Here is a 60948-nt window from a genome sequence, read left to right on the forward strand (position 1 = left end):
AGCAGGGAGTTTCAATTAGCCGCAGATCAGATAAGCGGGCGGGCCCGTCTCTCTGGGCACCGCGGGGGCGCAGCCCCGCCCCCGCCACGCCGCGCCAAACGCGCTCCAGATGGGAACAAAGATGAGGACGCTGCTCCACCTGCCTCCCCGGGGAGGGGCGAAGAGGAGGCCCCGCAGGGAGAAGCTTCCCACCCGAGGAAGGAGTTGGGCACCCTCCCCTTTGGGTCAGGGATCCTTTGCACGGGCCCGGGGTCTGGTCAAGATAATCTTTGCGGCTCTTTGCCTCCTGCCCTGACCTCATCCCCAGTTGGGCATCGTGCCCTCTCTCACCCGGAGGGAGCTTTTGCCATCTCTGATCTCATCTGAAGCCTCCCTGGGAGGCTGGGAGGAGAAAAGGCCACCAGAAAAAGAAACCGAGGCAGAGAAAAACTGGAACTTCTTGACCCTGGTCACACCAAGCACACATTGGGCCGGGGATTTAGCTCAGTGGTTCCGCCACCTGCTCCGAAACCGCAAGGACCCGAGTTCGAGATCCGGTACCAAAAAACAAGAACACACACATTATCTCTGCTATTTATTGAGTGCCTACTAAGTGCCAGGTACTATTTAAACTGTGGAGACTCCAGAGAACAAATAGTCTTGTTCTCAGCCTCAGAGAAAACATTCTAGTTCAGGGAGGCAGACCATAATCAAGTAAACAAATAGTTGAACAAGATCACTGTAGAGAGTTGGAGGAGCCAAGAAGACATTAAAATAGGTCATGTGAGACTGACTTAGGGAGGGGACCATACTAGTAGCTATTTTAGTCAGGAAAGGCCTCTCTGAGGTGAAATTGATGGACTGGGAATAATCAGCTGAACAAAGGAAAGGGGGTCAGTATGTTTGGTGGGTGCACAGCTCAAGCAAGGGCTCCCAGGCTGGGAAGGTGTTACCTTGAAAGTTGAGGAAGGCTTTTGGGGCATGACCATAGGCCTAGAGGGGATGTTCATAGGACAGCACTTTGAAAGTCAGGTAAAGGGTCAGGGTTTGTAAAATACAGCAGGGAGCTGGGCATGGCAGCACAAAGCTATAATCCCAGCACTCAAGGAAAAAGGATCTTGCTTTGAGTTTGAGGCCAGCCTGGGTTACATAGTTCAAGACCAGCCTGAGCTATATAGCAAGACTTGTCTCAAAAAAAAGCAAACTAGCTGAGTGACCTGCCACAAGCATCTCAATTTCCTCAAGCATTTAAAAGCAAAAGAGTTGGATGATCATCTAGATTGTGTCTCTGAAATTTGACTTGTAGTGTGATGTAACATGTGGAAAGTGTTTAGCACAGACCATGGTAAAAAGTAGGTGCTCAAAATTTTTGGTTTAGCTGGGCATGGTAGTGTCCACCTGTAACCTCACCACTTGGGAGGCTGAGGAAGAAGGATCACCATGAATTCAAGGCCAGCCTTGGCTACACAGTGAGTTCACGAACAACCTGAACTACAGCAAGACCCTGTCTCAACAAAACAAAACAAAAAAGCCCAAAAAGATGGCAGATGTTGTTGCTACTCCATCTACCTCCAGACACCTGCTTCTTTGCACCAGAATCCAACACACTACCTTTCCAGCCAACCCTTGGGCTTATTTTCATTGCCAGGGCAGAAATTCCTCCCCTCCCATGGATCCTGCCCCTTTTGGAAGGTAGTTTGGAGGCTGGAGGTCTTCATGGGGAAGGGATGCACCCAGTCCACATGGTTCACTGAACTGTCTGCTGGGCTCCCGTTATCCCAGGGCCCTGACTCCCCAGCCTGAGATAACCCTAAGAGACCCTTGATGGTCTCCTGATCAGTCTGCCTGTCAGGAGAGGTGAAGGTGTTCAGTTATAACTCATCCAATCAGTCAAGTGCCCCTCCCTCAGACAGGGCTGCAGTGAGGGCCCAGAAAAGCAAACCCAGGCCCTTTCCTCAGCCAGATACCTGGATCCTGGGTTGCTGTTGGTTATGGCATTTTGTTCTCTGGGAGCTGAGAGCAGGGCACAGAGGATAGAAGGATAGGAGAGAGAGGGCTCCTTGGGAGGCAGTTACTCCAATTACAGTTGTCATTTATGGAGTCTTTTACCTAATGCCAGGCACCATGCTCTGGTCTACCTATGCCACATATGTCACTGAGTCCTTATAACTACCTCATGAGATCAGTACAATTACTGTTCTTAATTTATGAGCAAATAAACAAGCTTCCAGAGTAACATACCTTGCTTGCTCAAGGTCACACAGCGATTAAGTGGTAGTGCTAGGAATCAAACCCAGGTCCAGCTGAGGCCAGGATGGGAGAATTTAACCATTCTGTGATCTGGTCTTACATGCCATTAAATGGCTGGATGGCTCTACAAAGCCCTCAACCAAAGTCCCATAGGGAGGATCTGTCCCTTCCCTGTGGGCCTGAATCTTCAAGGACAGTTGCTTCTTGTGAATCCTCCAGAGCCCGGCCTGGAGCCAGGTACACAGTAGGTATTGCTTGAATGTGGCATCCTCTCCACAAAGCAGCTGTGATGCCTGCCCTCACCTCCAAACCTCCCCTTGGGTTCTGGGCCCCCTACAACCCACTGCAGAACACCTCAGAGATGTTAACTAGAAAAAGAAAGTTCCGCTTTGCATAATATTTGCATCTGCTTTGCATGCTGTTCACATAGCGTCAAAATGCACAGAGGCCAGGCTCTGGAACCCTGTCCTCCTCTCAGCCTCCCCACCCTCACCTGCTGACCCAGCACAAGGGTGGGGGTGCTTGGAGCTGGTCTAAGCTTGTCTCTCCAGTGTGGTGGAGGAGGAAGGAGGGAAGGCTCTTGCCTGCCTCCTCTCTCTGTCCCTCCCCTTCCTGGGGAACATACAGTGAGTCAGGCAGGGGAGCCAGCAGCAGACGCCAGTGTGCACACCTGCGATAATGTGCGTGCATACACACATACACAGCACTGCAGCAGGAAATGCCTGGGGTCTGCATGCCTGCCACCCCACAACCCAGGCTTAAGAGAAGGGAAAGAATTGTTGATGCTGCTGCTGCTGCTCCTGACACTGAGGGATGGCTGGGCTGCCTGGCTGTTCACAGAATAATTTGCCTCTCCCCTGTTCCCTGTCCTCGACCTCTCACCCACTTACCTTTTTTTTGTTTGGTACTGGGGATCAATCTGAGGACTTTTCGCTGTGAGGCAGGCATCGGAACCACTGAGCTAAATCCCCGGCCCATCCCTCATCTTTCTAATACTCACTAGGTGCCTGAGGAAGATCCAGAGACCCAGGAAGTCAGAGTGGTGGGTGGATTCACCTGGATCCACCAATGGATGGGAGACGCATGATACTTACTGAGTGGCTTTGTGCCAGCCATGTAAGGGGCACTGAGAATGACACCATGTACTGACAGTCTGGTGGAGATCCTCAGAACCGTGGACAACCCCTGCACAAACACTAACCCAGAAGCCCTTCCTGGAAGAGGTAGCACAGTGCTGGGGTTCAAAGAGTGTGTAGAGAAAGTGGTAAAACTATGACTGTGGCATGACTTGTCCAGGAAGTCAAGGACAGCAGGGGGAGAGGAGGAAAAAAGGCAGTAAGGGCTGGATTGTGCCAGGCCTTGAATGCCAGGCCCAGGAGGCAGCATGTTAATAGGTAGGAAGGGGCATGGCTGGAGGTGCTGGCTGGAGGAATAGGGTTTTTTCTGTTTGAGTACTGGGGCTTGAACTCAGGACCTTCTGGTTGAGAGGCAAGCCCAGTGCCACTGAGCTAAATCCCTGGCCCTTGGAAGAATAGGTTTTGACCTCCCCTGCATCCTCACCCTATAACAGTCACACTCGTACCCTGCCCCAGGCAGGTAAAGCACTCAGCCTGGGTGAGGGCCCTGGGCCCCCTCAGCTCCAGCCACCCACCTCCTGCACAAGGTTGGGACCCAAACCCAGGAGAAGGTCCTTAGGCTGCCCTGAGCTGAGCTCCGAAGAAACCTTCCACTTTGGCCTGGACCCCAGCCCCGACCTCTCCTCCTTAGCACGCGCCAGGCCTTCAGTGAGCCCCTGGGCAGCCAGCTGTCAGGGACCTTCATGGTCATCCCCACAGCCCTGATATCTCTAGGGCCCCGGGGTTCCTTCCAGTAACCGTAACTTATCTCACATAGTCTCCTTGAGCCTCAGTTTCCTTACCTCAAAATGGGCACAATACCAAGTTTCTAAGATTCTTGTGAGAATTAAATTGGATGCAGTGTTTAATAGAATAGCTGAATTTCCTTTATTTAATCATTCTCTATTGAAGGCTTTCATTGTGTCCAGAATTGTTTGAAGCATCACCAGAGTTGCAACAGTAAGTCACAGATAATGTCCCTGTTCTCAGAGGTTTCCAATCCAGAGGAAGAAAATGAATATAATCTAAAAATATGAAAATGAAATGGTTTCATATTTTGACAAATTCTGTGAAAGTATAAATAGGATAATGTAACAGGGTGACATAACAGTGTAACTGGAGGTGGGTGAGAGTGTGATTTTTAGGGGACAAAGTGGTAAGGGACTTGTCTCTGAGGTGTCATTGAGCTGAGACCTGAAAGATGAGGAGGAGCCAACCATGCTAAGAGGTAGAGGAAGATGTCTCAGGGAGGAGAAACAGCAAGTCCAAAGGCCCTGAGCCAGGAAGAGTTTGCCTGTGGGGAAACCAGAGCAGGGAGGGCAGACACATGGGTTCCAAGGTCCTCAGATCCTTGGAAAGAATCTGGCTTGAATTCCAAGGGCCATACAAAACTACTGGAGCAAATCAATATAGTTATATTGATTTATACAGTAATTGCTCAATAAAGGTTTGCTGTTATCATTATGAATAATATGCATCCCAGAAAGGAAGAACACAGTCCTCATCCCACAGCCCTCTTCTAGTTGGCCTTTCCCCTCCCCTGGGGAGCCAAGTGGATCAGCCCCAAGCTGGAAGGAAGGAGATGAGGACAGCTTCTCTTCCTCCCTTCCCGTGCCTTCCCTCTGGCCATTTCCCCTGCTCTCCAAGCCCGTGCCCCAATTAGCCAACGAGGCTGAGGGCCTGGGCTCTAAATGATAGACACCTCCTGTCACCCCCTGATGGGTGAGGAGATTAACTCAGACCTGCACAGGCTGGAAGGGAGGACAGGGAAGGGAAGAGAGGGAGGGAATGACCAACCCTCCTCTCTCCACAGCCCCCAGTGCCTTGGCAGGAAGGGGGTGGTAGAAGGGGACCCCTGTCCTCAGAAGCGTTGGGCGGCTAGGGAGGGCCACCCCACTCTCCCGATTGACTTCGTCCCAACATCCATGTTCAACTTCTCCAAGGGCAGGGACCTTGGCTGAGGGTGTGTCACGTCTGAGCCCTTGGCCCCAGGCCCAGGGTGCCCAGGAAAGCCCTGTGGACTGACTGTGCTGCGTGCTTCTCATGCGGACTCATTCAGTCCTCACAATCTCCCTGTTTTATTGAGCTTTCCTTGTTTCAAGATGAGAGGTCTCTTGTTGCCAGGCCGTTCTTGAAATCCTGGTCTCAAGTGATTCTCCTATCTCAGCCTCCTTAGTAGCTGGAACTATAGGTTTGTGTCACATGTCTGGGTGTGATGTCCTTATTTTATTTTTATTATTTGTGGTACTGGGGATTGAATCCAATGCCTTCCCACTGAGCTATATCCCCAGGCCTTTTTAAATTTTGAGACAGAGTCTCGCTAAGTCACTACATTGTCTGGGTTCTTCCTAGAACTTGTGATCTTCCTGCCTCAGCCTCCAAGAGTGTGGGATTACAGGTGTGCACCACCATGTCCGGCTAACAGGGGCTGGTTCAGAGATCAAAGGAATGGGCCAGAATTTGTACTGAGGCAGCTTGATGCCCAGGCCAAGCTTTTAACCACTATGCTGCATCACTCCTCTCTTTAGGAGGCAACTCAGCTCATGCCATTTAGGAAATTACAGTCTACTTTGGGGCCAAGAGATGAAGAAAAAGGAAATTAACACAATGGTTGCAGGCATACAACCATTTGTCAGACTGCAAGTGTCAAAATCCCAGCACACACTAGCTCAAGCAAAATTGGAAGCTTAAGCAAAATTGGAACCTACTGGCTCATTCTGAGCCTCAAATAAAGAATATTTATGGCTTTGAGTACAAGATCAGTTTCCCTTTGCTGGTTTCATGGGTAGCTCTCCTCAAAAGACGGTGGCCCCAAATGACCATGCTACAAGGTCCAACTCCCCCTTCTTCCCAATAATTCCATCCAATGCCTTGGCATCCAACCTGATTGGTCAGGCCCAATTCATCCATCTCTGAGCCAGTCAGTGCGGTCAAGGAGGAGGGGAGTCTGCTAATTGGCCTGCTCCTCCTCCCCCTAGAGCCTTAAGGCTGGTGGAAGATGGGAAAAGTAGTCTATTGGGTATGGTGGGGTACTGGATACCTGTCAACATCAGGGTGCTCTAGTCCTGGGGATGGATTCTGGGCCCTAGTTAAGCCCTCCATGGACAACCTGATGACCCCCACTCTCCCCACTCTCCCCACTCTGCCCACTTGCCCCACTTCTCAGCATTCCCACTTGTGTAGCTGACACCCAGCAGCCCCACTCTGGCTGAGAGAGGATCCAGGAAGGCTTTTGACCCAGGACAAGAATGTCTTGAGGGTTTCTCCTCAAGCTTGGTTCCCCAAGCTCCCTCTGTGACTTGGATGACTCCTTGAGCCTGCCTGATTTTCTCTCCATCCACCCTTCACCCTTAGCTCGGCTGGTTTGTCTGAGCTTGTGTCATTACCAGGGTCTTTATTTGCCTTGAACAGAGTAACCAGCTTGGGACACCCAAGAAAGGCAGTCTTCCAACAGGAAAGACTCTGGAGAGGTGCTGGAAAGGACTTCCACAAGGACAGCATTCCACCCTCTAGCTGGAAGCAGAAATAGCTATCACTCTTAAGAAACAAGAGGACGGTCAAAGCCATAATGGCACATGTCTGTAGTCCCAGCTTCTGGGGAGGCTGAAGCAGGAGATTATTACTTGAGCCCAGGAGTTTGAGACCAGCCTGGGCAACAAAACAAGACCCTGTCTCAAAGACAGAAAGAGAGAGAGAGAGAGAGAGAGAGAGAGAGAGAGAGAGAGAGAGAGAGAGAACCTTCAGGAGTTGGGCCAGCCTCCAAGTTAAAGTGACAGAGATTTGGAAATCACACTGACATAGGTGTGCAATGGCAATGTGGATGGGTTAGGTGGACTTGGGCTTGCTCTCTCCAGCCTTGGTTTTCTTTTCTTTCTTTCTTTCTTTCTTTCTTTTTTTTTTTTGGTACCAGGAATCAAACTCAGGGACCTTGTGCTTTTGAGGCAGGTGGCAGAATAACTGAGCTAAATCCTTGGCCCAGCCTTGGTTTTCTCATCTGTAAAATGGGGATAATGCAAGGAATAGTAACGTTCCTATGAGATAACTCCTGGTACAACAACTCTTCCATACAGGGGAGGCTGTTACTAGTAGTATTTAGCTCTATCTGAGCCTGGCCCTTAGCCTGGAGCTCAAGGGAGCCCTTTCTGGACCTCAGTTTCTCCTTCAGCCCTGTCACGCCTAGAGTGGATGACTTGGATGATCTCACTGAGAGGAGGACCCCTTCCACATGGGTCAGTGGTGGGGGTAGGATGGTGGCAGTGCCCAACCAACATTTTCACCAGGCTGGGCAGGCAGCGCCAGGCAGGCGGGAGCTGGTCAGGTTTTTAATTGAACGCGATGCAAATGAAATGTAAATACCATGCAAATAAGCTCTTGCCAGGAGGCGCTGGGCTGGGAGCAGAGGGAACAGGGAGGGGACTGCTGAGCTGGGCCCTGTCCCCTCCTTTCTCTGGTCGGCCCACGCCCACCCCCTGGTGTTGCCCACTCAGGCAGGCCATTCCATTCAGGGGAACAGCTGGAACAGCAACACTTCATCTCCCCGTGGCTCTCTCTGAGACACACTGTCACCAATCCTGGTGGTGCTGCTCAAGGAGGAGCCAGGGATCCAGTGGATGGGGGCAAGGTCAACACAGACACAGTCACAAGAAAGATCCACACTTAGACACAGAGGGAGTAAGCAGATATAGAGTGCAGAAACATGTTCCCACCCAGGGCCCCTGCAACCCTGAGACCCACTCAGGGACAGCTAGTCACAGTCCCACATAAATATATACAAGTGCACATTCAGTCATAAATACACATAGCAGCACAAACAGACCCAGTCACAGGAACACGTGCAAGCATGTATGTGTGTGTGCACGCAGACACACTGCCTGCTGTGTCATGAAGCCTCCAGACTGGAGTCCCTATGCTGGCTGGAGCTCAGACAGGGTGGGAGTTGGGGGTGGGACAGGCACCTTGTGTGGTCAGAGCCTGGTGGCCTGAGTAAGGCCAGACAGGCGGTCTGGGGTAGAGGGATCTTCAGGGTGGCCTGGGCCCTCTGCCCAGCCCCCATCTTGAGACATATGACCTACCATACCCCAGGGCTCCTGGCCACTAGAAATCCCAGGTGTTGCTCTATACCCAGGTCCTTGGGGTACTCAGGACCCCATCCTGAGACTTGGAGTCCTCCTGTGGTCCTCCAGCCCCCAATCCTGGAGCAGCTGATTTGTTTTTTTGTTTTTGTTGTTGTTGTTTTGGTTTTGGTTTTGGTTTTTGTCCCAGGGTCTTGCTATATAGCCCAAGCTGGTCTTGCTCATTTTGTAGCCCATGCTACATCGTATTGATCCTCCTGCCTCAGCCTCCTAAGTGCTGGGATTATAAGGGTATGCCACTATACCCAGAGCAGCTACCCACTTGAGGAAGGCTGGCCCCGGTGACAGCGTCACTCTGCCAAGGAATGAAAGAGGTGCGGGGGAGTGGGGGTAAAGGCTGAGCAGCCTGGACAAATCTCCATCCCAACCTCCACATCTGGAGGTGGTTCCAGCCCCCTCTCTGAGGTGATTCACGCTCTACATTTAACTCTCATTAGAGCCTTTGAGGCCAGCTGGAGGGACATCCGCCAGCAGACAGGGAGCTTTGGGTGGGCCGCCCTCGAAGCCTCAGTTTCCCCCTAGGGGCCTGGCCCAGAACAGGGACTACTGCGTGGGAGAGCTCCGAGCAGAGTTCCCTGGCCTTCTCGAGGGCTGTCCTCCACCCCATGGAATGAGGGACTGGGTGTAGCCTCTTCCAGGAACCACTGTCCCCAGGCCCCACCGGATGCAGATGCACCGCGGATTTCCATGTCCCCCGCCCCAACCCAACGCGGGCCAGAGTTCGAGGAAGCAGACAGTGCAGGACCCCTGGAGGACGAGTTGCTGGGGACCCCGCCGCTTGTCGGGCGGTCAAGGGTCCGATCGCTTGCTTTGCTTCTCCAGCCTCCCGGGCCGGCCCTGCTGAGTCCTGGGGCACTGAGGCGCGGCCGCAGGCTGGGCTGGCGAAGCGAAGCTCGGGGCCGCCCCAGGGCCCAGTTGCGCCCGCCCGCGCGCTCCCTCCCTCCCTTCCCGCTCTGTGGGAAGGAGGCAGCTGGGGCGGGGGTGGCCGCGGGAGCGTCTTGCCGGTGTGATCGTGCCGAGCGGGAATTCGGGGCCATGTGGGAAAGACATTAGTGCCGGCCTCCCTGCCAGCCAGGAATGCGCCCCCCGCTCTGCAGCCGCCGCCTGCCTGCCCCAGAAACGGTGACTCACCGGCTCCGTGTTCCCACCTCCTCGGCGTGCACCCTCCACAGCCCACCACAGCCCGGCCCGGCTTCCCGGCTTCCCAGCTTCCCTGCTTTGCCCCTGCCGGCCCTGCTACCTGCCTGGCCCATCCTCCATTCGCTCAGCCTCTTGGAATACTGAGCCAGATCGCACCTCCCGGGGAGTCCTTAGACACACGCTCTCCATACAGGCCTGGCTGTTCGCTGGCCACGCTCTGATTAGAATACTCTTTTGGGATCTCCTTCCTGGGCCTGTCTCCTTCGCTCCGGAATGGGAGGGGGGCACACCTAGCCCAGGGGGCTGGAGTACGGAGCAGGTGCAGAAAAAAGAAAGGAGCCCAAGAAGCCTCTTCAGGTTGGGGAGCAAAATACAGTGCTGTGTGCCGCTGCTGTCCCCAGGGCTCCTCCTCTTTGAACAATAAAGCAGTGCCACCCACCTCCTAGGGCACGTGACCTTGTACCCTTATTCCCCTTGCCCCAGCTTTGCTTTCCTCCTCCTCCTCCAGAATGGGGTGAGAGTGCCCACCCCATGTGCACACAGGGGCAGCCTATACAGAAGTTGATGTACAGTCCTCAGTTCAGGACATACCACCTAGAGGGCCTCCATTTGATGAGTTGAGAAGTCATGGTTATTTCATGAACACCTACTATGTACCAGACCACCCCACCCCCCCAAGCTGGGTACTTGGTAGACATTATCTTTTCCAGTTTTTTGGAGACACAGTTTTGCTCTGGAGGTGCCCTTCAACTTACTGTGTAGTCCAGGCTGGCCTCATACTTGCAGCAATTCTCCTGCTTCAGCCTCCCACACTCAGCTCCAGATATTATTTTATCTAATGCTTACCTCAGTTCTGTGAGGTAGGTTCTGCTGTTATCTCTTTTAAACAGATGAAGAGACATTAAGGTACTTTAAGAGGAAGGTACTGACCCAGGAACCAGGGAAAGTCAGAAAGAACCTAGGCTCACACCCAGATCTCCAGCCCCTTTCCCCCATGCTCTCTGTCCCCTAGTCTCCCTCTGCCAAAGACAGAGCCAGGCTCCAGAAGTCAGCCCTTTGCAGCCCCTGCCCCCACCAGAAGCCCTGCAACCAGCTTCCACCCAGGGCCACCTCTCATAACTTTTAATAAGAGGTAATAGCACCAAGCAGCGGGCATCAGCTTCATTTTTAATTATCTAATTTACATTTAATTTTCCCCACCAACGTGATGCAGTTTATTAATGTTTTACCTACAAGCATCCATTCATGGGTGGAAAACATGTTCAAACAACTAATGGGCATTGTTTCTCTTTTGGAGGAGGCCCCTAGACTAGTGTAGGGGACCCCAACTGGAATCTTAGGACCCAAGACCCAGAAGCCAACACATTTCCCAACACTAGAATAATTAATAAACAAATCTCCCAGAGCACCTCCTTCAGAGCATGCTTCTTCATGCCAGCCTCCAGAAATAACAATGATCCTGCCAGATACTTTATAGGAATATCTCAATTAATTCTTTTTTTCGAGGCGGGAGTACCAGGGATTGAACTCAGGACCTTGTGCTTGCCAGGCAGGTGCTATGCTGCTGAGCTAAATCCTGGCCCTCTCAATTAATTCTTATACTTACCCTTATAGACAGACTTGCTGTTGATGTTACTGTTGTTGTTACTGTTGTTGTTGTGTTTTTATTTTTGTTTTTGTTGGGGGGTTTTTGTTTTGTTTTTGGTACTGAGGATCGAACTCAGGACCTTGTGCTTATGAGGCAGGCACAGTGTCACTGAGCTAAATCCCCAGCCCTGTTTTTGTTTTTTTGAGACAGTGTCTCTCTATGTAGTTCAGGGTAGCTTTGAGCTTATTATGTAGGTTGGCCTGGAACTCACGGCTTTCCTTCAGCCTCCTGAGTGCTGGAATTACAGGCTGCATCACCAAGTGGCACCCTCGCCCCCCGCCCTGTATTGTTGTTTTTGAGACAGGGTCTCGCTGTAAATCTCAGGCTGGCCTTGAATTCACTACGTGGCCCAAGCTGGCCTCAAACTCACAGTAATCCTCCTGCCTCAGCCTACCCAGTGTTAGGATTACAGGTGTGTGCCACTATGCCAGCTAGAAAAATACTATTAAACACCTATTTTAGGGCTGGGGATTTAGCTCAGTGGTTCTGCTGCCTGCTTCGAAAGCACAAGGTCCCAAGTTCAATCCCCAGTACCAAAAAAACAAAAAGGTGTCTTAAACATCTATTTTGCACATGGAAAAACTGAGATCCCAAAAGATGAAGTGTCTTGCCCAGTCACACAACAACTGAAGGGAAGAGCTGGTCTTGTCAACTTAGAGTGTGACTCAAAGCTCGGTCTCTGACCTGCAGGATTGGGTGGCCTTGTCAGAGGGCCTACACACTGTTCCTGCAGTTACCAACTCTAGACTGAGAGCCTGAGTCTGTGAATAAGGATGTTCCGAGGTTTCCAAGATGTCCTTGGGCTAGTGGGGAGAAATAGGGACCTAGTGGCTTGAGACCCACAATAATAGGCCCCCAAGGTCTGAGCTTCCAGACTTGTCTGTTCCCAGGGCCCAGTGGCTGTGATTTCCATAGGAGATTTCCCTGGTACCTCCAAGAGGGTCCTAGAAGTTACATGAGGCTCCATCTTTCTTTCATTAGTCCCAAGATGAAACTGGGTCTTATTTGTTTATTTAATGGTCCTGGGGATTTAACTCAAGGCCTTTGCACTGAGCTACATATTCACCTTTAAAATTTTTTTTTTTTTGAGACAAATTCTCACTAAATCACTAAGTTTCCCAGGCTGCCATCCAACTTGCAATCCTCCTGCCTCAGCCTCTGAGAGTGCTGGAATTAGAGGCATGTGCCACCACATCTGGCTGTTTGTTTGTTTGTTTTGAGACAGCCCAGGCTGATTCATGGCGATCCTCCTGCCTCAGCCTCCCAAGTTCTAGGATTACAGGTATGTGTCACCATGCCAGGCCCCAGATCTACTTTTCAACAGTTGCCTCTTAGCTCCAGAAACTCATGGACACTGCAGGCCAAGAAAGGGTCATCTAGGGCCAGAGATTTAGCTCAGTGGCACTGCACCTGCCTGGCAAGCACAAGATCCCGAGTTCAATTCCCAGTACCAGAAAAAAAAAAAAAGAAAGGACCATCTTGGAAACCAAAGGGCTGCATTAGGGTCCCCTAGCCACCCTTACTTCTCCAGCCTCAGTGTGCTCATCTAGAAAAAGGAGGCTGACCCAGTGCATAAGCAGCTTGGAGAGCTGTCAGGACTGCTGGGGTGATTAAAGGATATGAATCAGCCAGGGCTTTGACCTTCTGCTCCTTCCTGAACCTCCCCTCTTCCATGTAGCTTTCTAATTATATAAAAAGGGAAATCAAGGCCCAGAGGAGCCAAAGAACTACCCCAAGATAACACAGCCAATTGGGATCCGAAGTGGAAATGGAACCCAGGTCCCCCAAAGTCACCGAGGGGAGGGACTTTGGGATCCTGGATAGACTACAGCATTGTAAGTTAAATGGCACAGCCTGGCCTAGGCTGGCCCTTGGCATGCGTGTGTGTGTGTCTGTTGCTGGGGGCAGAGGAAGGGTGGACAGGGTGTCAGGGGAACTGGTGCTGCCGCCTCCCTGGTATTTTTAGCCTCAAGAACGAGCTGAGCTCAGGGCTCCGAGCCTCCATCAGCAGTGAGGGAAATGGGAAGGTCCCCAGCACCCTCCCTCCTGCCACCAGCCTGAAGCTGGGTAGAGGAAGGGTGGACTTGAAAAGGGGCAGGAATCCCAGGGATTGGGGGTGGGCAGAGCCTGACCCCTGTACCCCGTCCCACCCCCATCCTTCCCATGTCCCCTCCCCGAGAGGGAAGCCACGCTGGCAGAAACAGGCACCTGCATCTGCCCCCTGCTACCTTCAGCTTCCCCTGCTATGAGCTCCAGGCCTGTACCAGGTCAGAGCTGCAAGGTTCCCATGACAACGGATGACAGTAGCAGAGGCTGCTGGGCACCAGGTCAGGGGTAAGGGGGGTGTAGGTGAAGGAGCAGGAGAAGAGAACTGGGCCAGTGTAGGGGTGGAGGAAGGGACTAGAGTGAAGGATTCCAAAATTGTAGCCCCCTGCTGAGCCTTGGACCCTCAGGAAAAGCCTGGAACCTTGGCCAATTATTATGGCTCATATTTAGATGTCCCTCCAAAGCCTCATGCACTCATAGGTGGGGCTTTTGGGAGTGACTGGATCATGGGTGTGATAGCAGATTAGTCCACTGATTGGTTTAGCATAGTTTTAGATGAGTTGGAATGGATTTACTGAAGAGGGAAGACCCACCCTGGTTGTGGGTGGCACCAACCAAAAGGCTTGTAGCCTTTGAATGGAATAAAAAAGGGCAAGCAGAAGGGCTGGGGATTTAGCTCAGTGGTGCCTCGCCTGCCTCGCAAGCATAAGGTTCTGAGTTCAATCCCCAGTACTGAAAAAAAAGGCATGCAGAAGGAAGACTGCTGCTTCCTGCCTGCCATGGCATGGACTGTTTTTTCTCTGTCATGCCACCCTGCCTTAGACCCAATCAATTTTGGACTGGAACCTATTCAAACTATGAGCCAAAATAAACCTCTCCTCCTTTAACCTGTGGGTGTCGGGTATTTTGTCTCAGCAACGAGAAAGTAACTAAGACACTGATTGATGTTGGAAGGCACTCCACGGCACTGATGAGGAAGTCCGAGCACAGGGAGGGCTGGCTATGCCTATGGTCACAAGGGTTTAGATGGAAATTTTGGCCCTCTGTCTCCCAGCCCAAGACTCTAGAATTAAGGCCTTGGGTCTTGAGATGTGCCCTATCTCCATAAGTTAATAGGCCCTGAAACCCTTCAACATTCATAATTGTTCCCCAGAATTAAAAAAAAAATTTAAATTAAAAAAATATATATATATATATACTTTTTTTTTCTTTAGACCAGGTCTCACTATGTAGTTCAAGCTGGTCTTGAACTCACTATGTAGCTCAGGCTGGCCGTGAACTCTTTTTTGGTACTGGGGATGGAACTCAGGACCTTCCACTTGTGAGGCAGGTGCGTTGTCACTGGGCTAAATTCCCCGCCCTGGCCTTGAACTCTTGGTGATCCTCCTGCCTCAGCCTCCTGAATGCTGGGTTTACAGGTGTGCACCACCACAGCCAGGTCTTCAATCCAGTTTTTAGCCCATTCAAACGCTGCTGAGGGACAGGGATTTAGCTCAGTAGTTTTTCCGCCTGCTGCACAAGTGCAAGGACCCCAGTTCGATCCCCCGTACCAAAAAAAAAAAAAAGACTGCTGAGGTTCAAGCACCATCCTTGGTTCCCACAGTCCCCTAGACAAAATATACCCACTTATCCTGGACCTTGAAATTGACCCATGTCATTCCCTGGGCTTCCTCTAGTGTGGTCTCCTCATTGCCCCGAAGTGCCAGTCCCCAACCCTGCTAGGACAGTAGCATGGTTCTTCAGGACTCATTGGCACTCACATCTCCAGGAAGCCTCCTGGGCTCTCTGGTTCATGCACACCTCTTGCTCACCACAGGGGTAAGGTTGGAGTATTCACAAGGCCCTTTACAAAGGACTTCACACTCCACTGAACCTTACTTCAGAGGAGTGATGTCACTGACAATCAATAAACTGAGGCCGAGGGAGACCAGCCTTTTGTAGAAAGCCATGTTACTTGTGAGTGTCAACTTGGTGTCCAGCTCCAGGCCCCTTTCTTTCTGGTTCTGAGCAGGGCCAGAAATAGCTCCAGGCTCCCCTTAGTAGTCAACAGCCTGTGGCACTGCAGTTGGGATCCTCAAGCTCAGGCTATTTTCCCCACCCCCTTGCACACAACAGGCCAAACTATGCCCTTCTCCCCAGGGTGTTTATCATTTGATACCATGAGCTTCCAACACTTGTCGGGCAGAGAGCACCTCCATCCCCAACTCTCCATCTAGCTGGAAAGTCCAGCAAGTGAGCCGATGAGTTTGTCCAGTGGGATGGGAGGATGGCATCTGGGTGGTGGAACACAGAAGAGGGTCCTTGGCCCAGGCTTATGGATGAGGTAGGCTTAGCCTCCCTCAGGTCTGTCTACTTGAGGAGATTTATTGCTGTGTCTAACCCCATCCCACTGCTGCTCAAAGACTTTGTTGGTCCAGGAATTAAGCTCAGTGGTTCTGCCACCTGCCTCGAAAGCTCAAGATCCTCCAGTTTGATCCCTGGTACCAAAAAAACAAAACAAAACAACTTTGTCTTGCTTTGGGTTTTGGAAGTTTTTTTTGGTACTGGGGATCAAACTCAGGTCCTTGCGCTTGTTAGGCAGGTGGCAACTTCGGAGTTTTTTGAATTATGGTATCACTATGTAGTTCAGGCTGGCCTTGAACTCACTGTGTAGCCCAGGATGGCCCTGAACTTGCAGCAAGCCTCCTGGCTTGGCCTCCCAAATGCTGGAATTACAGGTGTGTGTCACTATACCCTTCTCTATCCTCAAAGGCTTTTAAGCAGGTGACAGCTTTCCACTGCTTAGGCCTGGATGCCAGCACTTTATCCACAAGCACCTGGACTCTTTCTCCCAGAATCCCCTCTCCACCATCTCCACAGGCCCCCAGCATGGGTGGAGGGGCTGGTTGTATAGCAGAGTCACTAGATCCATCACACCCCTCTCTGAGCTCCCCATATAAACATTTCAGGTCCAGGGACTTTCTGCAGTGCTCCCCACCCCCATCCCCAGGCTTTGGGGAGCCTGGAACCCAATGGAGTGATGGGAGTCCACAGGGCCAGCAAGAGGGTAGCAGGCAAACCATGGGTCAGCACCTCCTTTCCAGGCTGAGCCAGGCCAGAACCCAGAACCCAGAACCCAGAACTGGAGGAGGGAAAGAGACCACAGGATTGCTGCTTAGTCCTCAGGCTCCCTGAGGGCCACCAGCAAAGGAGAAGAAGAAAGCAATTCAGTCCAGCTGCCCAAATCCTCCCACAAGTTACACTGAGTGTCTTGAGGGCTGAGGGAAGCAAGGTAGGTCCTGACCTGGGACCTCACACCCCTCCCAGGGGTGGGGGCTGAGCATCGGGCACCCTCCTGCTGAGGCCGGCTGCAGGGTGATTCATCTTGTGAGGCCTGTGCGTCATCCTCCTCCCACCCCCAGCCTCCCCCGGCCAGCCCCGCTTGCCTGCCCTGGGAGTTAATCTCTGCTTGGGGGACTTCTCAGCCGCTGTCACTGTGGCATTAATTCTGAGGCAGAGGGAGGCAGGAAGGAGGGAACGCAGTTTGAGGGGTGGATGGTCTCCCTGGGAAGGCTTTGTGATCAGCCGCTGATGATAAGTGGTCCCAAAGGATGGAAACTGGGTCCCCTTCAAGGCCCAGCCTTGGATGACAGTTAGGGGATATTCATGTTATCCTCAGAACTTCAGAGCCCTTGTGCCCCTGGCCTCTAGCCCTGGTTGTCCACCAGCTGAGCCCCAAATGCAGTTTGCAGTTTTGACAGCAGATGTCTCTGCTATTATGATTTATCAAAATGCTTAAGGTAAATAATGCACACATATGGAAGGGACAGAGGAGGGACTGACCATGCTAAGGGGCTTGGGGGTACACCCCTGCCTCTCATCAGCCCTCCATAATCAGACCCAAAGGTGGAACCCAGCCTGACCCTGAGAGGGTGGACTGGGGTGACACTACGCCTGTCCAGCACTGGCCCAGGCCTGGCCCCCTGGAGGACAGAGTGAGGCAGCCAGTGGCTGGACCTGTCTTGCTGGGCCCCCTGCCAGGCCTGGGAGGCGGCCACCTGGGGGAAGCGGCTGAGCCAACCTCACACCTCAGCCATGTTTCCATGGCTTCGCTGCATCCCTGCTCCCGAGGGCTCTGTCGCCTTATCAACGGCGGCAGGCACTGTCCTCACCCTCACCCTCACAGCCACCCCCAGCTGACCTCCAGCAGCAGCCTATCCATCCCACTGTTGTCCACTCCTATGGAGCCAAAACTCAGCCCCAGGGGGTGGCTAAAGAATTTTATTGGGTATTCTGATTTGAAAAGCAGTATCTGTTCAATGGAGAGAGAGACAGAGAGAGAGAGAGAGAGAGAGAGAGAGAGAGAGAGAGAGAGAGAGAGAGAGATCTCAAAAGCTGAGAAAATGTTAAAGGCATGCCCAGAGGTAGCATGAGAGATGGGGGTAGGGGATTCCTTCTAGCCTGAATCATAACCATGTGGTTAAGTAAGGGCTAACATTTAAAAAGCAGAGTGACTTTGCATGTCTCTATCTTTCTGAGCCTTGACTTTCTCATCTATGAGATGGGGATGGGCTGGGGATTTAGCTCTGTGGTTCCAGCAACTGCCTGGAAAGGACAAGGCCCCGAGTTCGATCCTGGTACCAAAAAAAACAATGAAAAAACCAGATGGGGATAACTGATCAATGCCCTCCTCATGCACGTGAATGGGATGAACAGACTTCATGCCTGGTCCATGTGTTGTGAGGTCAGAGGAGAGCATTAGTACCTCCAGTCAAGTAAGCTGGTCTGTTTGTAGTGCTGGGCATCAATCCTGGGCCTTACATTTCCAGCTACGAGGCTCTTTTTAGTGTTTTCCTCACCCATGGACAGTGCCCTGATCAGGGTTGGAAATGGACTTGAGGGAAAAAAAATGTCCAGAAGGAAGAGATAGAGTAATGTGTTTAGCCACAGACATTTTCCACCCATTCCAGGGGCTGGGTGCCAGGCCCCCTCCCCACCCAGTACTGGGGATTGAATCCAGGGCCTTCACACTGAGATGGCTCCCCAGCCCTTTTTTGTTGGAAATTGAAATGTCCTGCTTCAGCCTCCCAGAGCGCTAGGATTACAGGAATGCATGTGCTACCATGCCCTGGACACTGCTCTTACAAAAAGAGGGAGAAAGACAGCAGTCAGGGGCAGGGAAATGGCAACAGGAAATGAACTTGCATCTCACCTGCCTTGGAGCATGGGGCTGGGGCAGTGACCACCTGAGCCCCCAGATCAAGTCCCACCAACCCAATGGCTTTGCACCCAAGCCTGGAGCCCTGGTGGCTGGCTTGGCTCCCCTGAGCCCTTCATGCCCTGCTGCCTGGAATCTGAGGCAGCAGGAGGGGAATTTAATGCCACTAAGAGATGCCAGGTTGACAGGCAGAGAGATGAAAGTGTCCACTCCAGCAGCCTCAGAGAACTATCCTGTACTCCGCCATCCTTCCTAGCAAGAAAAGCCCTCAAGACAGACATTAGCCTCTGGGGATAGGACTCCCTGCAGGCCTGTGTGACCTTGGGGGACAGCAAGGCCTCTCTGTGTCCCACTCCTTGTCTGCAGGGTGTTTGGGCCAAGGTCTGTATTATTACCATGTTGTTGGCTTCTTGTCCCTCCCCCAACCTAGGCTGTTGTCAGCAGTGGCCTGTTGGCCCAGGGCTGTTAGGTGAACAGTGGGGGCCCAGTGAGGGCTGTGCGGTGACCTCCATCCATCCATCTCTGGCACCCAGGAGGAGGTGGGAGCTGGCACTTGCAATCAGGTCAGAGCCACGCGGCCTTGCCGATAGCTGAGCCAAACAGCCATCACCATCTTCTTTGTGACAGTGTGGGCTGGGCTGAGCCTGGAAATGAATGCTGGGCCCAAACTAGAATCTGCCCCATGGCCACTAGCTTCATGCCCTGTCCCTCTTGGAGAGATGTCGTGGGTCTTGGTGCTGTGGTGACGTTGTTTCTCTGCAAAGAACTTTGTCAAGTGCCCCATTCTACAACTGCCGGCTTTGCTGTCCTTTCCTGAGAACACAGGCAAGGATGCTTAGCCGAGGTCAAGGTCATCCAAGGAGACCACACACACACACACATACACACACACACACACACACACACACACACACACAAAATGTGGCTGTGACATATCATGACCAAGAAAAGTGGAGGAACCTGCATGTGCAGACTCCCAGGCTCCTTCCCCATCATCTGGAGGCAGCTGGTCCTCCCAGGGCAGCTAGGAGCCTGGGTTCTAATCAGGGCGGGCACTGCCATTATCTTGCTCCTGGCCCAGCCACATACTCTTGGGCTTCAACTTCTCATTTATATAATGGGTAATGGCTGGGTGTGGTGGTGAACACCTGTAATCACAGGACTCTGGGGGACTAAGGTACAATGACCACATGTTCAGGCTCAGCTTGGGCAACTTAGCAAGTCCCTGTTTCAGGATTTAAAAAAAAAAAAGGGGGCCGGGGATTTAGCTCAGTGGTTTCACTGCTTGCTGGGCAAGCACAAGGTCCCGAGTTCTATCTCGGGTACCAAAAAAATAAAAAGGCTGGGGATGTAGCTTGGTGTGAAGGCCCTGGGTTCAATACCCATTACTAAAGGAGAGAAAAAAAAAGTAATAAGGTAAAAATCTGTCCAGATAACTTCTTAGAGCCAAAGAACTAAAGTTACTCAATAAATTAAAACTGTTCCAGACTGAAGACTAGGCTTCCAATTAGCCTTGGGCCAAGGAGAATTATCCCAACAGACAGCACGGCTCATGGCCCACACTACATCCCCAGGGGCTGTCCTGCTCCCTTCTTCCTGCTGAGTTTGACCAGAGCAAGCTCACAGCAGAGGGCCAAAGGCCCAATCTGGAATCTTGAGTCCAGCCCAGCACATGGGACAGGGAAGTTTTCTTTTTTTCCAGGGATCGAACTCAGGCCCTTGAGCTTTTGAGGCAAGTGGTGGAACCACTGAGCTAAATCCCTGGCCCTGGGACAGGGATTTTAGTTCTAAGGGTGGCTATCTACTAGGTCAGGCCAAGCCAGACTGCTAAGGGGGAGGGGGCACCTGGCAGGTGCTGGGCAGGCAGGGTGGAGGAGGCCTTCAGGCGGCCACAGAGAACAAAGAGACTGGGGTTGCCAGGATAGTCTGCGTAGCTGAAGCAGGCAGTGATGGGCTCGGGGGAGGGGATGTGGTGGCTGTGGGAACTGTGCCTGTTGCCCCCACCCCAGTTCTCCCATGCAGACTGGGCCTCAGGACCAGTGAGGGGACAGGGTAGGGTAAGAGACCAGCAGAGACCATGTGCTTTCCTTAGCTGCATGGCTGTCAGGGCAAAGACCCCATTAACGCTGCAGTCATAGACATGGCAGTGGTGTCTGCATCACCAAGATCACAGGTCCACTCTGACATGATGTGACCTCACACCCTGTGTCATCCAGGTAGCATCACAAGGTCACACCAAGGTCACACTCACAATGCCACACACAGATTCATCTAGTTTTGTCATGAGGCAACACAATGTAACACAACAGTGTTGCATAGCCAATGTCAGACATGCACACAATCATCCAATGTCATACATTCAACCCAGCATCACACTGGGGATGTTACAGGATTGAAAAAGATCACAGGGTCACACAAGCAGCGTCACAGATAATCCCAAAGCATGGCCATTGACGTCATATACCACATGGGGTCTATCGTGGTCTTTCACACAGTCACAAGCCTATTTTCATAATGTCACACACAGCCACACTGCTGCACGCAAGGCCTCACAGGGTTTTTAGGGCCCTGAAGCATCTCTTCCTCTTTTTTTCTTTTTTTTCTGGTACTGGGGTCTTGCTGTTACCCAGGGTGGGCTTAAACTTGTGATCCTTCTGCCTCAGATTCTCTGCCTGAGTGCTAGAATTACAGGCTTCATCGTTCCCTCTCTTACACACACACACACACACACACACACACACAGAATCCATGCAGAAGTTGCATGGAGATTAAAATTGTCTCTAACAGAGCATGGGTACCCAGTTTCTTTTTTTTTTTTTTTTTTGGTTTGTTTTGTTTTGGTACTGGGGATTGAACTCAGGTCCTTGTGCTTGTGCAGCAGGGAGTGAAACCACTGAACTAAATCCCCAGCCCTAAAGCCACGTTTTTTTTTTTTGGTACCGGGGATTGAACTCGGGTCCTTGAGCTTGCACAGCAGGCGGCGAAACCACTGAGCTAAATCCCCAGCTGGTACCCAGTTTCTTGAACCCCTTCTCTGTCACCTGCAAAGCTGGCCTTGAATCTCAGGTCACCCAGGTGGGGGTACAGGATGCTGGGGTGAAAGTTCTGAGGGTCACTATTTCAGGCTTCCACCTGTAGCAGAGGGGGGCACCCTTCAGGGAGAGAACTGAGTGTACAATCATAAGTAGTCAGTTGGGGTGCAGCAGCAGGGGGACTGCAACAGGACAGAGGTGTGGGACAGAGATGTGGAGACAGAAACACTGGGACCAGCAAGCCGAGTGGCAGATAGCTCAAGAGAGGCAAGCTGGCACAGGGTAGGACTAAGGCCGTGCCTGGTCAGGGAAGGGGCTAGTGGGGCAGGCTAGGGCTTCAGGGCAGATGTCAGGGCGACATCTTGGAGAGATTTAGAGTACATTTTAAAATCTCAGCAGTTTCACTGATTGAATGCTTCATATAGGCTTGAGTGATTTCAGTTGCTTCTCAGGCTACGTTTTGGGGAACAACTGTTGCCCCTTCCCCAGATGAAGTAACTGAGCCCACACCAGGGGTTGGCCTCACAGCTATCCCCTCCTCGGGTCTCCTCCAGACCCCAGGGGCTGGGCTTCCATTTCTACGAAGCAGAGCAAACAGGCCGCAAAAGCTGGAAGAGGTTAGGGGCTTTGAACTTCAGGCATCTCTGTTGGGAGGGGGCCCAGGAGACTCAGGCTGGGCTGTGGGCTGGCACAGGAAAAGGCGCAGGCCGGCTGAGTCACAGCATCCCCCCTTGGAGCTGGCACCAGAGCCATCCACCCCACACCTGCAGGCGTGCCAATGAGGGCCGGCCGGGGCCATCTGCAGCCTGTGCACTGCCAGCAGGGTGGGGGCAGGCAGGGGCCTCCAGCCCAGTGCCCCCTGGTGGCCAGGCTGCCCCAGAAGCCCAAGAGAGGACCCTCCCCACCTTGAGGTTCCAGAGGTGCCACAATTTGCCTTGTGCTTGGGGTGAGGGTGCCCTCCAGCTGCAACACCTCCCCCTGTTCCCTGCTGGACACCCCCCTTCGGCAGAGCCGCCTGGAGAGATCACAGGCAGCCACATGAAAGGGAATTTTCCCAGGCAGAGATGCAGTTGAAAGCTGCCTCCCTCCACCCCCATCCACCCCCGCTGTGCCAGGCCAGGCTGCTGAGCCCCTGGTGCTCCAAGGGAGCCTGTGACACCCGGGAAAGGGCTGTGGGTCAGCAGCCCCCCTTCTCCTTCCAGAAACAATGGCAGAGACAGCCCATCTCCCCCACCTCACCACCCACTCTGCTTTAGAGGTTGCTCCTTCCTTTGTTCTGAAATTGCTTACCCACCTGAGTCAGGCTCCAGCATTGTCAGGAAGTCCTTCTTTAAGTCTAGCCTCATCTCCACCAGGGCAAAGCAGCTGGGGGAAGGCTCCAGTACTAGATAGATGGGGCTCATCCTTCATCCTGGCCTGTGATGTGTAAGAAAGGGCAGGCAACTGCCACTTCTTCCTGTTCAGTCTGCCCCGGCCTCACCCATGTGGCTGTGCGGTGTCTTCCCTAGACACCCAGCCTTTGAGGTCCTATACAGCTTGTATCAACAAACCTTTGGGATGGAAGGAGCAATCAAAACCAGGGACACCCCCAGAACTCAGTCTAGGAACCCTCAGGCCTCAAGAGAAATGGAGGGTGGAGTCTCTGAGTGTATGCACTAGGCACACCCTTGGAGCCTGGGCCAAAACTCTCCCAGGGGAATCATGTCCTTGGCTGGGGCAGTACTGGATCCTGCCATTCGAGGAAAAAGCAGGTAGCCCAGGGCTGTACCCTCAAGCCTGCAGGGCACTTGCCACTGATCTGGCCTGATGCATCTAAGGGTACAGAGAAGATGGCCAGGGTGAATGAAGATCCCAAAGGTCCAGGTGTTAAGGAGTGGGGTCCAAGCAGGTAGCTGGGGTGGTGCCAACCCCCTCTGAATGATGACCATTTCCATCCTCCTGCTCTCCCCGCTACTGGATCTAGAAAGCTGTCTTCTCAAGATAACTCCACTCTAAGTGCCCTTGGTTTGTCCTTCTTTGCCACACAACCCCTACCCAGCAACAGCCCCCAAGCCAGCCCCCCAAAACTGGAGAGCAAGCCAGTGGTGCTTCGTGACACAAACATGCATTCGTTTTATTCACAAAACAGCCTGGTTTCCTAAAACAATACAAACAGCATGTTCATCAGCAGGAAGCTGGTCATGGGCAGGGGGCCCTGGGGCCACAGGGGGCCCCTTGGGCACCCACCCCCACCGGCAGGGGATCACGCAAAGCCCTTTCTTCTGCTGCCATTAGCAAGGCCCCAAAAAAGGACTTATTTTCTCTAAGGGAAGTAGCCAGGATCGGAAATATCGAGACACAGGCTCACCAGATCTCAGTGGATAAACGAATAGAACTTTCATTTTTCCAAAACATCACTGTTGGAGTGGGGGATCCCAGTCAGGGCACGGTGGAAGCACCATGGCTGGCCTGGGCCTGGGGATGGGGTTGCTCCCTCCCTCCAACAAGCTCCTGCCAGCTCGAGGATGGGTACAGAGGGGCTTCTACACGGCGCCATCAACATTCTCTTTATAAATGTGAGTGGATTCTCCAGGCAAACTATGCACTATTTTCATGGTCGGAAAGAATCAAAGGAAGTTTAAATGAGGGTGGAGTTAAACTGTGCTAAATTACAGTAGTGCTTATTAGTAACTAGATTTCAAAAGGTTACAGAAAATTTACATTCTCTACACAAAAACAGCATCTCCTGCACAGACAACATTGACATCGACACAGGAAGGAGACTGATTGTCCATTCTTTGCCCAGGAAGTCTCAGTACTTTATAGATTCGTCTTTACCTCTTTTTTGTTGTTGTTCTTCCAAAAAAGCAGTTACATTTTCTTTCTTTTTATACTAGGGATGTGGAGATGTTAAAACGACAACAAAAAATATATATATAAAAACAGGAATGAAATCTGAGAGAATATTTTTGGTTCTAAAGATGGGTGCATCCATTTGTCTTCGCCCGAATCCCTTGCCGGAGACCACGCGAGCAGTGACATTGCACGGAGAGGGCAGCTTTGGGTTCCCGCCGCCGTCACTGAAACCACCGGAAGGCGGCTCCCGTCGGAAGCATCACCTTCTGGCGGGGGCGGGAGACAAAAACAAGGAAAGAGTTCAGTCAGGGCCCCAGTAGGCCTGGTGCAAAGACGTTCCCCGTGGATGGCCTCATGGCGGTAGGATGGGCATGGATAAAGGCAGCCACCCCGCAGAGTTCCTGCTATCCTGGCCCGGACAGGCCAGAGGAGAAGCTGTGACCTGCTGGAGGTCCCTGAGCACCCCGAGGCCTCCTGAGCCACTGTGCCTAGGAACCCTCCTTCCAGAGAGGCAGACCCCTTCCCCTGGCCCAAAGGCACCAACACCAGGTGGCTGTCTGTTTCTGTCAAGTGAACATGTGGACTGGCTATGTACACGGACATGTGGCTCATGCTGCACTAGGCTTCGCAGTGCTCGTGGAGCAGCTTCAGAAGAGGAGGGACGTCTGGTGTTTAACGAGCAGCTGTAGCTATAACGGCAGTATGCATACTGGGCAGGTATGTGCATGTGTGTCTACAGTGGAGGAAAGGGGGTGCCTTTGTTCGCACATAGGCAAATAAACACATGAGGTCTGGGGCTTGGGAAGGGGGTGGCCAGCAGGCCACAGCTGAGCCACTGTTGTTTTCCAGCCGTTCTGGACATTTGCGTCAAGCTCTCTGGCAGAAGGGCAGGGACATCAAGTTGAAAAGATGCTTTGTAACCAGGCCTGGCATTCCAGCTAAGTCACCATGTCCAGTGCACAGGGACAGGCCCTGCCATAAGGGCGGACAGAAAGCAGCACGGGAAGCTCTATGCCTTCTCTAAGTCAAACTCATGGTGGACAGGTCCTTGCCTATTCCCCAGACTTATGGTCATTCCTAATCTAGGCCCCAAGATATGCGAACTAGGTGCACAGAGTCAGGGTTCTTTCAGGCCTCTAAGTAGAGCATTCAGCCCTAGAGCATCAATACCCTTGGGTGGCCTTAGGGAAAGGCAGGGCTCAAGGGGCAAGTGAAGGGCTTATCCTCAAGGCCATAGGGTCTGTAGGACAGAACTTCTCAAATGGGCCAGGGGATAGTTTCAGAATTTTAGGTCATGGACTGGATGCTTTAGGGCATGTCTGAGAGTCAGAAACTTAGGCCCTAGATGGGAATTTCAATACCTGACCCAGACCCCAGGAGGGGCACCCAGATCCCAATGCTAGGCCCTTGCAAACTATGGCCTATTGGGATCTCAGGATTTGGCTTTGACTTTTAGGGCAGTGAACTGGTGTCTAGAAGCCAGAGCCCCAGATCCCATGACTGGGTGTGCCCCTAGACACCCAGGCAGGAAGGGTGGGCTCTGGGGCTGTGGGGTGGGTTTGGACTGCCAGACAGACGCAAGAGCCCACACACCTCCCTCTAAGGTGCTGTTACCTCCAGAGCAGTGGAAGGCTTCTTTTTGAGTTCCTCACATTTTCTGAATTTGCAAATCTGATGGCCAGTCTTTCGGTTCCTACAACTGCTGCACTGCTCACAGTTGATGCGCCGCCGACAGGGCGCACACATGCCACAGCGTTTCCGCTTCTTCTTGCCCGAGCTGATGGCAGAGGCCAGCTCTCCCTGCATGGGGTACTCGGCCAGGCCAGCCATGTGCAGCGCACTCTCAGCCAGGAACACGCCTGCTGGGGTCATGATGAAGAGGCCTGGGTTGATGGGGAAAGCGCCCAGGTAGGGGAAATCGGACTGGCCATTGAGGGCTTCAGTGCCCGCCACAGCCTCCATGTCAGGCAGGCCTGCACCTGCCTCACTCATGAGTGGGAGGTGCTCCTGCACCACGCGCTTCAGCATCTCCGTGGACTGCGCAAACTGCTGCAGTGTCAGCTGTCCCTCGGCTGCCAGCTCTGTGGCCCGCTCTGCCTTGCTCAGTAGGCTGGCCACAGCACCACTTTTGTGCTTTGAGGTAGGGTTGCTTTTGTCCACTGCCATGGCCGCCTCGAGGTCGTGACCATTGGCCAATAGGGCGGCCGCAGCTGCAGCGGCCTTGTCAGCAGACTCTCCGCCCATCATGCTGCCACCACCACTACCACCACTGCCACCAAAGGAAGAGTAGTGGGAGAGTGGACGGGAGCGACGCAGGCTCTTGTTGAGGGGTTCGCTGATGATGCCACTCTTGTTCCGACGCTCAGGGGGTGGCGCGTCATCCGCCACCAAGGCTGGCGTAGTGGCCACCACTGCTGTACTCTTGTCTGTTGCTCCTGCCTTTGGGCCACTGCTGCCGTTGGTGGTGGTGGTGGTGGTGCTGCTCCTGCTACTGCTGCCGGCATCCTGGGAGCCACCACCGAGGCTCGACATGGTGGGGCTGAGGCCCAGGTCCCGCTGCTGAGAAAGCCTGCCAACTGCCAGGGATTCACAGACGAGCGCCTGGCCCTGCTGCCCACAACAGAGATGCCTGGTGGCCCTCGCTGCTCAGGGCAGGCACATGGTCGATGTCCACGTGGAAGTGTCTTTACTCTGTTGGGACAAGAGAGTACAGGGTCAGGGGAGCAGTAAATCCTTCCTCCTCCAACACTGCCACCATCATCACCTGTACTGCCATGGTAACAAACCACAAAGCGGATGAGGCATTAAGTACCAAGCCTACCTTAGATGGGAAATAAATTTTTTTTTTCAGATGAGAATTTTTAATTTGTACTATCTCAGTTAAGACTTAGAAGAATCCTATAAAGAAGTGGTTGGTAGTCCTCCATTTCATAGATGAGAGAAACAGGAAAGGAGTGCTGGAAGGTATAGCCCAAAAAGCCTGGGAAGCTGCTCCTGGATCTCATTTAGAAATTTCCAGGACCAGGGATTTAGCTCAGTAGTGCCATGCCTGCCTTGCAACTACAAGGTCCTGAGTTCGATCCCTGGTACCAAAAAAAAAGAAAGAAAAAATTTCTAATACATATCAGTTATTTCAAGCCTCTGACAAGTCCTATGAGTGAAGGCATCTGAATGCTTTGTTCAACTCAGGGTCTGTCAATACAATACAAAACCTTGAGGAGCCATCTCCCTTCCTGCTACGGGGCAAGGGGCACTAGCCCAGAGGATAAGCCTTCGCCTGTGAGGGGGTGAGGCCAGGAGGTGCACACCAGTAGACAGTTCCTCTCAGCTCCCAAATCTCACACACCATCATCTCAGACCCCATTCTTGTCTCGACCTGGGCCTCTGACAGCTCCCAGATGAGGATAGGGCAGAGGCCTCACAAGGCCTGCAGCATGGGGCCTGCTGAGGTCCCAGAGGGAACCAGAGAGCTGCAGTAGATTGCAGGCAGGAGAGGGTCTTGGGCTGGGACAGGCTGCGACCAAGAGTGGATGTGACCCTCAAGGTGCTCCTTGCTGGGACAGAGCCTACTGCACTCAAGCCCCAAGGTGAAGGCACTGGACTGGAGCTGCTGGCAGTTTCCTCATTGGTCTTGGCTGTCTAGCATCCCTTCCCTGCCTGCCTGCTGTAACCCAGCAGCCCCCAGGAGAGGGCTGGGAAGGCAGGGCACAGTCCCTCAACAGCTGGTGGCTCAAGGGGGAGGCACACATCTGGTGAACCCTATCCCGCCCTGAGCTTGTGGGAGGGAACGTATTGGATCTTTGTCTCGAGACAACCCCATCATTCCCCAGTCTGGCTGCCCTAGCTGCTCAGCCAGTCTCATCAGATCTTTTAGTCCAGCCCTCTTCATTTACAGTCTCCTGCTCCAAGACTGCCAAGGAGTGGCCCCAAAGAGGGAAGGGGCCGTGTGGCCAAGGAAAAAGCTCCAGGGTGAATTGACTGGCAGGTATACACAGCCAGACCCTCCCTGGCCCTCCACAGTGGGCACCAGCTCACCCTGGGCTCCCTAGTGAAAGCAGTTGGGTGAGGAAGGGCTGGGCAAGCTGGCAGAGGCACCAGGATTGACCCAGGAAGGCCTGGTAGCATCCAGGCTGGGCTGGGGGTCAGAGACACAGTAAGTGGAAGGAGATCACGTGGCAGAAGTGTCACTGTGTTGTGTAACCTCCAAAGGCCAAGCCCAGACCACATCATCAGCCCTCTTCAGAGACTGGTGTAACCCCTCCAGGCATGAGTGACTCTGGCTAGGTGTGGGGGACCAGGGCTCGTGAGATCAGGGTGAGAAACCACTAAGGTCCCGGTTCCAACTCCTGCTCCTCCAAGCTCAACTACTGTGCCCTGGACCCTGATCCGGCAGCCCCAGATCCAGGGAAGGGGAAAAGGCAGCGGACTGCCCAGTGGAGAGATGGGGAGAGGAGCAGTCTGTTCCCCAGCCCCTATGTGCAACCCCCACCTCTGTGGCCTGCTGGCTGGTGGCAGAAATCGATAGCTGCATTAACGCTGCTCTTGCTCTGCTGCTCCCTCCCTCCTCACAGCTCCAGGATCTGGCTCTGCATGTGGGGAGGGCAGGTCAATTAGAAGTCAGCTCCCTCCAACAGTCGGCCTGGCCTGTGTTGGTGCAGGGCTGGCGCTCTGGCTGAGCCTCTGCTTGTGTCTCCATCGTGAGTCTCTCTTGGTGGGGAACAAACCTCAAGTTCTGTCCATCTCTGTCCCTTCTTGGAATTTCTCTGATCTACTTTTCTATCCTTCCTCAGGGACCATCTACCTGCAGCCCCCAGGTCCTGGGACGTACTGAGCTTGGGACCAAAGATGTGACATGTCACTGAACAGGTGCTGCAGTCAGAACACTGTGGTTTGTCAGCCTCAGAGGTAACTGTCCTCAAACTCACATGTAGTCCTCATGGCCTGGTCCTCAAGCTCGTTCCAAATCTGTCCCGTACCTGGCTCATCTTCTTCAGATCAGATCTTGGGAAAGCTGATGCCTTGGTCCCAGTGGACCTTGGAGCACAGGCTCCATCTGCCCTATTCACAGAAGGGGAGGACACAGAGGTGACCTTCTCCTAGGCTACAGGACACACAGCAACCCCTCCCAGGCCAGGAAGGGCCTGGCAGTGCCCAGGCAGCAGGGGAGGAGCTGGGGCTGCGTTGAAGCGGAGCGGGAATGAACGGGAGGGAAAGCTGGCGGGCGGCGGCGGGCGCATCCATCATCGGCCCTGCCAGGAACGCATCCAGCCCCCAAAAAGAAATACTGCGCCTGAGGAGGGACAACAAAGGGCTCCGTTTCATCAGCAATGCGGAGCCAGCGCCCCGCCGCCCCGCCAGCCGCGGTCAGCCCACAAAGGACCCCTTTGTCCATGCAGGAGCCGGGCGGCCGGGAGCTGGGACCAGGGGCTGACGGGCAGGGACAGAGCTCAGGGGGAGGGGGAACAAGTCATAGAGAGCTGAGGGGCAGAGGGGGACAAGGGGGCAGAAGAACAGAGACAGGTGGTGAGGACAGAGAATGGTGAGAGAATTCGAGGGCTGGGTCAGAGGAAAAGGAACCTGAAGAGGAGGGGTGAAAGGTCAAGGTTAGAGGACAGAAGGTGGAGAGGGGGCCAGAGACCAGCATGATGGGGCTCAGAGAGAACCAGGGACCCAAGGTTCAGGAACTCTCGGGTCAGAGAAACATAGAAAGAGCCCTGGGGGCAGAGTCCCAGACCGAGGGGCACAGGGGCCAAGAGAAAGCAGTTGGACATGGCCACATGGGGAGGGTTGGAGGGGGGACCAGATGAGACCTGCCATGTCCAGTCTAAGGCCTAGGCAGGGGATGGAAAGCAGGAATGGGAAGCAATGAGTTTTGGCTTCAGGGCTCAGGCACTGGGACCTAATACCTCTTGGGGCTGAGCTGAAACTCGGTTTGGGGAAAGAAAGGGAGAGTCACAGAGACCTACCCTCCTGGCAGTGGGGACCACTCCCCTCCTCTACCCCCAGAAGGCACAGACTCTGCTCCTCTCCCAGGCACGTACAGATCCGTCCCCTCCACCCAGTACCAAGGTTGACACTCAGGTTCCTTTAACTACTCAGGTATTTACTGAGCATCTACTGTCCCAGGTTGGTTTGACTGACTGACTTCAGTATTGGGGTCTGAATCCATGGAACACTGAGCTACACCCCCAGCCCTTTTAATTTTTTTAATTTTGAGATGGGGTCCCCCTCAGCTGCCCAGGTAGACCCTGAACTTGGGATCTTCCTGCTTCAGCTTCCCAAGTGGTTGATATAGGCATGTGCCAGGGCACCCAGTTGTCCCAGTGTTCTTATGCTTAAAATAGAACTGAAGGCCTGCATGATAGCATACAACCTGTATTTTCAACACTTGGGAGGCTGAGGCAAGAGTTTAAGGCCACTCTGAGGTACACAGCAAGTTCAAGGCCAGTCTTTACTACATAGCAAATAAACAAATAATAATGAACAAATAAAACCATCCCAAGGACATGAAACCTATTACCTAACTTCACAGATGAGGAAACTGAGGCTCACTGAAAAGTTCAAATTGTCAGCCCAAGGTCAAAGTGGCCAGTAAGGGTAGAACTTAAGCCCAGAGCCCAAGCATTAGGCATACTGCTCTGTGACTACCTCATTCTACCTGTGCAATTAACAAAGTGGCCCAGGGCAAGGTGGCCCAGTAACCTTGTTATTCCCTTAACCCAGGACTGTTACCAAGCCGGTCATCTCTCCAAGGTCAAGCACGAGCTGTCACACTCCAGGAGAGTGCCCCCATCTGGGGGACTTGCAGATGCAGACAGGAACCTGGAATGTTGGGCCAGTGACATCATAATACCAGCTGGCAATGAAGTCACCAGAAGTGGTGGCAGCATCCTCACTCCACCTTCAGCCCCAGAACAGCCTCACTTCACTTCCTGCAGGACTCTGTCCTGAACCCTACAGGCCAGACAGCACTGGGCCGGTTTTCTACCCAGGGGACGGGATGGTGCTGTGTGTATAGCCATGGCCAAGGGTGTATCCCCACTTACCAACAGCAGCCCCATGCTCTGTGGTTCTGAGGGGCCAGGAGAGAACACAGATCAGGAGTGCACAGGAGCTGGGCTGGAACAAGAATGACTGGGATGGGCGTGGACCTTACCAGGGGAAGGGGCTGCCAGGCTGGGAGTTAAGAACAGGGAGATGTTACAGAAGGGGGTGCAGCCTGAAATGTTACTAAGAAATGGGTGCAAGGTGTGGCTGTGAGCTTGGCAGGCTCCCAATTGGGTAGGGCCTTGAGGCCAAGGGCAGGATTTTTTAAAAGTTTTATTGGGGTGCAGCTTACATGCTATAAAATTCACCCTTTTTATAAGGTATAATTCAATGATTTTGAGTAAATGTTTATTGTATCTCATTTCTTTTGAGACAGGTCTCAGTATGTTCCAGTCTGGCCTTGAACTTGCTTTGAAGCCCAGGCTGTCCTCAAACTCATGATCCTCCTGCCTCAGTTGCCCAGAGTGCTGGGATTACAAGTGTGTGTCACCCCACACGGCTTGAGTAAAGTTTTAGAACTGTGCAACTACAAAGGGCAGGGTTTGCCCAAGGCATCCATCCCTCTACTTGCTGACTAGAGCAGCCTTCCAGGCCTGTCTGTCAGCAAATGGAGGGGAGGCCTCCTGGAGGAGGTTGTGTCTCAAGATCCCAAGGAACTGGCCTGGAGGAGCCCACCATCACCATCGTCCAGATGGGCTTGCTTTGCAGACCCTGGCCTAAAGCAACAGTTTCCGCACACTCCCTCAGCTCCTGATAGTCCCTTCCCACCCCTCTCCCAGCCCTCTCCCACCCACCTTGGCGGGCTTGTCTCCTTGACCTCCAAGGTGAAACAGAGAGGATGCCATCCAGGCTGGTGGTGGTGAACTTAGCTGAGCAATGTGGGGAGGAAGGGGGTGTTCTGTCTCTGATTTCCATGATTCAGCCTGGGGAGTTTCCAGAGAGGAAAAAGCCCTGCTCAAGCCCGGAGATGAACATCAGGACACTGATCTTGGGAGGCAGGGAAAATGCTGCCCCAGCCAGAGACCACAGAGCACAACCCTGCTACGGATGGACAGATGTACACTGGCACACTGACCACTGCACACACACAGCAGGTGGCCCGGGGAGAGAATGCTAGGGGCTCGAGACTAGCACCTTGTGACCAGCTGCCATGGACAGAAAGGGGGACTGCACTCATTCTTCCCTGACCCTCCTGTACCCCTCCTCCCAGGGCAGGCACCACCCCTAGGCCTGAAACATGCTGCTAGATGGCTAGAAAGACACCTGAGTGTATGGGCTCTGTTCTCTCTACAGAGCTCCCCAAAGCAGCAGGTCAGCCCATTCACTGAGGCCCCAGGGAAGGGGTCTGCTCAACCTAGGCTCCCAGGAAAGACAAGGAAACCTCTGATAGACATGTCCTTCCTCAGTAGATACCTCCCTCAGCCAAGCTTCTTCCCTCAAAGGCTCAAAAAGATCTTTGGGATATGGCCTTGGAGTCCCTTTCCCCATATGTCACACGGGACCACAAGGATCAGTTTATGGAACCGTCCTCTATGCCAGATACTACATATTGCTAAAACCCCTAGTCTGAAGGGAAGTTCTGGTACCCTATATAGAACAGGCCTTTTTTTGGTGGTGTTTGGGATTGAACTCTGGGCCTCATGCATTCATGCTAGGTAAGTGCTCTGCCACTGGGCTACCTCCTCAGTCCTTTTCTGTGTTTTTCTTTCTTTTTTTTTTTTTTGAGACAGGGTTTCACTATGTAATTTAGGCTGGCCTTGAACTCATGACAATCCTCTTGCCTCAGCCTCCCGAGTGCTGGGACTACAGGTGTGTGCCACCATGCCTGGCCTTAAATTGGTTTCTTGAGACAGGGTCTCACTATATAGCTCAGGCTCATGATCTTCCTGCCTCAGCCTCCCAATTAGCTGAGATTACAATTACATGTGCCACCATGCTCGGCTTACAGAAAGCAATTTGATAAGCAGTTATGATGTAGAGAAAACAATGTCCTGCCCTCTGGGATCCCCCAGGATCTTGGATTAAATGTTTCCCAAAGTGGTGATGTCTGGGCTGGCACCTATCTGAGCTCAGAGCCCATTAACTATTTAGGGCTTCCCCCTCCTGGTGGCTCACCATAGGACAAGCGAGAGAAAGAATTCGAGAGGGCTCCATCCTTCCAGGGCTCCTGGCTAGGGCATCTGTGGAGGTGGCAGCACATGTCAACAAGAGTGGCTAGGAAGGGCCGGGGATTTAGCTCAGTGATTTTGCTGCCTGCTGTGAAAGCGCAAGGACCCGAGTTCGATCCCCGGTACCAAAAAACCTCCCAAAAACCAGCAAAGAGTGGCTGGGAACTGGAGTCCTAGGGTCTGTGTTTGTGGCTCTGCCCTGCGCTCACTGACTGTGGACTTGAACCAAGTCCTTCTCCCTCACTGAGCCTCAGTTTCCAATCTGTAAAATGAAGAGTGGTTCTTATTCCTCATCCCAAACTGCAGGGACTCACGATCTCATGAGGCAGATATCAGAAACAAAAAAAGAGATTTCAAATGGCAACTCCCCACCCACTCTGCAACTCTCAGAAAGTCTGAAGCAGCAGTGGTATGGTCTGCAGGTAGGGAAGCACACATGAAGAGAAGGGTTTTGAGCAGGGGTGAGCCTGAACCCCAGATGATACAAAGCTTCCTGCGGCAAAGGGCATCCAGCCGTCCCATTCATTTCCCCAGAAGACATGACAATAGCAGACCTAATAATGGCATCACTCTCTATCAAGCACAGTACTAAGCATTTTACATGCATTTTATCACCGGATTCTCTCTACAACCCTTTATTATCCCCATTTTACAGATGAGGGAACTGAGGCTCAGGAAGGTAATGTCACTTTCCTAAGATCACAAGATCAGCAGGTGGTGGAGCCTGGATTGGAACTCAGGTCTTAATGACTCCAGGGCCTGGATCTCAAGATACGGGCCAAAGGCTCTAAGGCACATGGAGGGACTTCAGTGGATGAGGCTTAGTTCAGCTTTCAGCTAGGGAGAGCCCTGAGTTTCCCATGGGTCATTGGGGTGGAACTAGGCTCTGGGTAAACCACACTAGGGCACCATTGCTGAGAAGTCTGCAGCTGTACCCCAAGGCCCAGGAAAAGACGGGAAGGGGCTGCGGGTGGGCTGGACAGGCCAAGCTGGGCCAGAGCTCCAGGCATTCCGGCAGCCTCCGCAGGAAGCAGAACGGGACGGAAACCGGCTCCTGCCGCCTCCCCCAGAATCCTGTGGGTAGCCCAGCCGGCTGCACAGAGGCCCTCTTTGTGCCTGCCCCAACCCGCCACCCGCGGCTGGCCCGGAGTTTTGAGTTTCCTGGGGGGTGGAGGTTCAGCCACCACTGAGCCTCCAGCTACCTCCCCCCCTCTTGGGGGCAGTCACAGCAGTCCACAGCTGGAGGAGGAAGTAGATGGCCAGGGCAGCCCCAGAGACCCAGGGAGGCTGCAGTCTGCCCACATCCCATTCCTCCATTTACACATCCTAATCAGAGACTGTGGAGCCAGCAGTCATGCCCCTGAGACTGCTGCCTCTGGTGACAGCCACCAAGCTCATCGTGACCCACCCAGACCAGGGCGATACATGTGGCGGGGGTGGGAGCGGGGCGAGTGCATCTGTCCTCCCACCATTGCCCACTCAGCAAGCAGAGGCTTCCTCTCGATCACTTCCCAGCATTTCAAGGGACAAAGGCTCCTTGGGTATACAATTGCTCAAGAAATATGGGACATTTGGGAGTCTTGGGTGTCATGAGGAGCAGCACTATGTACAAACATATTTGTGTCGACCAGGAAGTGTGTCAGGCAACTGCATGCCAGGTATGTGCCTGTGTCTAGTGGGTTGTGAGCTCGCCTTGGTCCATGTACAGAGTTTCAGATATCACCCTCTATGGCCTGGAGCACTGCTGTACACACAGGGTTTATATACCAGAGCAGGTAGAGGTGTCTGGCTGTGAGATGCCCACCATTTGCCCAAGTATAAGGTAGAAGGTCTGTGCTAGCCACACTTAGGAATGCAGACACCCAGAGCTGTGCACAAGTACTGTGGTTTGTTTACAGGGTGGGTGGATGTATTGGGTTCTTCTGGACAGTGTGTCACCCTGTATTTGCCGCGAGAACACCAGTGTGTGCACAGTGTGAGTTGTGTCAAGGGCTCTGGGAGGTATGTGAGCTGGGGCCTAACTGGGTTGAGGACAACATGGGTAGTAACTGGTGCCAGCTTCCAGGGTCCCTATGGAAACAGGAAGCTGCTAACAGGTGCACCCGGGCTGCCCTGGGGGTTGGGCTCCACCCAAGTTCACTGTGTCCCCCTGAGACCAAGTCACAGTTCCACTAGCTGAGAACCCATCCAGGCCATGAGGGAGGCACCGGTCTTGTCTGCCGTTCAAGGTCCAACAGCTCTGGCCAGTGTCTGTGTGACTGCCTGGCCTGAGCATGGACAAAACTGGAAAACAAAAGCCCCCCAGACGCAGGCCCTCCCTGCAGAGGCGTGGGGGAGGCAGGCAAGAGGAGGGAGGCTGAGGGGGAGGGAGGGAGGTGTCGCCGCAGCAGCCCCGGAACACAAAAATAATGAGGCGAGTGGGGCCGTGGGGCCGAGCCGGCTGGTTCCGGAGTCGCTATCTGACCTTGACAGATGCCACAGCTGGGCGCCTGGAGAGGAGCCGCAGCCACCCGCCACCACTGTGCTGCAGACGCCCCCTACACACCCCCCAGGCCAGGGTCGATGGAAGCTCAGGCAGGCCAGCCACAGGCAGCCCCCCACCAGGCAGGAGCTGGGGGACCTCAGTGCACCGGGGTGGGGGTGGGGCCGCCAAGGGAGCCAGGCAGCAGCAGGGTCTTCAGAGGGTGACCAGCCCTCAGGTGTGGTGCATGTGTGAGAAACACAGAGCTTGCCATTGTGCCTCTGTAACGGATGAGTATGTGTAAAGGGAATCAAACTGTGAGCGTGGGTGTGAGAAAGATTGTGCTTGTGTGCTGTGTCCTTGGGTCACACAAGGCTGGGAGGTATGGACTAATGTTCCTGAAATGGTGCAGACACATCACTCAGGGGTGGACACAGATCACTGCCCCACCCCCTTCCTGAGGCACAGCTGTCACAGCTGTGCAAAAGTCACGCTAGGGCTTGAGGTGGAGTGGGGGACAAAGAGAGCCAGAGCCCTCCCTGAGTCCTGTCGATTGTAGACCCAAGACAGGTGCCCCACAGCCCTTCCTGACCTATACTTTCTCCCACTGTGATAGTCATGTCCTGGGCTCTCAGTGACGGGCACAGGGCTAGGCACCGCCACTCTAGGGATGACAGCAAGGGACGAGGGTGCAAGCTGCAGGAGGGGATGCTGGGCTGGAGGTGGATTAGCAATTCCGAGCACTGGCTGCATAATTAAAAAATCATTACGGCAGGCTGGCGGGCGGGCAGAGTGTGAGCTCACGCTTGGAGCAGGCGGGGACACAGCCATGGCACTCCCCCTCACACCGTTTCCCCCAGGAAAAATCCCACCTGCTAATATAATTATGGAAAAACACAAGCACGGAAATTCTGTTTCAGCAAACAACGTGCCTGAATGCCCAGGGACTGCCTGGCCCCCAGCACAGCTGGCAGGCTAGTAACTGGCCCCTAAGGCCTGTGCAGCCAGGCAGGCTCTGTCAGCCCAGCCTCTGACCTCCACACCCTCAACAGCTCCCATGAGAGGGGAGTGAGCGGTATAGAACATCCAGCTCCCCAAATTCAAATCAAAGAGAAAATGGGCTGGTCCTGGTTGTTTACAAATGGGATAACTGAGGCTACAGACTCTGCATAAGTCACTGTGTGTTTGCAAAGCTGAGAGGTGGCTCCCTCTCTTCTCTGCCTGAGATAAGCATCTCTGTCCCTGAGACTGGAAAGGACCTGTCCTAGCCTTGTACCCCAGCACCCTCCAGAGCTGTACCTCTCTGTAGGAGTGTGTATGGACCCCAGGCTCCAATCCAGACACACAGCATCCTGGCCTCGTGTGGGGCACAGGCCCCAGAAGGGCAGGAACAGCCGCCATCACCTCAGGCCTGGAGCGGGCAGCAGGCAGCGGGCGGTGTGGGGAGGGAGCCCGGCCTAATTAGTCTGCCCGGGACGAGGGCGGGTGGGGAGCAGACGCACAGGCACTGCCGCCTCTAGGCGGCGGGGAGCCGGGAGGCAGAGGCGCCCGGAGAGTGGCAGGCAGGCGACCTGGGAAGGCCTGGGCCAAGGAGATTCCAGTGAGCCCGCCTGCCTCCCCTCACTTCTCGGTGCCACCAGGCGCAGCAATTAGAGGCTTTCAAAGTTTGTCCTTAATTGGTTTCATTTTTGCCTCATAAATGATTCATGGCCCCGGAGGTCTGGGAGGCAGAGGGAGAGGCAGGGGAAATTTGGGGAGGCTTTTGCCTGGGACCAGCTCCCCCACACCTGAGACAGGGGAGGGGGCCGTGGCCCCAGCCCAGTGGATGAGAGGGGCCAGAGAAGCCTTGGGCAGGTGGGACCCTGAAGCAAAAGTAAAAACCCCACAGCCTCTTCTTGGAGCACTAATTAGAAACTGCAACTTCTCTTCTGCAGACCAGAGCTCTGAGTCCAGGCCCAGCCACTGCAGCTGCTGGACCCTGGGAGCATGAATAATAATGCAGTGATAACAAAATAACAGCATTGTAGTAGCAATAAAGATGGAAAACACTTACTTTTACTAGGTCCAGGCACCAGCCAAGGACAACGTAGGTATTACCCCTTCTAACCACCCCTTTCCCCCAGCACTTTGGGGACAGGTTCTGGATCTGTTTTACAGATAAGAAATAGGCTCAGAGAGATTAAGACCTGCCCTCTGACCCTCAACCTGATGCCAGACATCTTTACCCCCAAGCTTTCGGGGTACAAGGCTCAAGGCTAGAGATCAGGGACACTGCCAGCCAAGTGGGTCAGGATTCGAGGGACCCCATGAAGTCTGGCAGTGGTCCTGATGTCTGAAAGAAGGCCCCTAGAGGGCACCAAGTGGCTCACACCCATCTGAGCCAGGCTAGCTGTCCCTAGCTGTTCCACAGGCTGTGTGAACTTGGCTAAGCAATGTCCTCACAGGACCTTAATTGACCCATCTGTAAAATGGGAACACAGAAGCACCATGGCCCACCTAGAGAGGACACAATGCTGGGCACTAGGATACAGAGAGGAGATGCCAGAAACCTGACCCCAGGGTGCTCTCAGCCTCAGGGATACTCAGCTAGGGCTAATGTGCTGGGGTGGGGGGCAATACCAGGGAGGTGGTGGTGAAAGCTTCTTCCTTTTGATCCCAGTACCCAGCCCACACAGGGTGCTCAGAGAGTGAGTGTGGCCCACTTATCCAAGGCTAGAGGTCAGACCTTGAAGAAACCCAGAATTGTGGAGCACATTAGATTGATGTGCAATGTAAAGTACCCAGTTCACCCTGCCCACGACGGTCACTTTTATTCTGAAGAGCTATGGAAAGTAAAGCCTACAAAATCAACTGTAGCACCACTTGGCTTCTGGAAATCCTGGAGGCAAGGGAATGAATGAAAAAATCCTGGAGAGCTAGGAGTGGTAGCTTGTGCCTATAATTAATTCTCAGCACTCAGGAGGCTGAGGCAGGAAGACTGTTTTGAGTTCCAGGCCAGCTGGAACTACCTAGTGAGTTCAAGGCCAGCCTGGACTATATAGCAAGACCCTGTCTCAAAAACTCAAAATAAACAAGTTGATTTAAAATGAAAACCTTAGAGGGCCAGGAATTTAGCTCAGTGCCACCGTGCCTGCCTCTCAAGCACAAGGTCCTGAGTTCGATCTGATCCCTGGTACCAAAAAAAAAAAACAAGACACCTTGGAGTAGGTGGAGGATGGATGGACTGATACCCTAAGTCAGGGCTTGTGGCTCCTTGCTCTTGGGTGTCTTAAACACACTGCCACTCCCTGTGGCACTTTTCAGCATCTTTGTCCCAAACACATGTACCAGGTTCCCTCTCTAAAGCCCCAGTGGCCTCTTAGGCCCCTGCAGCAGCACAGTCCCAGGCAGCTCCCTGTTCTCCTACAGAGCCTGCCTCCATCAGACAGTGAAACAGGTTGGCACGAGAGACTAGACACTCAAGTGGCTACACCTCCCTATACCTCACACCACAGCCTTCTGAATGGCATGTGATTACCCCCATTTCTGAGGTCAAGAAAATGAGGCTAAGAGAAGCTTAGAGACCTGCCAAGACTACATAGCTGTGGTGGTGGTGGGGACCCAGGCCCAAAAATCTGCTGGACTTTTGGGGTTTTTTGGTACTGGAGATCGAACTTGGGACATTATGCTTGCAAGGCAGGCGGCAGCACCACTGAGCTATAGCCCCAGCCCTGGACTTATTTTATTTTTATGACGCTGGGGACTGAACGCAGGGCTTCCTATATGCTAGGCAAGTGCTCTACCACCCGTCCACAACCCTAGCCTATCTAAGGAGTCTATGTTTCTCATTTTGGTGGCCTCTTGGGGAACCAGTATCCCAGACCTGTCCCAGGGCTGGCCACCTTTTGCCCCTGCCCTGGCCCTTTTTCTTTTCTTTTCTTTTTTTTTGGTACTGGGGATCAAACTCGGGACCTTGTGCTTGCAAGGCAGGCAGCAGCACCACTGAGCTAAATCCCTGGCCCCCGGCCCCTGGCCCTTCTTTTTTTGATATGGTCTCACAATATGTAGTTCAGGCCAGTCTTGAACTCACTATGCAAGCCCTCCAATTCATGGCTACACTCCTGCCTCAGCCTCCTGAGTGCTAGAATTACAGGCGTGTTCTTCCAAAACCAGCTCCAACCCTGATCCTTTTCTCCCTGTCTAGACAAAAGACTGCCCACAATCCTGTAAAACTAGGATTGGCACAGTTGAAGCTTGTGGCTAGTGACCTTGCAGGAGGCCCAGAGGTAGTAGGACGTTCCCTATGTACCCTGAAACCCCTGGCCACGGGGCCTCCTGCCTCACCCTAGCTGAGAACTGGATAGGGTGGTAGAGGAAGCCCTCCATTCCTACACGGGGAACCACAAATGTCTGTGATGGGCAATGTGGGGAGGAGATGGCAAATGGTGCCAGGGGTGACAGGTTGGACAGGAGAAGCTATATTCTGTGGTCTCCTCCTCAAGGAATGGGTTCAATTTTAAACACCCTGGCACACTCACTTGGGAGTGGGCTGCCTGTGGGGTTCCAACAGCTGGGGTGTTCATTCCTTGGGAAGAAAGCTAAGCCTCAGAACCTCCTGCCCCACCCTGCTGGAGGACACAGCTTCTGGACCCAGCAAGTCTTTTCCATGGGCCCCACTGTGCCCTATCCTCTTGTCCTCTGCGAAAGACTTTGGGAATGGGTCTAGTGGTTTTCCTTGCGAAAGGGAGTTCAGAAAAATCAGAAAAAACACTCAGTGGTCTATGTTAGCTGGAAGCTCTTGAGCCACTGGAATCAGTGGACAGGGGAATCAGTGAACTTTGTAAGACGCAAGTTCATCCTCAGCAGGTCCAGCCAACAAGCTCCGCCCATGTGCCCGTTCTGGGCCCAGAGACTGATCTGCCCTTTGTTCCTCACTGCCCAACTACCTATCTCAGGGCTGCTCATCCAGGTCTCTGGCGTCCCTCTGCAGTCTGCCTAGGAACCCCCACATCTATGGCGACGGGTCAGTACTAACGTCCGCAAGACCAGCCGGGCATGGAGCCCACCACCTCCAGAACCACCAATTAATTAACTTTTTCAAATTAATTTCCCAAGCAAAATTCCATAATTACATCTTCCTCTACCAGCCCAAGCTGGGCAAGCAAGAGAACCCACACAGAAGTGGAATGTGGGTGAAGGGTGACCATACCAGCCCCGGGACCAGGTCGGGGAGGCCACTGGGGGTTTGGCTTCACTATGGGCGGGTATTTGCTTCTCATTTTTGATGCTGTCTGGGAAGGGATGGGGCTCAGAGCCTAAGGCCCCTTAGCCAGAAGGTAGGGAGTCAGAGAGATCTAGCTCATCCTGCTGCCCCCATGCCCCCCACCCTGGTGGCCCCAAACCACAGCAGGGCCTGGCATGGCCCAGTAGCAGCACAGGTGCTGCAAGGCTGAGGAGGCCACGGCTGCAGTGTTCTAATTTCCCAAAGGGGCTGAGATTAATTAGCTCACACACAGGCGCAGAGAGAGAGAGGAGAGCGGGAGCAGGGACAGGCAGCGGCAGGCGAGGAGCTGGCTTGCGCTCCCCACTGCCCGCCACCCGCACCCAGCAGGCAGTCAGGCGGCCTTGACAGCCTGGGTGCTCTGAAGGTCAGTGGCCAAGCTGGCTGAGCCAGCAGACTGGCACCGTCTCCTTCCCATAATCCTTAAGACCAAGGCTGGAGGGACAGGAACAGGGAGGACAGCGTGGGGGAAGGGGGAGGATTGTTGCCACCACCATCTTGTCTCATCCTTACAGCAGCCCAAAGAGGCACCACGGTTCTCCCATTTCACAGATGAGCAGGCTGAGGCTCAGACTGAGTGGTTCAGTGACCAGCCTAGGTGACCCAAGTTTCGGACAGTGGAGGCGAGCCTGAAATGCAGGTTAGCCTAACCCTGCTCCCTGGATCTGTGTGCCACTGAGAGGGGAACCTGGGGTCTGTCTGTGGGGAATGGACTTACCCCAGCCCCCGAGAATGTCCAGGGTAGAGTCAGTTAGCCATTTCACAGATGAAGAAACCGAGACCAGAAAGGGGAAGCGATCCAAGGTGGGGACCAACCTCTACAAAAGCCAACCTGACTCGGGGACCTTCAGTGAGTGGCCCCCCGGGGCCAGGTGAAGTTCAGGGCTCTCTTTGGCTAAAAGGCAAACTGACCAGAGGATGAGGAGCAGGGAGGCCGAGGGTCACTGTGGCTCCTCTGTGTTCTGAAGAAGCACTGACTTAAGGGAACTTTCTCATTTACTGTCTATAGAGCTCCCCAGAGATAGAAAAGGAACCCTCAAGAAGGTGGGGTATGCGGAGGTGTGTGACCTTTAGCAGGCCCCTAGGTGGCTCTCATCAGCCTAGAAATCCAGTTTCCCAGAACTTGTCCACAAAGACATCTCTGAAACTTCAAGGGTCATCAAGCTGCACCCCAGGGCATCCCGTGCCCCCCCGCCCCCAAGTGAGACAATCCTCCTGCAGAAGCCATGGCTAAAGGGGCTCACCCTTTTGCCTATGGTGGTCACACCCAAGGAGTACCTCCAGGTAGACAGCAGAATGCCCAAGACAGCAGTGGGGCCAGGCATGGTGGGGAGGGGTCAGCTCAACTATGGCCATTATTCATCATATGCAATGGAGGGCTCTTCTCAGGCACAGGCTCAGGCCACATTAAGGTCCTGTTGGGCTCTGGAGTGAGAGTTCCTCTCTACCTGCTCTGCAGTCTCCAGCTTAGAATAGACTGCCAACAAGTTGCTCAAACCCTGCTGAACCCATGTCCTGGGCAGAATGCACCAATGACAACCTCAACTGGACAGGGCTCTGGAGGCAGCGTACATGAAACCATTGGTGCAGAGTTGGCATGCAGTAGGTGCTCAACAAATGATAGCTGTGTTGTTATTTTTTTACTGTCACCATCTGCCAGCATAAGTGTCAAGCACAGGTCAGGCTAAGGGTGTCAGATGACCTGGGCTGTAGCCCCAGTTCTGCCTCCATCTGCCTTTTAAACTCTGAGCCAACCCCTCACCCCAGTTTCCCCAGTCCCAAATACAGAGCAGTCCCCTTGCCCTCTAATCTGCAGGCCCACAGGTAGATGTGTTCTCAAGTTTAGGAGGGGAGTAGAGCCAGCTTGCCAGGCCTGCACCTCCTCTTCTGGCCACAAGGAGAGCTCACTGCACAGCCGGCCAGCCCTTCCTCCTACCTTCCCGGCCCTTCCCACAGGCCAGCTTGCACGGTACCGACAAACCCTCCACACAGACACAGGCCGCGTCCCTTACCACCATGCAAAGGCCCCATTTGTCACCTGGATGCTCCTGTCCAAGTATATCTTTTTTTTTTGGAGACAGGGTCTTGGGCTGGGGATTTAGTTCAGTGGTTCCACGGCCTGCCTCGAAAGCCCAAGGTCCTGAGTTCAATTGCCGGTACAAAAAAAAAAAAAAGAAAACTATTTTAGGGGCCGGGGATTTAGCTCTGCAGTGACACCGCCTGTCCCGCAAGTGCAACATCCAGAGTTTAATCCCTGGAACCCCCCCCACCAAGAAAAAAATATGCATGGACAGGGTCTTGCTATGTAGTTTAGGATGGCCTTGAACTCACTATGTAATCCAGCCAGGCTGGCCTCAAAACAACCCTCCTGCCTCAGCCTCCCAACTGCTGGGACTACAGGTGTGTGCCACCACGCCTGGCTCCCTCCAGTATGTCTTGTTATGGCCTTACCATGTGTTGGGTTGGAAAACAGAAAAAGCCCTAATTATAGCTGGTTCTTTTTCCTCTCAGTGTGAAGTCTCCAGCAATTTCTCCAAGTATCCTAGGTTCTTCTACTCTGGGCCCAACCCATTGCCAGCTTTCCAGGCCCCATTCTAATTAATGACTCCCATATTTTGGGATGCTACACCCAGAAAAATTTCAGCTTTGGCAGAGCAGATGGGGGCGTGGATACATAGGGCTGGACTCCCCCTGGAGATCCAGGTGCAACAAAGTACAGATGAGAACATAGCCCACCATCTACTTTTTGGTTTTTTTGCAGTGTTGGGAATTGAACCCAGGCCTCACATGAATTAAGCATGTGTTCTGCTGCTGAGCCACGCCCTAGCACCTACCATCTACTTTAGGTCCTGCAGCTTTAAGACAAAGATGAAAGGCCGGGATGTAGATTAGAGGTAGAGTGCTTACCCAGCATTTGAGACCTTGGGTTCAATCCCCAGCACCACCACCACCACCATCACCACCAAAAAGCAAGCAAGCAAACACGCACACACACCACCCCCCCACACACACACACGGTCAGAGAGACTGGAAGACTGGCCCATAGTAACACAACAAGGAGTGACCTGTCCAATCCAGGGGGGTGTCCAGTCTTCCTGCCTGGCCATTACTCCGTTTTCCTCAGGAGGCCCGGGCCTCTCTGTCTTCCTTGACCACTGTCTAGGCCTTAATGGAAGAGACTTTCATAGCCAGGAGGTGGGAGCCTACCTGGGCCCAGAGAGTGATCTACACCTGCGTGTTAGGAGACAGGATCCAAAGCCTTAACCATCTTTAACCACCATGAAGCCATCTCCATCAGATTAAATTCTCTTACCTGAAAAATGGCTTGTTCTTCAGGACATGGAAATGGGTATGCCCCCAGTTATTTCTAGTCCAGGGAAGGCAGGCCCCAACCTCAGTGGAGGACAAAGACCTACAACTATGCTTGGCTCTTGAAGGTTTCCGTCCAACCCAGCAGCCCAGGATCCCTATGTCCCCAGGCTGGCTCTATACCCAAGGTGCAGGGATATAAACTAAGAACAAGAGCTATGGCCAAATCCTAAGTCTCAGGGCGCTGACTGCATGGTGGGTGTGGTAGCCCGGATAATGAGGGGCTTGGGAACCAAGGGGACAGAGAAAAGCAGGTGCCACGGTGACCATGAAGGGCATATTCTCCTGGGACACAGCCCACCTGGTCAAAAGGTTTCACTGTGTGCACAACCGCTGCCCCTCCATCCTTTCAGAGCCCACCTCGAGTGAGAAGAGCAGCCAGCCACTCAGTGCTGCTAGGGAAATCAATTTTCCATGGCATTCTTCCTCCAGCCTTTCCTCTTCCCAGTTCCTCTGCATCTCTCTCCAACGTGCCCTCCTGGGCCAGAGCTCTTCATACTGGAGGGCAAGTGGGTTCATACACAGAAGTTGGTGATGGGGGAAGCCCTTACCCCCACCACCTTACAGAATCAGACAACACTATGGCTGAGGGTTCCAACAGGGTGAATGGAGACCTAACCACCTGAGGAGTAGGTGTAGGTGTGTAGGTGTGTGTGTGTGTGCGCGCGTGCACACACGCACTCTTGTCAGGTCAGGGCCCCTGGCCTAACCCTATGGTCTCATCTGGGTATGGCCCGAGGAACATCATCTGAACCTGTGACAGGATGGAGCCTTACTGAGCAGTGTGCGCACTCTGTGGGGGTGAGTGTGGCCTTCTCCCAGGTGTGCTGTGTGTGGCTGTGTATGTCCGTTCACCCAGGAGCATGCCCACATGTGTGCACCAGGGGCTAGGGCTGAGAATGTGCCCCTGGAGTGCCCACATGAATGACTGCATCTGTGGTGCATGTCATTGGGTGTGCTGAGTTGTGTAGAATTATGTGTGCTATGAGTGACTGCTTCTGTCCTATGTGCCCCTGGGTGTGCCGTGTGGGGTGCCTGAGTGTGTGCTCTGCTTGCCAGGCCACAGGGCCTTGTGGGGCTGCTGGGGATGGGGTGACTCACGTCTCCTGAGCTAATCCTGCCACCCGCCTGCCCAGCTCACCCTGCTCTGCTGGGCTCGTGGCCGCCAGAGCAAAGTGGGGGGTGTGGGGGGAGCTCAGGCAGACTCGGCAGGGAGGCTGGCTTGATAAATAACCTGCTGCTTCCCCAGGCCTCAGAGAAGGGAGGCTGCCTTGCCTGCCTGCCTGCCTAGAACAGGGAGGGGGAGATGAGACCCGCAGCCCTGGCCTCCAGGCTCTGGCTGCCCTGGCCCCCATGGCCCAGGCTGCGGCTCCGGTTCCTGTTTCATCGAAACCTGAGCTGGGAAAAGCCTATCGGGTCATCTTGCCTGTCCCGACGGCCGCCAGGCCCAGGCAAGCTGCCCCTCAGGGAACAAGCCCGCAAGCCTGGCCGCCCAACCAGTGGGTGGGTGGGTGGGTGGGGGGAGGATATTTCTGTCCAGACTAAATGCAGCTTCAGGCCTCTGTCTGTGCACCCCCCCAACAGCTGCTCCCAGGGGCCCCTTAGCTCTGGAGGACTAAATATAGCCCCCCCAATCCAGCAAACCCCAACGTTCACCTCTTTCCATCGGCCCTCCCCTCATGACGATAGACGAAAGGCTAGGGAGGCCGCTGTGTGACCTTGGGCCAGTGTAGTCACCTCTCTGGCCTCTCAGCTGTGAACGATCAAGTATTACTCAGCTCTGGGTCCTGTCATGCCTAATAGGTTCTGCTGGGAGTAGATAACAAATGCAACTAAGTTGGGGTCTTTGCATATAGACACCAAGGGGTGAGGGTCCCCTCCCCACAGTATCCTGAGTTGTCTTTCAGGTTACAAAGATGACCCCCTCAAGCCTGCCAGTCCCTTGCCAAAGCTGGGCAATACCAGGCTCCTCCAATCTCCCCCAGCCGGACCCTGGCCAGGAAACAAGTTGTGCCAGGCTTGGGCGGGAGAGGGAGATGACAGCTGCTATTTCCTGGAGGCCACAGTGAGACACAACCCGGATTCCTGCCTGGCTCCACTCTCCACCAGAGCCTCTCCCAGGCTCCAGGCCCCCCAACAGGGTGCCCTCTTCCCAGGTATCAGAACCATCTTAGGCCCCAGCCAGGATTGGTCTCTCCCCCTCACTGCCCAGGTAAGGGCAGGGAAAGGTGCCTGAATGCAGCCACCACTTGGGACTGGGGGAATGGTTATCCCTGTAGGTTCTAACGACCGGGAGGCAGCCCCAGCCTCCCAGCTCTGGTCTGCCTGCCCACCCGGCTGCTTCCCCCAGCCCCACATGCACCAAATTCCCCACATGCCTGTCTGTCTCTGACAGCTCGGCGCAAATACTTGGCTGCACGGGCACCCGCTGTTCTGAGCCCGCTGTGCCTCCTCCCCTGCCTTCCCCGGGTTCTGCAGACACAGCCAGGGATGGGCGGGAGCCAGGGCCAAGAAGCTGGTGGGCAGTGGGGGGGAAGTGGGGAGGGCAGGCCCTCAGGTCTGAGGGACCTGGGAGGCCACTGTTAGCCAGCCCTGGCTGGGCAGCAGCTGCTGAAACCCCCACTGCTCCCCGGAACCTCCCAGGAGGACCTTCCGGAGGCCTCCCACTTGCTGAAGAAACAGCATCTGCCACCCCCGCGGCAACAGCAGCTCAGGACAGGGCGGAGGGCACCTCTAAGCCCTAGAGGAAGGCTTTGAAATCTGGACGATGGCCCAGCCCCTCCCAGCAGCCCTGACTGGCCCCCCACACCACAGAGCACAGGCCTTCCTAGCTGCCAGGCCTGAGATGTCTCCACATGGACCAGCTACGGCCCTTGTTTGCCCCTACTGCTCTTTACTGCTTGCCTGGTCTCCCTCCCAGGAGGAGACCAGTGGAGGAAATGCTTCCTGAGAACAGCTGGGATTTTCTGCTGGACACTGCTACATCTGAACACTGCCTCTCACCTCCCCCCAATCACCCCTTCAATCCACCCCATTTCTGCAGCACTGGCAAGTCTGCCACTTACCCTCAGAATTCCCAGCATCCAGAATATCCAAACAGCACAGACTGGCCCCATGGGATAACCAACACCCTCCATTTTGCAGATGGGTACACTGAGGTCAGGAGAGAACCCCCAGAGATAGGCCTTCCCTCCCATCCCTACCGACCCCGTACTGGGGACTGAACCCTGAGCTACAACCCCAGGTGCTTTTTAAAGACAGGGTCTTGCTAAGTTGCCAGGCTGGCTTTGAACTTGTGATTCACCTGCCTAAGACTTCCTGAGTGCTAGGACTACAGGCATATGCCACCAAGCCCAGCTCCAAAAAAGAGCTTGAAAGAGGCTGATTTGGGTCCCTTCTTTATCATTTACCTTTCACCACTTTCAGCCCAGGAGCCAAGTTGGTCCTCCCAGGCTACTTAGGGGCCTAGAGTGACTCCAAGCAGACATTCTCAGTGCTCCAGGGCCAAATGCATGGTCGTCCTGCACAGAATCCTTGGCCTAACTGTCTCTGTGACAGTAGAGTGTGGGCTAAAGCCTCCTCTTCCCATTGCACAGATGGGGCTGCTGAGGCCCCCAGGGGAGGGGAGCTGCAGGCAGCCATGAGTCAGAGGGGGAGCTGGGAAGCCGCCCGGCCCTGCCGGCTGTTGCTGGAAGCAACAGCCTGCATTTCCTCCTCACACTGGTACCTCGAGAAGCGTGGGCAGCAGGCGGGCAGGTGGCCACAGAGAGGACCCCTCCTGTGCCTGCAGGCCAGCCGCATCCTCTTGCTGCCTGACTGGGCCCACAGCCCACCCCCTACTGGCAGAACTGGCGGTGGTATTCCAGATATGGGCTCATGTCACCTAAGGGCTCCAGGCTCTGTGACCTCAGGAAAAACACCTCCCAGAGCCTCAGTGTCCCTTCCCACCAAACAAGAGATTGAAACATGACCAGTCATGCTTCCTTCCCACAGGAAAATCCACAGTCCTGTGATTCTAGAATACCAATGACAAGAGTCCTGATGAGGAGCCTTCCATTCTAAGTAGTCTATGATTCTAGACTCTTGTCGCTAAAAATTCTAGAGTGCCAAGACCTGACAGACCCATAAGAAGGGGGCTATGGCCCTACCCTGTGCTTACTGCTATGGGCCCAGTTAACCACCTTCCCATCTAGTCGGGAGGTTTCTCCAAGCAAGATCGAAAGGAGCTGACATGAAGCTGGGGAGGGGGAAGCATGGGCCCAGGGAGGAGCTGGTCTAATCCCAGGGGACAAGCCACCTCCTCCTGGCACACACAGCCACTGACGCCACGGATGTCAGGAAGTAAGCCTGCACCAGGGCAAGAGTGGGTGGTTGGGTTTTGTGAGCCTGCAGCTCTAAGGGAGGGCCGGAGGGAGGGCCAGCGTTAGGTCAGGGCTGGTCTCCTGCTTCTCAGGTTCCAAGCCAAGCTCCACGCTTCATCTTCCTGTCTTCACCACCCACTGCTTCCTCCTTCCCGCCAGTCCCTTCACCTCCCAGGCCAGCTCCAGTTCAGGCCAGCTGCCAGCCTGCCAGAACAAAGCCTCCCAAGCCCATTTGGCAGACAGAAAAACTGAGAGCCAGGGAGAAGACATGACCACTTGGCCCACAGGTTTGGCCTGGCAGCCTGCTCCTCTGACCATCTCTGTCAGCCCTGCTCCCACTTCACTTCCAGTCCTCCTCTGGGTCAGTGGGTATTCAAACAGCAGCCTGTCCACCACCACACAACCCACATCCCAGGGTCCTTCAGGAGGAGTGCTCATTTCACAGCCAATCAGCAGGTCATTCATTAATTCATTCCTTTATTAACCCAACTAGTTAGCTAATCAGCCCATCTCCCTGACTCACAGGGGAAGCAAAGCAGGGTCTGAAGGTAGTGAACGGGAATCTACTTCATGTGCCTGGTAGCACAGGAGGTGCAGGGAACACAACACATACAGACCACCTGTGGCTGTCTTTGTGGTATTCACAGCCTGTCCAGGGCTCTGCCAGAATTCAGTCCCACTTGTCAGCATCAAGTCACAAACTGTTAAGTCTCAGTGTCCCCATCTGTATATGGGGACGCTAACTGTTACCTAAGCTCCTGGGTCTACTGCAAGGACTAAAGAAGGCAAAGGTCAGAGAGCTGTTAACTTAGAGATTGGAAGGCTGGCAAGGAACGGGCTCAAAAAAATTCCCGCAAGCATCTGATGAAAGGGAATCAATGTCAGGAGGCATGGCCCTGCCTGCATGGAAGGTACAACCCAGCATGTGTTCCTGGGGGAGCCTTTCTCCACATGTATATATGTAAGCGCCAAGGTGTGTGTGATTTGTGCCCGTGAGGGCCCTGAGGGGTCGTCCTACCATGTGGAACAGAGCTGCTCCAGCCCCATCCCACTCTTGCCAGTGATCGCCTGTACCTAAAGGAGACTGTGGCAAGAGCAGGGACCAGGCTCATGGAGAGAAGCCTAGGAAGATGTTTTGCATAGTTCTAGCCACCAGATTACAGGCCTAGGTTAGGCCCTGGGTGGGGGTGCAGAGGCTGCTGAGTGCCAGGCCCCCCAGCACCCTGACTTTATGCCTATAGCATGGCATACAGCGTTCCTGCTGGCAAAGCAGGCAAGGCAAAGGTCAGAGGAGGTCACGGGCAAGGGAGGAGGTAGTGGGCCTAAGGGCCATGTGGGGTCTGCCAGACAGGGGAGGACACAGGGCTCCCGGGGGGCCACCGGGCAGGCCTGGCTCTGCCCTGTTGGGCCGGCAGCTGGAGGGGAGTAAATATAGCGTGGGTCGTCCTGGCCACATTCCTGGGAGGCCAGTGCGGCCGCCTGCCCACTGCTTTAAGCACAGCACAGCAGCCAGGGCCCAGAGCCGCCACTGCCCTCTTCCCAAACAAACAGAAAAATAAATAAAACCAGCTCTCAGGGTTGGCCAGCACAGCTGGGGGGAGGGGCAGGAAGGGGTAGGCCCGGGGGGCGGACAGCAAGCAGACCAGTGGCCGCAGTTTCGGTTCCATTGGGAAGGAGGCGGTCAACAAAAGAGGAAAATGGAGGAAAAGGGCAGGGAGATGGTTAGAGATGTCAGGGAAGGGTAGAGGACCCTGTGAGGATGGAGGGTATCATAAGTAGAGGTGTGGGGTAGGCAGACCCCGGAGGGCGGCAGGGGCTGTCGCAGTGGGGGGCAGTTGGGGGAAGGCAGACAAGCCTCTGGGTCAGTAATTCAGTGACAGGGATGCCCCAAGGGGGGTGGCAGGCAGACAAAGGGGGCCGTGGGCGGGGGGGGGGGGGAGGGCCACTTGAAGGGCCATGAAATATTAAAGAGCCTAGGCCAGTGAGGGACAGAGGTCACAGAAACCAGGAGACTAGCTAGGGAGTGCTGGGGGACCCTGAGGCAGAAGGCTGCCCCCGCTTTCTGTCACAGCCAGTTTCCCTGCTAGAGTCCTGTCTTTCCATAGACAGAGAGGACAGGCTGAGGGTGGGAGGGGCCTTGGGGATCGGTGAGGGGAGGGAGACCTTTGCGGCTCCCTCTTCCCTCAGGCTGATCTGGGCACAGCAGGCCCTCCAGAGCTGCCAGCCACCCTCACAAGAAAGCCAGGAGGCCTGTCAGCACAGCCGCTGCCATGGGCGCCTCCTGGGGAAGGAGGGGTAGACATCCAGCTTCCCCTTCCCAGGAAAAAAAGAAAAATCAGCTAAGCCACCACTTTCCAGAGACCTGCAGGGAGGAAAAAGCTGTGCCTCACAGCTCAGCTGAGCCAGCAGGTCATACCCTGGCCTTCCCACCCCACTCTGGCCCCATTGCCAGCCTCATGACCTTGGCCAGTGCCTGACCCTTGAGCCTATGTCTGTCTTTCTTTTTGGTTTTTCGAGACAGGGTCTCACTATGTAGTTCACACTGGCCTTGAAACCACTATTTAGCCCAGGCTGGACCTCGAGGTGATCCTCCTGCCTCAGTCTCCCCAGTACTGGGATTATAGGCCCAGCCCAAGCCTGAGTCTTTACCGGCCCTACCTACCCAAGGCTTGGTGTGAAGAAAGGAGAGGGCAAATTATCGGTGGAAAACCTGCTGGGACCAAGCAGCTAATCCTCCCATGTGCTAGTCCTCAAAGGTCACTTCTACTGGGGTTTTTTTTGTACCAGAGATTGAACTCAGGACCTTGCGCTTACAAGGCAGGCGAGGTGCCACTGGGCTAAATCCCTGGCCTCTAAGGTCACTTCTCATCAGGCCCATTTCACAGATGGGGAAGAGAAACTATAGAGAGGTAATGCACCCAAGGTCCCATCCCTGGTAATTAGCAAGACAAGCAGAAATGCTAAGTATAAGCTGTGCTCTTTTCCTCCTATTCACTGGGAGATCCCAAGTTCTCATTAGATAAAAGTCAAGTAGCTCTCTCTCTCTTTCTGAGACAAAATCTGCCTCCCTATGTAGCCCAGGCTGGCCTGGAACTTGTGATCCTCCTGTCTCAGCCTCCTAAGTGCTGGAACTAAGGCATGTGGCAGCACACCCAGCCAAGGCAAATCTTACTAAATGCTGACTGTGGGGAAACTACTCTTGACAGGGCACTGTGCAACCACGTCTGTGTTTACCTGACAATGGTCTTGTGTGGCAGCCATACTTTTTTTTTTCTGAGACAGGGTCTCACTATGTAGCCCAGGCTGTCCTTGACTTTAGATCCTCCTGCCTCAGCCCTGGAATGCTGAGATTATAAGCATGCACCACCACACCTGGTTTAGGCAGACATTCTTTTTTTTTTTTTGGTACCGGGGATTGAACTAGGGTCCTTGCACTTGCGCAGCAGACGGCGAAACCACTGAGCCAAATCCCCGGCCCAAGGCAGACATTCTTATTGCCCCATTTCAGAGAAAAGTAAACTTGAGGTTTGCAAGGAAAATACAATTTGTCTATCTATTGTAACGCAGATATAGACAGGGCCTGGATTTGAAGCCAGGCCTAATGGACTCCAAAGCTACTGCTCATACTAGTCTGAGTGAAGTCAAGGGAGGGGCTTAGAAGCCAGTAGGAGTGGTCAGAAACACACTGGCTCTTAAAAAGGACATCATGAAAAGGTCAATGACAAGATCACAACTGCTGTGCAACTGTTTTGGGAGCAGGAGGCGGCAGTGCCTACAGGGACCCCAGGTATGGGTGCAGCCTAGGGCCTTGGCTGGATTGATCTGCCCGGGTCTATCCATAGCCCCTGTACCAGGTGACATGAGTCTCTCCACGAGCATGGGTATATTAAGGCTGATCCAAAAAAGGCCAGGGGAGGTCTGCTGGCCCCCAGAGTTCTAACCTGCACTCCAGGGTCAGTGTAGCAGGAGCAAGGCATCCCTCCCAGAGCCCCCAGTGCTGGTGGAAGGAGGGTCAGGATCCCCCTCCCTTCCAGTCCCTGCTAGCCCAGAGGGAGGCCAGCATCACAGGCAGGAAATGAAGAAGAATTTGCGATCTAATTGAGCTGGCGGGGGATTAGGCAGCAGAATGCAATTACAGGGGCTGGAGCTGGGCCAGGGGCACTGACACCCTGAGATGTGGCCTTGCCCAGGTGACTGGGCCCAGCCAGTCTCTGGCCAGAGACACCTGACTGAGAGGGGGCAGTGAGCAATGAGTTAGGGCCTGACTGCTCTCCTCAGTATACAGAGGACTTCGGGGTTCCAGATCCATGTGACACCCAGAAGCCAGAAGTTTTACTGGGAATTCTCCTCCAGAAGGATAAATGACAGCAACATGAGCTCTCACATGAGGAGCAGGCAGATAGGCACATGGGCTCTCAAAGGCTCTGTTCAAGCCTACACACATGTTCAAGCTCCCAGCTAAGCCTCTCATAGCCACACTCACCTGCACAGGCGCAGATTTTCCAACCTGCAGACATATAGCTATGGCCCTTTGCTGCCACTGGCTCCAACAAAGGGGGGGCCATAAAAAACACCCATGACCTTAAAATCCTTTTATTCCCATAATCACAGGCTGCCATCGCTGTGGATACGCGCTGTCACCCCGGCCCCAGCCTGTCTCCCTCCAAGGCTTCCAAAACTCCCAGCAGGCAGGCAGACAGGGAGGCTGCCCAGTTACTGCTGAGAGGAAAGGGGGGTGGACTGGCTGGGAGAGGTTTGATACCACACACACACACACACACACACACACACACACCACACACACACACACACACACGCGTGCGCACGAGCGACCTCAAACCACGAGGAAGAAACAGAAAGACCAGCAGACAAACAGAAAGAGAAGGAACATGTAGCTATCAGCCCTTGAACACACAGACCACTACTCACACAGTTTAGAGTCCCACCCCTATATCCACATGAACATTCACAATCCAGATACACATCACCCAGAAACTCAGACACTCCCAGATTTATAAGCACATCCAAAACACAAATACACACAAATCATGAACACGAACTCTCCAAAATCCTGGGCACATACAATGCACAGAATATATACATTCCTGATTCATGGCCAGGGATTTAGCTCAGTGGTTCTGGTGCCTGCCTCGAAAGCGCAAGATCCTGAGTTCGATCGCTGGTACCAAAAAAAAAAACAAAACCAAAAACCACATACATTCCTGATTCACAGGGTCATACCCAACTTTCAGATACACAACCTCAAGTATGTACATATACAATGCATTTACACATGCACCTATTCACAAATCCAAGCATGCCCAGACTTCCATACCCTGAGACAGACACATTCAACACTAGATTCACAAATATAGATACAGTATATGACTTAGACCCACATGCTGTAATCACGAGCACACTCACAATCAGATTCCTACATTACAGACCAAAAGACTAGTGCCACAGAGCCTCATCTGTCAGCTGACATTGCCTCTGGCTTTAGCAGGCAGGTGGCGGGTTAGAGATTCCTGGCCTTTGAAGGGGACAGTCCTCTCTCATTGCCAGCAGCCTGGGAGGGTGGGCTCAGCACTCGGGGGAGGCAGACAGTGAGGGGGAAGTAAGAGAAAGCAGAAAAAAACTTTAGTGGGATATTCTTGTTGGGCAGTAGTGTGTGAGTAACGGGGGAAGCTTTTTGTGGTCTGGTGAGTTCCAGCTATGATAGTTTAACTATTAATACACTTAATCAAGGACAATTCACACAAAGATACACAACCACACACACACAAGGCTAGGATGGGACCAAGTGGTAGGGATAAGAGAGGGGAAAGGGGCGGAGCTTCTGCCTTGGACCTGCCTCCAGAGCAGGGGCAGTGATTCTGCCATCCCTAGAAAAGTAGGGATACACAGGTAGATGTGCAACACTTACATATCAGGCCAATGAATAAGTGAATTGCATGTAGGTAAGGGACCACACAAATAATTATAAGTGAGCCTCCCCTGTCCTTGGCCAGTTAAGTCTTGCTGCATCGCAACATGCTTGGGGGAATTAGTTCTGAATAAATGGTTACCCCGCTATACAAGGGACTCTAGGGAAGCAGACCTGGGTCTGGCTCACCTGTATTCCCCCATTCATCTACCCCATCCTGCACCCTCAAAGTCAGCTGACCTCAACCACACTCATATCCCTCTCTCCCCTCCTAGGGTGTGACCCCCCCCATTTCCAATAGATCCTCCCATGAATTAGGTGGTTGGTGTGTTCCTAAAGAAGGTGGGACATTTAGTTCCCAGAGACTTAGTTCTTATCCAGATGCAACCCTTCCCCCACACGCCTACTGGACTCAGTTTCACATTTGCCAAATGGGTAGAAGGCAGGCAAAGAGCTGGAAATAGGCAGCAAAAGTCGAGGGTCACACAGTGCGGGCCCTTGGAACACAGCCCTGTGTGGCCCTGGGCCCTGGACGCACAATCTTCCCCGTCCCTTCCCCCACCCCGCCCAGCCCGGCTGGGTGGACATTCCAGGCCTCACGTGATAAAGAGGAGGCCGCTGGCCCTCGGGTAAGTCAACAGCCTCTGTCGCAGGAGATAGGAGGCCCAGGCCAGGGTCACCTGCTGAGCCGGGAAAACAGCCCGACCCAAACACACACATAAATAAGGCGCCAACGGACAGCCAGCCAGCCAAGGGTCTGTCTTCTGCACAAGAACCTGTGCCCTCACCCTAGAAAAGGAGGGAGGGGCAAGAGTGAGGGGCAAGGCTGGTTAGGGGCTTCCCTGGGAGAGTCCCAGCTCCTGCCAGGACGGATGGGGGAGGGTCTACCAAGTTCCAGGGCCGACTGAGAACTCAAGAGGCCAACCTCTCTCAGCTGTTCCCACTCCTTCCCAGGGCAAAAATCAAACTGTCACCCGTCTCCCTCCTCTCCAAGGAGAGAGGACAATTTCCGTTGGGGGGGGGGGTGACAGCTGCAGAGCGCCCCCCCCCCCCGCCAAGCTCCAGCCTGACTCTCATCTAGGGAAACTGCTAAATCAACACCACGCAGTCGCGGGGAGGAAGAGCTGGTCTCAGTCTCCCAGCACGGCTCTCAAAAAAGGGTTGGAGGGGATTTCCGATTCCAGTTCCTGGGTTCCCGGGCCAGTTGGAACCCAGCGTATGGAGGTCTTCTGAGAGGAGATCAGGTCAAGCTTAGGCCAAATGTTCCGAACTGCAGAGATGGGCACCCCCCACCCCACCCCCGCGAGCCAGGGCAGCTGAGGTGGCGCCGGGCGTTCAAATCGCGCTCCAAACAAGTCCGCAGCGACCGCGCTCGCAGCCCCCGCCAGGCGGCCCCAGCGGAAAACTTGAAAGGGACTCTGTTTGCCAGCGGCCCCAGGGCGGCTCCGGCGGGGGCGAGGGCCGAGCGATCACACACGCCCCCCTTCGCAGCGCTTCCTGAGCGAACGCAGTGTGTGTGTGTGTGTGTGTGTGTGTGTGTGTGTGTGTGTTGGGGGGGGTGGTTGCTGGGCCCACTGCAAAACCTAGGGCTCCGAACAGCGCCAGCGGCGTAAGGAAAGGCGGGGATCAAGAGACTGGCCCGCCGTCCCCCACCCCGTCCAGCACCCCCAACCCGAAGACGCGACTCTCAGACCACCCAGGGTCCAAGGGGCAAAGTAGGGCGCGGCTGCCAAGCCTTCAGACCCCGTCGCAAGAGACTCCAGGGAGCAGGTCTTTCCGGATGAGTCACTACAGAGCCCCCCAAATCTACCGGTGCCTCTTGCAGCCCGTGGCACTAGCCCAACTCCGCGCACCCCTTCCGATTCCCGAGGGAAAAAAAGAGAAGGGGGATGAATGCTCTCTCTGGGCGCTTCATCTCTACTGACAGGGGCCGGAATGACCCCCCATTTAAAAACTGGGGTCACTCACTTTCGATCGATCCTACAGATAAACAAAGCCAGGCGCCCCCCGCGCGCCCCGCCGGAAAGCAGCCCTTTCTGGGCTAGGACAACTTCCCCCAGTCAGAAAATTAACACATTCCTCTCACAGCGGCTCAGCCCCTCGCCCCGGGGAAGCGAAGGGGAGGGGGCCTAGCGCTGAACTTCAGGGGTAAATTCGGGGCCGGAGCAGCAAGGCAGGAGCCTGGGTCACCCGGCCCCACCCCAGATCCCCAGCCTGGGGAACACCCCCATTCTCCCTCCCTGGCTTTGCACGCCCTTGGGCCACGCGGGGCTCGGGAGGCAGCCCTAAAGACTCTCAGAGGCTAGAGAGGAAGGGAGTGAGAGGCCGCGGGGCGCGGTGGAGGTGGGGGAGATACTTGGACAGAAAAAAAAGGTCAAACTAGATCAGCCTGCCAGGCACCCCGCGGGCAGCGGGGGCGAGGAGCCCGAGGGGAAATGCAGAAGTGGCCGCCGCCTCTCCCAAGTGGAGGAGGTTCGGCCACGCGGGGTCGAGGGCGATCGAAGCAGCTGTTGTCGCCCCTAAACACAGTGCAATTGAGTGGGGTCTGATGCGGGGAGCGCGCACCAGCGATCTCCAAGCAGCCGCCCCTGCGGGCAGAGGCCCGCCGACACCGAGAGGTGAGGAGCCCGGGCGCCCGCCACCCCAGCGCCCGCGAGCTCGAGGCATCAGGACGGGGACGCTAGCCTGCAGGGAGAGCCCCGGCCCCACTCCACCGCGCCCAACCCGCCGTCCCCGACCCTAAAACCCCTCTTTTTGTCTGAACTCAGTGATCTGCGACCGAACATACTGCGGCTTGGGAAGGCTTGGGTGTAACAGCGGCCACCTAACGATCACTGGCGCTAGGTCTCCCGGCTTCCGGGGCTCCGCGGATCCGTGGCGGGCGTCCCCCGTCCCTCCCAAGCTCAGACCCCCTCCTTCCCCGTCCCTGTCTCTCCGCACCTGAACTTCGGGGGAACCCGCGCCGCCAAACTTTCCGCCGACTTGCAGCGAACTCCGGCCCCGGCCGCGCACCGAGCCCCGGGGGAGGAGAGGGAGGAAGGCGGGGAAGGGGAGGGGGCCGGCCGGGGGGGGGGGTCGGGGGAGGGCCGTGGCCCGACACCTACCGGCTCTCCGAGTCGTCCAGCCGCCACCGCTGCCGTCGCCGCGAGGCCGGGGGGAGGGGCGGGGCGGGGAGCTGCGCTCCGCTTCTGGGCACCGCCGCCGCCGAGGTGCGCTCCGCTCCAGCCGCGCGCCGTGCCGGGGCCGGAGCCCGAGTCGCTGCCGGCCCGAGGCGGGGAGGGGGGGGAGCCTGCAGCACCTGCCCCTCCTCCCCCTCCCCGCGGCCCAAATTAAAAAACAACAAAAAGCAACTAATCACCCCGAGCGGAGCGCGGCGCGGCGGGCGGAGGGCTCAGCGTGCGGCGCCCGGACTCAGCAGGCGGCGCGCATGGCTGGGCGCGGGCTGGGACGCGGAGCCCGGCGGTGCGTGTGGTGGGGGGAGGCTCTGCCACTCTTCTTCCTCAGCTCGGACGCCTGCTCTCGCCGCCACTGCCACCTCTGCCGCAGCCGCCTCTACATCCCGGCTCAGGCTACGCCGCCTCTGCCGCCGCCGCGCGCCCGCCGGGCCAGGAGCTCTGAACGGTGCCCGGGGGCTGCCGGCAAAACCCGGACCGGACTCTCCGCTCCCTCCCCCCCCCCCACCTCGGCTCCCCTCCCTCCTCCCGCCGCCTCCCTCCCAGCGCCGCTCTGGCCACTTGGACGCCGAAGGCTCTAAGGCTGGAGCCAGGGCCGCTGCGCCTCTGCTCCCGGCGCCCTGGTGTGGTCAGTCCAGGCTGAGCTCCCCTGCGCGCCCTAGTTCACCTTATATTTTTTCGCAAAACTTTACAAGAAAAAGGAAAGAGGATTTCCCCCCTTTCGTGAGGGATGCCTGGCCTGGGCTTGGGCATGCACCTTCGGGGAAAATCCGCTCTCCCCTGTCCCCTATTCAACTGGGCAAGAAGTTGGGAAGGATCTGGAAGGAGGGTTTACCCGCACCGCTCCCCCCACACCAGGCACCGCTCCCCCCACACCAGCTCAGGTGCGTGTCTTATCGGGCCTAGGTGTTTGTCCAAGACCCCACCCTCCCCGATTCTATGGGTCCACCCTGAGAAAAGGGATGAAGTTTCCTGTTTCCAATCCACAGATGAGGAAACTGTCTGGGAAGATTCCAGTCCAATCCCTGGGTCGACTACATTGTGCAGCCCTGGGACCGTGGCCTACAAACCTGAAGCCTAAAACAGTGCCTGGAACACAGCAGCGCTCAAAAGCTACGGGTTGAAAAAGAGACCGAAAGCTCATACGTGCTACAGTAGGTGCCCAGTGGGGACAGACAGACTGGGCCCACATAGTCCTAACGTTACTCTATAGATGCCCCTCCATCTGCCCAGCATAAACTAATCCTCCAGCTGGAGATGTCTTCTTCCGCGGACCCATAGACTGAGCCCCAGGTTCAAATACTCCCAAACTGTCTATAATCCCAAAGTGGAACTTCTCCAGTTCTCTGAGATTCATGGGGGGAGACTTGTACTGCAGGCTGAAAGTCAGGCCATGCTGAGAAAACACAGCCAGTGACTCAAGGTGGAGATGAGGGACAGTGCAGTTAGGAAGCTGATCGAGAGTGGGGTGTGGTGGTGCACACTGGTAATCCCTGCACTCTGGAGACTGAGGCAGAAGGATCCCTGCAAGTTTGAGGCCAGCCTGGGCTTCATAGCAAGTTCAAGGATAGCCAGAACTGCCTAGTGAGATCCTTTCTCAAAAAAAAGGAAGCCAGCCCCAGGTTAAATCCTAGGTGGGAGATGGAGATCAATGGGGTCCAGATAACAGGGAATTAGTTAACTGCTGAGACCTTGACATTGAGGCCTCCCTGGGAGAAGCAAAGCCCTCTCCCACCTTGCTGCTTCCTCTCCTCCTGCACAGCCTGCCTGTCTCCCAGCCAGGGCCAGGGCCATGGGGCCTGAGTCTTTGGGGACCAGCAGCCTGAAGCCTTTTTTTGTGTGTGTGGTGGGGGGATCAAACTCAGGACCTTGTGCTTGCAAGCCACGAGCGGTACAACTGAGCTAAATCTCCGGCTTTCCTGAAGTTTTCTATATGTGGACTTTGGGGCCCTAACCTGTCCAGGGCTGGGAGTGGTGCGAAAGGGCAGAACTCACGTAGAACATGTCGTCTCTCCCGACTCCTGCCATCCCAGGCCGAAAGAAGTGACTCCTCCCAGACACTGCAGATACCTCCCCAGTCCCTTCCTTGCCAGAATGCTAGTGTTCTTGTCCTCCCTTACCTCCCATACTCGTTGGAAGAATGGCTCCCTTACAGAGGTAGTTAGCCCCTCTCCAGCAGTTGTCTTTTCTTTTCTTTTTTTTAAAATTTTTTATTTCTTTTGGTACCCGAGATTGAACTCAGGACCTTGTGCTTGTGAGGCAGGCAGGCGGTGGCACCACTGAGCTAAATCCCTGGCCCTCTCCAGCAATTTTCTTTCTTTCTTTTTTTTTCAGCTAGGGTCTCACTATGTATTCCAAGTTGGCCTTGAACTCACTAAGTAACCCAAGCTAGTCCCAGACCCCAGCAATCTTCCTGCCTCAGCCTCCCCAGCACTGAGATTACAGGCATGCACCACCATACTTGGCAGCAAGATTCTTTAAGGCTACCCTGTGTGAACATACCATGTAAGTAAAGTAAGGTGCTTGCTATAGAAATAGTTAAGACAGTGAACATTCCCAGAAGTTCACATCTAAGCTTCTTGGTGTTTTGTTTTGTTTTTTGAGATAAGGTCTCCCTATATAGCTCAGGCTGGCCTTGAACTCATCCTTTTGCCTTAGTCTCCAAGTGCTGAGACTACAGGTGTGTGCGCCCAGATGTCTTAAAGATGGACATTCTAGCTGGGCGTGGTAGTGCACACCTGTAATCCCAGCATTCCAGAGGCTGAAGCAGGAGGATCTTCATGCATTTGAGGCCAGCCTGCACTACAAA

At 54.4% G+C, this 60948-nt stretch overlaps 1 protein-coding gene across 9 annotated transcripts; it reads right to left on the reverse strand.

Annotated features, from left to right (window-relative positions):
* Positions 1-23627: 23627 nt before the first annotated feature.
* Positions 23628-58591, reverse strand: Cxxc5 (CXXC finger protein 5). Of its 9 annotated transcripts, none has more exons than XM_087180797.1 (5): positions 58071-58591; positions 45040-45177; positions 43349-43450; positions 25989-27065; positions 23628-24640 (listed from the first exon to the last, which is right to left on the reverse strand). In XM_087180797.1, exons 4-5 carry the CDS (start codon positions 26904-26906, stop codon positions 24596-24598), a joined length of 963 nt encoding a protein of 320 aa, XP_087036923.1. In that variant the 5' UTR covers positions 26907-27065; positions 43349-43450; positions 45040-45177; positions 58071-58591; the 3' UTR covers positions 23628-24595. The 9 variants fall into 9 exon arrangements, with proteins under 9 accessions (XP_087036923.1, XP_087036924.1, XP_087036922.1 ...); XM_087180798.1 differs by lacking the exon at positions 58071-58591 and adding an exon at positions 57907-57994; XM_087180796.1 differs by lacking the exon at positions 58071-58591 and adding an exon at positions 46336-46485.
* Positions 58592-60948: the final 2357 nt, after the last annotated feature.

The sequence above is a fragment of the Heterocephalus glaber genome, unplaced genomic scaffold (assembly GCF_053883595.1).
Source record: "Heterocephalus glaber isolate CG9 unplaced genomic scaffold, H.glaber_assembly_v1.0 deba00001465, whole genome shotgun sequence".
NCBI classification, from domain to species: domain Eukaryota; kingdom Metazoa; phylum Chordata; class Mammalia; order Rodentia; family Bathyergidae; genus Heterocephalus; species Heterocephalus glaber.

Coding starts and splice junctions, on each gene's coding strand:
- Cxxc5 (XM_004841850.4), bottom strand. CDS start 26,906: ATGTCGAGCCTCGGTGGTGGCTCCCAGGATGCCGGCAGCAGTAGCAGG. Junction 24,641..25,988: donor AGCCTTCCACTGCTCTGGAG/GTAACAGCACCT, acceptor CGCCCCCGCCAG/AAGGTGATGCTTCCGACGGG.